Genomic DNA, 72089 nt, shown 5'->3' on the forward strand with positions numbered 1-72089 from the left:
CATTCCATTCCATTCCATTCCATTCGTTTCCATTCCTTTCCATTCCATTCCGTTCCATTCCATTCCATTCCGTTCTACTCGGGTTGATCCCATTCTATTCCATTCCATTCCATTCGATTCCATTCGATTCCATTCCACTCGATTCCATTAAATTCCATTCCATTCCATTCCATTCCGTTCCATTCCATTACGTTCTACTCGGGAAGATTTCATTCTATTCCATTCCATTCCATTCCATTCCTTTCCATTCCATTCCATTCCATTCGAATCCATTCGATTCCATTCCATTCCATTCCATTCCAATCCATTCCGTTCTACTCGGGTTGATTCCATTCCATTCCATTCCATTCCATTCCATTCCATTCCATTCCATTCCATTCGATTCCATTCCATTCCATTCCTTTAAATTCCCTTCCATTCCATTCCATTCCATTAAATTCCATTGCATTCCATTCCATTCCATTCCGTTCTACTCGGGTTGATTCCATTCCATCCCATTCCATTCCATTCCATTCCATTCCATTCCATTCCATTTCAATCCATTCCATTCTCCTCGGGTTGATTCCATTCCATTCCATTCCATTCCATTCCATTCCATTCCATTCCATTCCATTCCATTCCAGTCCATTCCAATCCATTCCATTCTACTCGGGTTGATTCCATTCAATTTCATTCCATTCCATTCCATTCCATTCCATTCCATTCCATTCCATTCCTTTCGATTCCATTCCATTCCATTCCTTCCATTCCATTCCATTCCATTCCATTCCATTCCATTCCATTCCATTCTATTGCATTCCATTCCATTCCATTCCATTCTGTTCTACTCGGGTTGATTCCAATCTATTCCATTCCATTCCATTCCGTTACCTTCCATTCCATTCCATTCCATTCCATTCCGTTCCATTCCATTCCATTCCATTCCAGTCCATTCCAATCCATTCCATTCTACTCGGGTTGATTCCATTCCATTCCATTCCATTCCATTCCATTCCATTCCATTCCATTCGGTTCCATTCCATTCCATTCCATTCCATTCCATTCCATTAAATTTTATTCCATTCCATTCCATTCCATTCCTTTCCTTTCCATTCCATTCCATTCCATTCCATTACGTTGTACTCGGGTTGATTTCATTCCATTCCTTTCCATTCCATTCCATTCCATTCCATTCCATTCCATTCCATTCCATTCCACTCAATTCCATTCCATTCCATTCCATTCCATTCCATTCCATTCCATTCCATTCCATTCCATTCCAATCCATTCCGTTCTACTCGGGTTGATTCCTTTCCATTCCATTCCATTCCAATCGATTCCATTCCATTCCATTTCAATCCATTCCATTCTACTCGGGTTGATTCCATTCCATTCCATTCCATTCCATTCCATTCCATTCCATTCCATTTCAATCCATTCCATTCTCCTCGGGTTGATTCCATTCCATTCCATTCCATTCCATTCCATTCCATTCCATTCCAGTCCATTCCAATCCATTCCATTCTACTCGGGTTGATTCCATTCAATTTCATTCCATTCCATTCCATTCCATTCCATTCCATTCCATTCCATTCCTTTCGATTCCATTCCATTCCATTCCTTCCATTCCATTCCATTCCATTCCATTCCATTCCATTCCATTCCATTCCATTCTATTGCATTCCATTCCATTCCATTCCATTCTGTTCTACTCAGGTTGATTCCAATCTATTCCATTCCATTCCATTCCGTTACCTTCCATTCCATTCCATTCCATTCCATTCCGTTCCATTCCATTCCATTCCATTCCAGTCCATTCCAATCCATTCCATTCTACTCGGGTTGATTCCATTCCATTCCATTCCATTCCATTCCATTCCATTCGGTTCCATTCCATTCCATTCCATTCCATTCCATTCCATTAAATTTTATTCCATTCCATTCCATTCCATTCCTTTCCTTTCCATTCCATTCCATTCCATTCCATTACGTTGTACTCGGGTTGATTTCATTCCATTCCTTTCCATTCCATTCCATTCCATTCCATTCCATTCCATTCCATTCCACTCAATTCCATTCCATTCCATTCCATTCCATTCCATTCCATTCCATTCCATTCCGTTCCATTCCAATCCATTCCGTTCTACTCGGGTTGATTCCTTTCCATTCCATTCCATTCCAATCGATTCCATTCCATTCCATTTCAATCCATTCCATTCTACTCGGGTTGATTCCATTCCATTCCATTCCATTCCATTCCATTCCATTCCATTCCATTCCCTTCCATTCCAATCCATTCCATTCTACTCGGGTTGATTCCATTCCATTCCATTCCATTCCATTCCATTCCATTCCATTCCATTCCATTCCATTCCATTCCATTCCAATCCATTCCATTCAACTCGGGTTGATTCCATTCAATTCCATTCCATTCCATTCCATTCCATTAAATTTTATTCCATTCCATTCCATTCCATTCCTTTCCATTCCATTCCATTCCATTCCATTCCATTACGTTCTACTCGGGTTGATTTCATTCCATTCCATTCCATTCCATTCCATTCCATTCCATTCCATTCCATTCCATTCCATTCCTTTCGATTCCATACGATTCCATTCCATTCCATTCCATTCCAATCCATTCCGTTCTACTCGGGTTGATTCCATTCCATTCCATTCCATTCCATTCGATTCCATTCCATTCCATTTCAATCCATTCCATTCTACTCGGGTTGATTCCATTCCATTCCATTCCATTCCATTCCATTCCATTCCATTCCATTCCATTCCATTCCATTCCATTCCTTTCCTTTCCATTCCATTCCATTCCATTCCATTACGTTGTACTCGGGTTGATTTCATTCCATTCCATTCCATTCCATTCCATTCCATTCCACTCGATTCCATTCCATTCCATTCCATTCGATTCCATTCCATTCCAATCCATTCCGTTCTACTCGGGTTGATTCCATTCCATTCCATTCCATTCCATTCCATTCAATTCCATTCCATTCCATTCCAGTCCATTCCAATCCATTCCATTCTACTCGGGTTGATTCCAATCCATTCCATTCCATTCCATTCCATTCCATTCCATTCCATTACATTCCTTTCAATTCCATTCCATTCCATTCCATTCCATTCCATTCCATTCCATTCCATTCCATTCTATTGCATTCCATTCCGTTCCATTCCATTCCGTTCTACTCGGGTTGAATCCAATCTATTCCATTCCATTCTATTCCGTTACATTCCATTCCATTCCATTCCATTCCATTCCGTTCCATTCCATTCCATTCCATTCCAGTCCATTCCAATCCATTCCATTCTACTCGGGTTGATTCCATTCCATTCCATTCCATTCCATTACATTGCATTGCAATCCATTCAATTCTACTTGGGTTGATACCATTCCATTCCATTCCATTCCATTCCATTCCATTCCATTCCATTCCATTCCATTCCATTCGATACCATTCCATTCCATTCCATTCCATTAAATTTTATTCCATTCCATTCCATTCCATTCCTTTCCTTTAAATTCCATTCCATTCCATTCCATTACGTTCTACTCGGGTTGATTTCATTCCATTCCATTCCATTCCATTCCATTCCATTCCATTCCATTCCATTCCATTCCAATCCATTCCGTTCTACTCGGGTTGATTCCATTCCATTCCATTCCATTCCATTCGATTCCATTCCATTCCATTTCAATCCATTCCATTCTACTCGGGTTGATTCCTTTCCATTCCATTCCATTCCATTCCATTCCATTCCATTCCATTCGATTCCATTCAATTCCATTCCATTCCATTCCATTCCAATCCAGTCCATTCTACTCGGGTTGATTTGATTCCATTCCATTCCATTCCATTCCATTCCATTCCATTCCATTCCATTCCATTCCATTCCATTCCAATCCATTCCATTCAACTCGGGTTGATTTGATTCCATTCCATTCCATTCCATTCCATTCCATTCCATTCGATTCCATTCGAATCCATTCCATTCCATTCCATTCCATTCCATTCCATTCCATTCCGTTCTTCTCGGGTTGATTCCATTCCATTCCATTCCATTCCATTCCATTCCATTCCATGGCATTCCATTCGATTCCATTCAATTCCATTCCATTCCATTCCATTCCAATCCAGTCCATTCTACTCGGGTTGATTTGATTCGATTCCATTCCATTCCATTCCATTCCATTCCATTCCATTCCATTCCAATCCATTCCATTCAACTCGGGTTGATTTGATTCCATTCCATTCCATTCCATGCCATTCCATTCCATTCCAGTCCATTCCAATCCATTCCATTCTACTCGGGTTGATTCCATTCCATTCCATTCCATTCCATTCCATTCCATTCCAATCCATTCCATTCTACTCGGGTTGATTCCATTCCATTCCATTCCATTCTATTCCACTCCATTCCATTTCATTCCATTCCATTCCATTCCATTCCATTCCAATCCATTCCATTCTTCTCTGGTTTATTCCATTCCATTCCATTCCATTCCATTCCATTCCATTCCATTCCATTCCAATCCATTCCATTCTACTCGGGTTGATTCCATTCCGTTCCTTTCCATTCCATTCCATTCCATTCCATTCCGTTCCATTCCATTCCATTCCATTCCATTCGTTTCCATTCCTTTCCATTCCATTCCATTCCATTCCATTCCATTCCGTTCCACTCGGGTTGATCCCATTCTATTCCATTCCATTCCATTCGATTCCATTCGATTCCATTCCACTCCATTCCATTAAATTCCATTCCATTGCATTCCATTCCGTTCCATTCCTTTACGTTCTACTCGGGTAGATTTCATTCTATTCCATTCCATTCCATTCCATTCCTTTCCATTCCATTCCATTCCATTCGATTCCATTTGATTCCATTCCATTCCATTCCATTCCAATCCATTCCGTTCTACTCGGGTTGATTCCATTCCATTCCATTCCATTCCATTCCATTCCATTCCATTCCATTCCATTCCATTCCATTCCATTTCAATCCACTCCTTTCTACTCGGGTTGATTCCATTCAATTCCATTCCATTCCATTCGATTCCATTCCATTCCATTCCATTCCATTCCATTCCAATCAATTCCATTCTACTCGGGTTGATTCCATTCCATTCCATTCCATTCCATTCCATTCCATTCCATTCCATTCCATTCCATTCCATTCCATTCCTTTCCATTCGATTCCATTCCATTCCATTCCATTCCGTTCTACTCGGGTTGATTCCATTCTATTCCATTCCATTCCATTCCATTCCATTCCATTCCATTCCATTTCATTCCATTCGATTCCAATCCGTTCCATTCCATTAAATTCCATTCCATTCCATTCCATTCCATTCCATTCCATTCCATTCCGTTCTACTCGGGTTGATTCCATTCCATTCCATTCCATTCCATTCCATTCCATTCCATTCCATTCCAATCCATTCCATTCTACTCGGGTAGATTCCATTCCATTCCATTCCATTCCATTCCATTCCATTCCACTCCATTCCATTCCATTCCGTTCCGTTCCATTCCATTCGATTACATTCCATTCCAATCCAATCCATTCCATTCTACTCGTGTTGATTTCATTCGATTCCATTACATTCCGTTCCTTTCTACTCGGGTTGACTCCATTGAGTTCCATTCCGTTCTCTTCCGTCCCGTCCCGTCCCGTCCCATCCCGTCCCGTCCCGTCACGACCAGTGCCGTTGTTCTCCGGTTGATTCCATTCCATTCCGTTCCGTTCCTTTCCGTTCCGTTCCATTCCGTTCCACACGGGTTGATTCAATTCCATTCTATTCTATTCCATTCCATTCCATTCCATTCCATTCCATTCCATTCTACTCTGGTTGATTCCATGCCGTTCCGTTCCGTTCCATTCCGTTCCACCCCGACCCGTCCCGTACCGTCCCATCCCGACCCATCCCATTCCGATCTGCTCGGGTTGATTCCGTTCCATTCCGTTCCGTTCCTTTCCTTTCCGTTCCGTTCCATTCCGTTCCACGCGGGTTGATGCAATTCCATTCTATTACATTGAATTCATTCCATTCCATTCCATTCCATTCTACTCGGATTGATTCCATTCCATTAAATTCCATTCCAGTCCATTCCAATCCATTCCATTCTACTCGGGTTGATTCCATTCCATTCCATTCCATTCCATTCCATTCCATTCCATTCCGTTGTACTCGGGTTGATTCCATTCCATTCCATTCCATTCCATTCCATTCCATTCCATTCCATTCCATTCCATTTGATTCCATTCCAATCGATTCCATTCCAATCCATTCCATTCTACTCGGGTAGATTCCATTCCATTCCATTCCATTCCATTCCATTCCATTCCATTCCACTCCATTCCATTCCATTCGATTCCATTCGATTCCATTCCATTCCATTCCATTCCAATCCATTCCATTCTACTCGGGTTGATTCCATTCCATTCCATTCCATTCCATTCCATTCCATTCCATTCCATTCCATTCCATTCCAATCCATTCCATTCTACTCGGGTTGATTCCATTCCATTCCATTCCATTCCTTTCCATTCCATTCCATTCCATTCCATTCCATTCTATTCCTTTCCATTCCATTCCATTCCATTCGATTCCATTCTATTCCATTCCATTCCATTCCATTAAATTCCATTCCATTCCATTCCATTCCATTCCGTTCCATTCCATTCCATTCCATTCCATTCCATTCCAATCCATTCCGTTCTACTCGGGTTGATTCCATTCCATTCCATTCCATTCCATTCCATTCCATTCCATTCCATTCCATTCCATTCCATTCCATTCCATTCCATTCGATTCCATTCGATTCCATTCCATTCCATTCCATTCCAATCCATTCCATTCTACTCGGGTTGATTCCATTCCATTCCATTCCATTCCATTCCATTCCATTCCATTCCATTCCATTCCATTCCAATCCATTACATTCTACTCGGGTTGATTTGATTCCATTCCATTCCATTCCATTCCATTCCATTCCAGTCCATTCCAATCCATTCCATTCTACTCGGGTTGATTCCATTCCATTCCATTCCATTCCATTCCAATCCATTCCATTCTACTCGGGTTGATTCCATTCCATTCCATTCCATTCTATTGAACTCCATTCCATTTCATTCCATTCCATTCCATTCCATTCCATTCCAATCCATTCCATTCTTTCGGGTTGATTCCATTCCATTCCATTCCATTCCATTCCATTCCATTCCATTCCAATCCATTCCATTCTACTCGGGTTGATTCCATTCCATTCCATTCCATTCCATTCCATTCCATTCCATTCCAATCCATTCCATTCCAATCCATTCCATTCTACTCGGGTAGATTCCATTCCATTCCATTCGATTCCATTCGATTCCATTCCATTCCATTCCATTCCAATCCATTCCATTCTACTCGGGTTGATTCCATTCCATTCCATTCCATTCCATTCCATTCCATTCCATTCCATTCCATTCTACTCGGGTTGCTTCCATTCCATTCCATTCCATTCCATTCGATTTCATTCCATTCCATTCCATTCCATCCCATTCTATACCATTCCATTCCATTCGATTCCATTCGATTCCATTCGATTCCATTCCATTCCATTCCATTAAATTCCATTCCATTCCATTCCATTCCATTCCATTCCATTCCATTCCATTCCATTCCATTCCATTCCATTCCGTTCTACACGGGTTGATTCTATTCCATTCCATTCCATTCCATTCCATTCCATTCCATTCCATTCCAGTCCATTCCAATCCATTCAATTCTACTCGGATTGATTCCATTCTGTTCCATTCCATTCCATTCCATTCCATTGCATTCCATTCCATTCCTTTCGATTCCATTCCGTTCCATTCCATTCCATTCCATTCCATTCCATTCCATTCCATTCTATTGCATTCCATTCCATTCCATTCCATTACGTTCTACTCGGGTTGATTCCAATCTATTCCATTCCATTCCATTCCGTTACATTCCATTCCATTCCATTCCATTCCATTCCTTTCCATTGCATTCCATTCCATTCCATTCCATTCCGTTCTACTCGGGTTGATTCCATTTCATTCCATTCCATTCCATTCCATTCCATTCCAATCCATTCCATTCTACTCGGGTTGATTTGATTCCATTCCATTCCATTCCATTCCATTCCATTCCATTCCATTCCAGGCCATTCCAATCCATTCCATTCTACTCGGCTTGATTTGATTCCATTCCATTCCATTCCATTCCATTCCAGTCCATTCCAATCCATTCCATTCTACTCGGGTTGATTCCATTCCATTCCATTCCATTCCATTCCATTCCATTCCGTTCTACTCTGGTTGAATTCATTCCTTTCCATTACATTCCATTCCATTCCACTCCATTCTATTCCATTCGATTCCATTCCATTCCATTTCAATCCATTCCGTTCTACTCGGGTTGATTCCATTCCATTCCATTCCATTCCATTCCAGTCCATTCCAATCCATTCCATTCTACTCGGGTTGATTCCATTCGATTCCATTCCATTCCATTGGATTCCATTCCATTCCATTCCATTCCATTCCATTCCATTCCGTTCCATTCGATTCGATTCCATTCCATTCCAATCAATTCCATTCCATTCCATTCCATTCCATTCCATTCCATTCTATTGGATTCCATTCCACTCCATTCCATTCCATTCCATTCCATTCCTTTCCATTCCATTCCATTCCATTCCGTTCTACTCGGGTTGATTCCATTCTATTCCATTCCATTCCATTCGATTCCATTCGATTCCATTCAATTCCATTCCATTCCATTCCATTAAATTTCATTCCATTCCATTCCATTCCATTCCATTCCATTCCATTCCGTTCTATTCCATTCCATTCCATTCCAATCCAATCCATTCCATTCTACTCGGGTTGATTCCATTCCATTCCATTCCATTCCATTCCATTCCGTTCCATTCCAATCCATTCCATTCTACTCGGGTTGATTCCATTCCATTCCATTCCATTCCATTCCATTCCATTCCATTCCATTCGAATCCATTCCATTCTACTCGGGTTGATTCCATTCCATTCCATTCCATTCCATTCCATTCCATTCCATTCCATTCCAATCCATTCCATTCAACTCGGGTTGATTCCATTCAATTCCATTCCATTCCATTCCATTCCATTAAATTTTATTCCATTCCATTCCATTCCATTCCTTTCCATTCCATTCCATTCCATTACGTTCTACTCGGGTTGATTTCATTCCATTCCATTCCATTCCATTCCATTCCATTCCATTCCATTCCAATCCATTCCATTCCAATCCATTCCATTCTACTCGGGTAGATTCCATTCCATTACATTCCTTTCCATTCCATTCCATTCCATTCCATTCGATTCCATTCGATTCCATTCCATTCATTCCATTAAATTCCATTCCATTCCATTCCATTCCATTCTACTCGGGTTGATTCCTTTCCATTCCATTCCATTCCATTCCATTCCATTCAATTCCATTCCATTCCATTCCATTCCATTCCATTGCATTCCAATCCATTCCATTCTACTCGGGTTGATTTGATTCCATTCCATTCCATTCCATTCCATTTCATTCCATTCCATTCGATTCCATTCCATTCCAATCCATTCCATTCCATTCCATTCCATTTCATTCCATTCCATTTCTTTCCATTTGATTCGATTCCATTCCATTCCATTCCGTTCCATTCCTTTCTATTCGATTCCATTCCATTCCATTCCATTCCATTCCATTCCATTCCATTCCATTCCATTCCGTTCTACTCGGGTTCATTCCATTCCATTCCATTCCATTGCATTCTATTCCATTGAATTCCCTTCCTTTCTATTCCATTCCATTCCATTCCATTCCATTCCGTTCTACTCGGGTTGATTCCATTCCATTCCATTCCATTCCATTCCATTCCATTCCATTCCATTCGATTCCATTCGATTCCATTCCATTCCATTCCATTCCATTCCAATCCATTCCATTCTACTCGGGTTCATTCCATTCCATTCCATTCCATTCCATTCCATTCCATTCCATTCCATTCGGTTCCATTCGGTTCCATTCGATTCCATTCCATTTCAATCCATTCCATTCCATTCCGTTCCGTTCCGTTCCGTTTCGTTCGTTCCATTCTATTCGGGTTGATTCCATTCTATTCCACTCCATTCCATTCGATTCCATTGGTTTCCATTCGATTCCATTCCATTCCATTCCATTCTATTCTATTGAATTCCATTCCATTCCATTCCATTCCGTTGTATTCCAATCCATTCCTTTCTACTCGGGTTGATTCCATTCCATTCCATTCCGTTCCACTCCATTCCATTCCTTTCCATTCCATTCCATTTCATTGCGTTTCAATCCATTCCATTCTACTCGGGTTGCTTCCATTCCATTCCATTCCATTCCATTCCATTCCATTCCATTCCAATCCATTCCATTCTACTCGGGTTGATTCCATTCCATTCCTTTCCATTCCATTCCATTCCATTCCATTCCATTCCATTCCATTCCATTCCCTTCCATTCCATTCCATTCCATTCCATTCCATTCCGTTCTACTCGGGTTTATTCCATTCCATTCCATTCCATTCCATTCCATTCCATTCCATTCCATTCCATTCCATTCCATTCGATTCCATTCCAATCCATTCCATTCCAATCCATTCCATTCTACTCGGGTAGATTCCATTCCATTCCATTCCATACCATTCCATTCCATTCCATTCCATTCCATTTGATTCCATTCGATTCCATTCCATTCCATTCCATTCCAATCCATTCCATTCTACTCGGGTTGATTCCATTCCATTCCATTCCATTCCATTACATTCCATTCCATTCCAATCCATTCCATTCTACTCGGGATGATTCCATTCCATTCCATTCCATTCCATTCCATTCCATTCCATTCCAATCCATTCCATTCTACTCGGGTTGATTCCATTCCATAACATTCCATTCCATTCCATTCCATTCCATTCCATTCCATTCCATTCCATTCCATTCCATTCCATTCTATACCATTCCATTCCATTCGATTCCATTCGATTCCATTCGATTCCATTCCATTCCATTCCATTAAATTCCATTCCATTCCATTCCATTCCATTGCATTCCATTCCATTCCATTCCATTCCATTCCATTCCATTCCATTCCATTCCATTCCGTTCTACTCGGGTTGATTCCATTCCATTCCATTCCATTCCATTCCATTCCATTCCATTCCATTCCATTCCATTCGATTCCATTCAATTCCATTCCATTCCATTCCATTCCAATCCAGTCCATTCTACTCGGGTTGATTTGATTCCATTCCATTCCTTTCCATTCCATTCCATTCCATTCCATTCCATTCCATTCCATTCCATTCCATTCCATTCCATTCCATTCAATTCCATTCCATTGCATTCCAATCCATTCCATTCAACTCGGGTTGATTTGATTCCATTCCATTCCATTCCATTCCATTCCATTCCATTCCATTCGATTCCATTCGATTCCATTCCATTCCATTCCATTAAATTCCATTCCATTCCATTCCATTCCATTCCATTCCATTCCATTCCATTCCATTCCATTCCATTCCATTCCATTCCGTTCTACTCGGGTTGATTCCATTCCATTCCATTCCATTCCATTCCATTCCATTCCATTCCATTGCATTCCATTCCATTCCATGCCATTCCATTCCATTCCATTCCATTCCAATCCAGTCCATTCTACTCGGGTTGATTTGATTCCATTCCATTCCAATCCATTCCATTCCATTCCATTCCATTCCATTCCATTCCATTCCATTCCATTCCATTCGATTCCATTCCATTCCATTCCAATCCATTCCATTCAACTCGGGTTGATTTGATTCCATTCCATTCCATTCCATTCCATTCCATTCCAGTCCAGTGCATTCCAATCCATTCCATTCTACTCGGGTTGATTCCATTCCATTCCATTCCATTCCATTCCATTCCATTCCATTCCATTCCAATCCATTCCATTCTACTCGGGTTGATTCCATTCCATTCCATTCCATTCTATTCCACTCCATTCCATTTCATTCCATTCCATTCCATTCCATTCCAATCCATTCCATTCTTCTCTGGTTTATTCCATTCCATTCCATTCCATTCCATTCCATTCCATTCCATTCCATTCCATTCCAATCCATTCCATTCTACTCGGGTTGATTCCATTCTGTTCCTTTCCATTCCATTCCATTCCATTCCATTCCATTCCGTTCCATTCCATTCCATTCCATTCCATTCGTTTCCATTCCTTTCCATTCCATTCCATTCCATTCCATTCCATTCCGTTCTACTCGCGTTGATCCCATTCTATTCCATTCCATTCCATTCGATTCCATTCGATTCCATTCCACCCCATTCCATTAAATTCCATTCCATTCCATTCCATTCCGTTCCATTCCATTACGTTCTACTCGGGTAGATTTCATTCTATTCCATTCCATTCCATTCCATTCCTTTCCATTCCATTCCATTCCATTCGATTCCATTCGATTCCATTCCATTCCATTCCATTCCAATCCATTCCGTTCTACTCGGGTTGATTCCATTCCATTCCATTCCATTCCATTCCATTCCATTCCATTCCATTCCATTCCATTCCATTTCAATCCACTCCTTTCTACTCGGGTTGACTCCATTCAATTCCATTCCATTCCATTCGATTCCATTCCATTCCATTCCATTCCATTCCATTCCAATCAATTCCATTCTACTCGGGTTGATTCCATTCCATTCCATTCCATTCCATTCCATTCCATTCCATTCCATTCCATTCCATTCCATTCCTTTCCATTCGATTCCATTCCATTCCATTCCATTCCATTCCATTCCATTCCATTCCATTTCATTCCATTCGATTCCAATCCATTCCATTCCATTAAATTCCATTCCATTCCATTCCATTCCATTCCATTCCATTCCATTCCATTCCGTTCTACTCGGGTTGATTCCATTCCATTCCATTCCATTCCATTCCATTCCATTCCATTCCATTCCATTCCAATCCATTCCATTCTACTTGGGTATATTCCATTCCATTCCATTCCATTCCATTCCATTCCATTCCATTCCATTCCATTCCATTCCATTCCATTCCGTTCCGTTCCATTCCATTCGATTACATTCCATTCCAATCCAATCCATTCCATTCTACTCCTGTTGATTTCATTCCATTCCATTACATTCCGTTCCTTTCTACTCGGGTTGACTCCATTGAGTTCCATTCCGTTCTCTTCCGTCCCGTCCCGTCCCGTCCCATCCCGTCCCGTCCCGTCCCGACCAGTGCCGTTGTTCTCCGGTTGATTCCATTCCATTCCGTTCCGTTCCTTTCCGTTCCGTTCCATTCCGTTCCACACGGGTTGATTCAATTCCATTCTATTCTATTCCATTCCATTCCATTCCATTCCATTCCATTCCATTCTACTCTGGTTGATTCCATGCCGTTCCGTTCCGTTCCATTCCGTTCCACCCCGACCCGTCCCGTACCGTCCCGTCCCGACCCATCCCGTTCCGATCTGCTCGGGTTGATTCCGTTCCATTCCGTTCCGTTCCTCCCCTTTCCGTTCCGTTCCATTCCGTTCCACGCGGGTTGATGCAATTCCATTCTATTACATTGAATTCATTCCATTCCATTCCATTCCATTCTACTCGGATTGATTCCATTCCATTAAATTCCATTCCAGTCCATTCCAATCCATTCCATTCTACTCGGGTTGATTCCATTCCATTCCATTCCATTCCATTCCATTCCATTCCGTTCTACTCGGGTTGATTCCATTCCATTCCATTCCATTCCATTCCATTCCATTCCATTCCATTCGATTCCATTCCAATCCATTCCATTCCAATCCATTCCATTCTACTCGGGTAGATTCCATTCCATTCCATTCCATTCCATTCCATTCCATTCCATTCCTTTCCATTCCATTCCATTCCATTCGATTCCATTCGATTCCATTCCATTCCATTCCATTCCAATCCATTCCATTCTACTCGGGTTGATTCCATTCCATTCCATTCCATTCCATTCCATTCCATTCCATTCCATTCCAATCCATTCCATTCTACTCGGGTTGATTCCATTCCATTCCATTCCATTCCATTCCATTCCATTCCATTCCATTCCATTCCATTCCATTCCATTCCATTCTATTCCTTTCCATTCCATTCCATTCCATTCGATTCCATTCGATTCCATTCGATTCCATTCCATTAAATTCCATTCCATTCCATTCCATTCCATTCCATTCCATTCCATTCCATTCCATTCCATTCCATTCCGTTCTACTCGGGTTGATTCCATTCCATTCCATTCCATTCCATTCCATTCCATTCCATTCCATTCAATTCCATTCCATTCCATTCCATTCCATTCCATTCCATTCCATTCCATTCCATTCCATTCCAATCCATTCCATTCTACTCGGGTTGATTCCATTCCATTCCATTCCATTCCATTCCATTCCATTCCATTCCATTCCATTCCATTCCATTCCATTCAATTCCATTCCAATCCATTCCATTCCAATCCATTCCATTCTACTCGGGTAGATTCCATTCCATTCCATTCGATTCCATTCCATTCCATTCCATTCCATTCCATTCCAATCCATTCCATTCTACTCGGGTTGATTCCATTCCATTCCATTCCATTCCATTCCATTCCATTCCATTCCATTCCAATCCATTCCATTCTACTCGGGTTGCTTCCATTCCATTCCATTCCATTCCATTCGATTCCATTCCATTCCATTCCATTCCATCCCATTCTATACCATTCCATTACGTTCTACTCGGGTTGATTCCAATCTATTCCGTTCCATTCCATTCCATTAAATTCCATTCCATTCCATTCCATTCCATTCCATTCCATTCCATTCCATTCCATTCCATTCCATTCCATTCCGTTCTACTCGGGTTGATTCTATTCCATTCCATTCCATTCCATTCCATTCCGTTCCATTCCAATCCATTCCATTCTACTCGGGTTGATTCCATTCCATTCCATTCCATTCCATTCCATTCCATTCCATTCCATTCCATTCGAATAAATTCCATTCTACTCGGGTTGATTCCATTCCATTCCATTCCATTCCATTCCATTCCATTCCAATCCATTCCATTCAACTCGGGTTGATTCCATTGAATTCCATTCCATTCCATTTCATTCCATTAAATTTTATTCCATTCCATTCCATTCCATTCCTTTCCATTCCATTCCATTCCATTACGTTCTACTCGGGTTGATTTCATTCCATTCCATTCCATTCCATTCCATTCGATTCCATTCCATTCCTTTCGATTCCATACGATTCCATTCCATTCCATTCCATTCCAATCCATTCCGTTCTACTCGGGTTGATTCCATTCCATCCCATTCCATTCCATTCCATTCCATTCCATTCCATTCCATTTCAATCCATTCCATACCATTCCAGTCCATTCCATTGCATTCCGTTCCATTCCATTCCATTCCATTCCAGTCCATTCCAATCCATTCCATTCTACTCGGGTTGATTCCATTCCATTCCATTCCATTCCATTACATTCCATTCCAATCCATTCCATTCCATTACATTCCATTCCAATCCATTCCATTCTACTTGTGTTGATTCCATTCCATTCCATTCCATTCCATTCCATTCCATTCCATTCCATTCCATTCCATTCCATTCGGTTCCATTCCATTCCAATCCATTCCATTCCATTCCATTAAATTTTATTCCATTCCATTCCATTCCATTCCTTTCCTTTCCATTCCATTCCATTCCATTCCATTACGTTGTACTCGGTTTGATTTCATTCCATTCCATTCCATTCCATTCCATTCCATTCCATTCCATTCCATTCCATTCCATTCGATTCCATTCCATTCCATTCCATTCGATTCCATTCCATTCCATTCCATTCCAATCCATTCCGTTCTACTCGGGTTGATTCCATTCCATTCCATTCCATTCCATTCCATTCCATTCCATTCCATTTCAATCCATTCCATTCTACTCGGGTTGATTCCATTCCATTCCATTCCATTCCATTCCATTCCTTTCCATTCCATTCCATTCCATTCCATTCCATTCCATTCCAATCCATTCCATTCAACTCGGGTTGATTCCATTCAATTCCATTCCATTCCATTCCATTCCATTAAATTTTATTCCATTCCATTCCATTCCATTCCTTTCCATTCCATTCCATTCCATTACGTTCTACTCGGGTTGATTTCATTCCATTCCATTCCATTCCATTCCATTCCATTCCATTCCAATCCATTCCATTCCAATCCATTCCATTCTACTCGGGTAGATTCCATTCCATTACATTCCTTTCCATTCCATTCCATTCCATTCCATTCGATTCCATTCGATTCCATTCCATTCATTCCATTAAATTCCATTCCATTCCATTCCATTCCATTCTACTCGGGTTGATTCCTTTCCATTCCATTCCATTCCATTCCATTCCATTCAATTCCATTCCATTCCATTCCATTCCATTCCATTGCATTCCAATCCATTCCATTCTACTCGGGTTGATTTGATTCCATTCCATTCCATTCCATTCCATTTCATTCCATTCCATTCGATTCCATTCCATTCCAATCCATTCCATTCCATTCCATTCCATTTCATTCCATTCCATTTCTTTCCATTTGATTCGATTCCATTCCATTCCATTCCGTTCCATTCCTTTCTATTCGATTCCATTCCATTCCATTCCATTCCATTCCATTCCATTCCATTCCATTCCATTCCGTTCTACTCGGGTTCATTCCATTCCATTCCATTCCATTGCATTCTATTCCATTGAATTCCCTTCCTTTCTATTCCATTCCATTCCATTCCATTCCATTCCGTTCTACTCGGGTTGATTCCATTCCATTCCATTCCATTCCATTCCATTCCATTCCATTCCATTCGATTCCATTCGATTCCATTCCATTCCATTCCATTCCATTCCAATCCATTCCATTCTACTCGGGTTCATTCCATTCCATTCCATTCCATTCCATTCCATTCCATTCCATTCCATTCGGTTCCATTCGGTTCCATTCGATTCCATTCCATTTCAATCCATTCCATTCCATTCCGTTCCGTTCCGTTCCGTTTCGTTCGTTCCATTCTATTCGGGTTGATTCCATTCTATTCCACTCCATTCCATTCGATTCCATTGGTTTCCATTCGATTCCATTCCATTCCATTCCATTCTATTCTATTGAATTCCATTCCATTCCATTCCATTCCGTTGTATTCCAATCCATTCCTTTCTACTCGGGTTGATTCCATTCCATTCCATTCCGTTCCACTCCATTCCATTCCTTTCCATTCCATTCCATTTCATTGCGTTTCAATCCATTCCATTCTACTCGGGTTGCTTCCATTCCATTCCATTCCATTCCATTCCATTCCATTCCAATCCATTCCATTCTACTCGGGTTGATTCCATTCCATTCCTTTCCATTCCATTCCATTCCATTCCATTCCATTCCATTCCATTCCCTTCCATTCCATTCCATTCCATTCCATTCCATTCCGTTCTACTCGGGTTTATTCCATTCCATTCCATTCCATTCCATTCCATTCCATTCCATTCCATTCCATTCCATTCCATTCGATTCCATTCCAATCCATTCCATTCCAATCCATTCCATTCTACTCGGGTAGATTCCATTCCATTCCATTCCATACCATTCCATTCCATTCCATTCCATTCCATTTGATTCCATTCGATTCCATTCCATTCCATTCCATTCCAATCCATTCCATTCTACTCGGGTTGATTCCATTCCATTCCATTCCATTCCATTCCATTCCATTCCATTCCAATCCATTCCATTCTACTCGGGATGATTCCATTCCATTCCATTCCATTCCATTCCATTCCATTCCATTCCAATCCATTCCATTCTACTCGGGTTGATTCCATTCCATAACATTCCATTCCATTCCATTCCATTCCATTCCATTCCATTCCATTCCATTCCATTCCATTCCATTCCATTCTATACCATTCCATTCCATTCGATTCCATTCGATTCCATTCGATTCCATTCCATTCCATTCCATTAAATTCCATTCCATTCCATTCCATTCCATTGCATTCCATTCCATTCCATTCCATTCCATTCCATTCCATTCCATTCCATTCCATTCCGTTCTACTCGGGTTGATTCCATTCCATTCCATTCCATTCCATTCCATTCCATTCCATTCCATTCCATTCCATTCGATTCCATTCAATTCCATTCCATTCCATTCCATTCCAATCCAGTCCATTCTACTCGGGTTGATTTGATTCCATTCCATTCCTTTCCATTCCATTCCATTCCATTCCATTCCATTCCATTCCATTCCATTCCATTCCATTCCATTCCATTCAATTCCATTCCATTGCATTCCAATCCATTCCATTCAACTCGGGTTGATTTGATTCCATTCCATTCCATTCCATTCCATTCCATTCCATTCCATTCGATTCCATTCGATTCCATTCCATTCCATTCCATTAAATTCCATTCCATTCCATTCCATTCCATTCCATTCCATTCCATTCCATTCCATTCCATTCCATTCCATTCCATTCCATTCCATTCCATTCCATTCCGTTCTACTCGGGTTGATTCCATTCCATTCCATTCCATTCCATTCCATTCCATTCCATTCCATTCAATTCCATTCCATTCCATTCCATTCCATTCCATTCCATTCCATTCCATTCCATTCCAATCCATTCCATTCTACTCGGGTTGATTCCATTCCATTCCATTCCATTCCATTCCATTCCATTCCATTCCATTCCATTCCATTCCATTCCATTCAATTCCATTCCAATCCATTCCATTCCAATCCATTCCATTCTACTCGGGTAGATTCCATTCCATTCCATTCGATTCCATTCCATTCCATTCCATTCCATTCCATTCCAATCCATTCCATTCTACTCGGGTTGATTCCATTCCATTCCATTCCATTCCATTCCATTCCATTCCATTCCATTCCAATCCATTCCATTCTACTCGGGTTGCTTCCATTCCATTCCATTCCATTCCATTCGATTCCATTCCATTCCATTCCATTCCATCCCATTCTATACCATTCCATTACGTTCTACTCGGGTTGATTCCAATCTATTCCGTTCCATTCCATTCCATTAAATTCCATTCCATTCCATTCCATTCCATTCCATTCCATTCCATTCCATTCCATTCCATTCCATTCCGTTCTACTCGGGTTGATTCTATTCCATTCCATTCCATTCCATTCCATTCCGTTCCATTCCAATCCATTCCATTCTACTCGGGTTGATTCCATTCCATTCCATTCCATTCCATTCCATTCCATTCCATTCCATTCGAATAAATTCCATTCTACTCGGGTTGATTCCATTCCATTCCATTCCATTCCATTCCATTCCATTCCAATCCATTCCATTCAACTCGGGTTGATTCCATTCAATTCCATTCCATTCCATTTCATTCCATTAAATTTTATTCCATTCCATTCCATTCCATTCCTTTCCATTCCATTCCATTCCATTACGTTCTACTCGGGTTGATTTCATTCCATTCCATTCCATTCCATTCCATTCGATTCCATTCCATTCCTTTCGATTCCATACGATTCCATTCCATTCCATTCCATTCCAATCCATTCCGTTCTACTCGGGTTGATTCCATTCCATCCCATTCCATTCCATTCCATTCCATTCCATTCCATTCCATTTCAATCCATTCCATACCATTCCAGTCCATTCCATTGCATTCCGTTCCATTCCATTCCATTCCATTCCAGTCCATTCCAATCCATTCCATTCTACTCGGGTTGATTCCATTCCATTCCATTCCATTCCATTACATTCCATTCCAATCCATTCCATTCTACTTGTGTTGATTCCATTCCATTCCATTCCATTCCATTCCATTCCATTCCTTTCCATTCCATTCCATTCCATTCGGTTCCATTCCATTCCAATCCATTCCATTCCATTCCATTAAATTTTATTCCATTCCATTCCATTCCATTCCTTTCCTTTCCATTCCATTCCATTCCATTCCATTACGTTGTACTCGGTTTGATTTCATTCCATTCCATTCCATTCCATTCCATTCCATTCCATTCCATTCCATTCCATTCCATTCGATTCCATTCCATTCCATTCCATTCGATTCCATTCCATTCCATTCCATTCCAATCCATTCCGTTCTACTCGGGTTGATTCCATTCCATTCCATTCCATTCCATTCCATTCCATTCCATTCCATTTCAATCCATTCCATTCTACTCGGGTTGATTCCATTCCATTCCATTCCATTCCATTCCATTCCTTTCCATTCCATTCCATTCCATTCCATTCCATTCCATTCCAATCCATTCCATTCAACTCGGGTTGATTCCATTCAATTCCATTCCATTCCATTCCATTCCATTAAATTTTATTCCATTCCATTCCATTCCATTCCTTTCCATTCCATTCCATTCCATTACGTTCTACTCGGGTTGATTTCATTCCATTCCATTCCATTCCATTCCATTCCATTCCATTCCAATCCATTCCATTCCAATCCATTCCATTCTACTCGGGTAGATTCCATTCCATTACATTCCTTTCCATTCCATTCCATTCCATTCCATTCGATTCCATTCGATTCCATTCCATTCATTCCATTAAATTCCATTCCATTCCATTCCATTCCATTCTACTCGGGTTGATTCCTTTCCATTCCATTCCATTCCATTCCATTCCATTCAATTCCATTCCATTCCATTCCATTCCATTCCATTGCATTCCAATCCATTCCATTCTACTCGGGTTGATTTGATTCCATTCCATTCCATTCCATTCCATTTCATTCCATTCCATTCGATTCCATTCCATTCCAATCCATTCCATTCCATTCCATTCCATTTCATTCCATTCCATTTCTTTCCATTTGATTCGATTCCATTCCATTCCATTCCGTTCCATTCCTTTCTATTCGATTCCATTCCATTCCATTCCATTCCATTCCATTCCATTCCATTCCATTCCGTTCTACTCGGGTTCATTCCATTCCATTCCATTCCATTGCATTCTATTCCATTGAATTCCCTTCCTTTCTATTCCATTCCATTCCATTCCATTCCATTCCGTTCTACTCGGGTTGATTCCATTCCATTCCATTCCATTCCATTCCATTCCATTCCATTCCATTCGATTCCATTCGATTCCATTCCATTCCATTCCATTCCATTCCAATCCATTCCATTCTACTCGGGTTCATTCCATTCCATTCCATTCCATTCCATTCCATTCCATTCCATTCCATTCGGTTCCATTCGGTTCCATTCGATTCCATTCCATTTCAATCCATTCCATTCCATTCCGTTCCGTTCCGTTCCGTTTCGTTCGTTCCATTCTATTCGGGTTGATTCCATTCTATTCCACTCCATTCCATTCGATTCCATTGGTTTCCATTCGATTCCATTCCATTCCATTCCATTCTATTCTATTGAATTCCATTCCATTCCATTTCATTCCGTTGTATTCCAATCCATTCCTTTCTACTCGGGTTGATTCCATTCCATTCCATTCCGTTCCACTCCATTCCATTCCTTTCCATTCCATTCCATTTCATTGCGTTTCAATCCATTCCATTCTACTCGGGTTGCTTCCATTCCATTCCATTCCATTCCATTCCATTCCATTCCAATCCATTCCATTCTACTCGGGTTGATTCCATTCCATTCCTTTCCATTCCATTCCATTCCATTCCATTCCATTCCATTCCATTCCATTCCCTTCCATTCCATTCCATTCCATTCCATTCCATTCCGTTCTACTCGGGTTTATTCCATTCCATTCCATTCCATTCCATTCCATTCCATTCCATTCCATTCCATTCCATTCCATTCGATTCCATTCCAATCCATTCCATTCCAATCCATTCCATTCTACTCGGGTAGATTCCATTCCATTCCATTCCATACCATTCCATTCCATTCCATTCCATTCCATTTGATTCCATTCGATTCCATTCCATTCCATTCCATTCCAATCCATTCCATTCTACTCGGGTTGATTCCATTCCATTCCATTCCATTCCATTCCATTCCATTCCATTCCAATCCATTCCATTCTACTCGGGATGATTCCATTCCATTCCATTCCATTCCATTCCATTCCATTCCAATCCATTCCATTCTACTCGGGTTGATTCCATTCCATAACATTCCATTCCATTCCATTCCATTCCATTCCATTCCATTCCATTCCATTCCATTCCATTCCATTCTATACCATTCCATTCCATTCGATTCCATTCGATTCCATTCGATTCCATTCCATTCCATTCCATTAAATTCCATTCCATTCCATTCCATTCCATTGCATTCCATTCCATTCCATTCCATTCCATTCCATTCCATTCCATTCCATTCCATTCCATTCCGTTCTACTCGGGTTGATTCCATTCCATTCCATTCCATTCCATTCCATTCCATTCCATTCCATTCCATTCCATTCGATTCCATTCAATTCCATTCCATTCCATTCCATTCCAATCCAGTCCATTCTACTCGGGTTGATTTGATTCCATTCCATTCCTTTCCATTCCATTCCATTCCATTCCATTCCATTCCATTCCATTCCATTCCATTCCATTCCATTCCATTCAATTCCATTCCATTGCATTCCAATCCATTCCATTCAACTCGGGTTGATTTGATTCCATTCCATTCCATTCCATTCCATTCCATTCCATTCCATTCGATTCCATTCGATTCCATTCCATTCCATTCCATTAAATTCCATTCCATTCCATTCCATTCCATTCCATTCCATTCCATTCCATTCCATTCCATTCCATTCCATTCCATTCCGTTCTACTCGGGTTGATTCCATTCCATTCCATTCCATTCCATTCCATTCCATTCCATTCCATTCCATTCAATTCCATTCCATTCCATTCCATTCCATTCCATTCCATTCCATTCCATTCCATTCCAATCCATTCCATTCTACTCGGGTTGATTCCATTCCATTCCATTCCATTCCATTCCATTCCATTCCATTCCATTCCATTCCATTCCATTCCATTCAATTCCATTCCAATCCATTCCATTCCAATCCATTCCATTCTACTCGGGTAGATTCCATTCCATTCCATTCGATTCCATTCCATTCCATTCCATTCCATTCCATTCCAATCCATTCCATTCTACTCGGGTTGATTCCATTCCATTCCATTCCATTCCATTCCATTCCATTCCATTCCATTCCAATCCATTCCATTCTACTCGGGTTGCTTCCATTCCATTCCATTCCATTCCATTCGATTCCATTCCATTCCATTCCATTCCATCCCATTCTATACCATTCCATTACGTTCTACTCGGGTTGATTCCAATCTATTCCGTTCCATTCCATTCCATTAAATTCCATTCCATTCCATTCCATTCCATTCCATTCCATTCCATTCCATTCCATTCCATTCCATTCCATTCCATTCCGTTCTACTCGGGTTGATTCTATTCCATTCCATTCCATTCCATTCCATTCCGTTCCATTCCAATCCATTCCATTCTACTCGGGTTGATTCCATTCCATTCCATTCCATTCCATTCCATTCCATTCCATTCCATTCGAATAAATTCCATTCTACTCGGGTTGATTCCATTCCATTCCATTCCATTCCATTCCATTCCATTCCAATCCATTCCATTCAACTCGGGTTGATTCCATTCAATTCCATTCCATTCCATTTCATTCCATTAAATTTTATTCCATTCCATTCCATTCCATTCCTTTCCATTCCATTCCATTCCATTACGTTCTACTCGGGTTGATTTCATTCCATTCCATTCCATTCCATTCCATTCGATTCCATTCCATTCCTTTCGATTCCATACGATTCCATTCCATTCCATTCCATTCCAATCCATTCCGTTCTACTCGGGTTGATTCCATTCCATCCCATTCCATTCCATTCCATTCCATTCCATTCCATTCCATTCCATTTCAATCCATTCCATACCATTCCAGTCCATTCCATTGCATTCCGTTCCATTCCATTCCATTCCATTCCAGTCCATTCCAATCCATTCCATTCTACTCGGGTTGATTCCATTCCATTCCATTCCATTCCATTACATTCCATTCCAATCCATTCCATTCTACTTGTGTTGATTCCATTCCATTCCATTCCATTCCATTCCATTCCATTCCATTCCATTCCATTCCATTCCATTCGGTTCCATTCCATTCCAATCCATTCCATTCCATTCCATTAAATTTTATTCCATTCCATTCCATTCCATTCCTTTCCTTTCCATTCCATTCCATTCCATTCCATTACGTTGTACTCGGTTTGATTTCATTCCATTCCATTCCATTCCATTCCATTCCATTCCATTCCATTCCATTCCATTCCATTCGATTCCATTCCATTCCATTCCATTCGATTCCATTCCATTCCATTCCATTCCAATCCATTCCGTTCTACTCGGGTTGATTCCATTCCATTCCATTCCATTCCATTCCATTCCATTCCATTCCATTTCAATCCATTCCATTCTACTCGGGTTGATTCCATTCCATTCCATTCCATTCCATTCCATTCCTTTCCATTCCATTCCATTCCATTCCATTCCATTCCATTCCAATCCATTCCATTCAACTCGGGTTGATTCCATTCAATTCCATTCCATTCCATTCCATTCCATTAAATTTTATTCCATTCCATTCCATTCCATTCCTTTCCATTCCATTCCATTCCATTACGTTCTACTCGGGTTGATTTCATTCCATTCCATTCCATTCCATTCCATTCCATTCCATTCCAATCCATTCCATTCCAATCCATTCCATTCTACTCGGGTAGATCCATTCCATTACATTCCTTTCCATTCCATTCCATTCCATTCCATTCGATTCCATTCGATTCCATTCCATTCATTCCATTAAATTCCATTCCATTCCATTCCATTCCATTCTACTCGGGTTGATTCCTTTCCATTCCATTCCATTCCATTCCATTCCATTCAATTCCATTCCATTCCATTCCATTCCATTCCATTGCATTCCAATCCATTCCATTCTACTCGGGTTGATTTGATTCCATTCCATTCCATTCCATTCCATTTCATTCCATTCCATTCGATTCCATTCCATTCCAATCCATTCCATTCCATTCCATTCCATTTCATTCCATTCCATTTCTTTCCATTTGATTCGATTCCATTCCATTCCATTCCGTTCCATTCCTTTCTATTCGATTCCATTCCATTCCATTCCATTCCATTCCATTCCATTCCATTCCATTCCATTCCGTTCTACTCGGGTTCATTCCATTCCATTCCATTCCATTGCATTCTATTCCATTGAATTCCCTTCCTTTCTATTCCATTCCATTCCATTCCATTCCATTCCGTTCTACTCGGGTTGATTCCATTCCATTCCATTCCATTCCATTCCATTCCATTCCATTCCATTCGATTCCATTCGATTCCATTCCATTCCATTCCATTCCATTCCAATCCATTCCATTCTACTCGGGTTCATTCCATTCCATTCCATTCCATTCCATTCCATTCCATTCCATTCCATTCGGTTCCATTCGGTTCCATTCGATTCCATTCCATTTCAATCCATTCCATTCCATTCCGTTCCGTTCCGTTCCGTTTCGTTCGTTCCATTCTATTCGGGTTGATTCCATTCTATTCCACTCCATTCCATTCGATTCCATTGGTTTCCATTCGATTCCATTCCATTCCATTCCATTCTATTCTATTGAATTCCATTCCATTCCATTCCATTCCGTTGTATTCCAATCCATTCCTTTCTACTCGGGTTGATTCCATTCCATTCCATTCCGTTCCACTCCATTCCATTCCTTTCCATTCCATTCCATTTCATTGCGTTTCAATCCATTCCATTCTACTCGGGTTGCTTCCATTCCATTCCATTCCATTCCATTCCATTCCATTCCAATCCATTCCATTCTACTCGGGTTGATTCCATTCCATTCCTTTCCATTCCATTCCATTCCATTCCATTCCATTCCATTCCATTCCATTCCCTTCCATTCCATTCCATTCCATTCCATTCCATTCCGTTCTACTCGGGTTTATTCCATTCCATTCCATTCCATTCCATTCCATTCCATTCCATTCCATTCCATTCCATTCCATTCGATTCCATTCCAATCCATTCCATTCCAATCCATTCCATTCTACTCGGGTAGATTCCATTCCATTCCATTCCATACCATTCCATTCCATTCCATTCCATTCCATTTGATTCCATTCGATTCCATTCCATTCCATTCCATTCCAATCCATTCCATTCTACTCGGGTTGATTCCATTCCATTCCATTCCATTCCATTCCATTCCATTCCATTCCAATCCATTCCATTCTACTCGGGATGATTCCATTCCATTCCATTCCATTCCATTCCATTCCATTCCATTCCAATCCATTCCATTCTACTCGGGTTGATTCCATTCCATAACATTCCATTCCATTCCATTCCATTCCATTCCATTCCATTCCATTCCATTCCATTCCATTCCATTCTATACCATTCCATTCCATTCGATTCCATTCGATTCCATTCGATTCCATTCCATTCCATTCCATTAAATTCCATTCCATTCCATTCCATTCCATTGCATTCCATTCCATTCCATTCCATTCCATTCCATTCCATTCCATTCCATTCCATTCCGTTCTACTCGGGTTGATTCCATTCCATTCCATTCCATTCCATTCCATTCCATTCCATTCCATTCCATTCCATTCGATTCCATTCAATTCCATTCCATTCCATTCCATTCCAATCCAGTCCATTCTACTCGGGTTGATTTGATTCCATTCCATTCCTTTCCATTCCATTCCATTCCATTCCATTCCATTCCATTCCATTCCATTCCATTCCATTCCATTCCATTCAATTCCATTCCATTGCATTCCAATCCATTCCATTCAACTCGGGTTGATTTGATTCCATTCCATTCCATTCCATTCCATTCCATTCCATTCCATTCGATTCCATTCGATTCCATTCCATTCCATTCCATTAAATTCCATTCCATTCCATTCCATTCCATTCCATTCCATTCCATTCCATTCCATTCCATTCCATTCCATTCCATTCCATTCCATTCCATTCCGTTCTACTCGGGTTGATTCCATTCCATTCCATTCCATTCCATTCCATTCCATTCCATTCCATTCAATTCCATTCCATTCCATTCCATTCCATTCCATTCCATTCCATTCCATTCCATTCCAATCCATTCCATTCTACTCGGGTTGATTCCATTCCATTCCATTCCATTCCATTCCATTCCATTCCATTCCATTCCATTCCATTCCATTCCATTCAATTCCATTCCAATCCATTCCATTCCAATCCATTCCATTCTACTCGGGTAGATTCCATTCCATTCCATTCGATTCCATTCCATTCCATTCCATTCCATTCCATTCCAATCCATTCCATTCTACTCGGGTTGCTTCCATTCCATTCCATTCCATTCCATTCGATTCCATTCCATTCCATTCCATTCCATCCCATTCTATACCATTCCATTACGTTCTACTCGGGTTGATTCCAATCTATTCCGTTCCATTCCATTCCATTAAATTCCATTCCATTCCATTCCATTCCATTCCATTCCATTCCATTCCATTCCATTCCATTCCATTCCATTCCATTCCGTTCTACTCGGGTTGATTCTATTCCATTCCATTCCATTCCATTCCATTCCGTTCCATTCCAATCCATTCCATTCTACTCGGGTTGATTCCATTCCATTCCATTCCATTCCATTCCATTCCATTCCATTCCATTCGAATAAATTCCATTCTACTCGGGTTGATTCCATTCCATTCCATTCCATTCCATTCCATTCCATTCCAATCCATTCCATTCAACTCGGGTTGATTCCATTCAATTCCATTCCATTCCATTTCATTCCATTAAATTTTATTCCATTCCATTCCATTCCATTCCTTTCCATTCCATTCCATTCCATTACGTTCTACTCGGGTTGATTTCATTCCATTCCATTCCATTCCATTCCATTCGATTCCATTCCATTCCTTTCGATTCCATACGATTCCATTCCATTCCATTCCATTCCAATCCATTCCGTTCTACTCGGGTTGATTCCATTCCATCCCATTCCATTCCATTCCATTCCATTCCATTCCATTCCATTTCAATCCATTCCATACCATTCCAGTCCATTCCATTGCATTCCGTTCCATTCCATTCCATTCCATTCCAGTCCATTCCAATCCATTCCATTCTACTCGGGTTGATTCCATTCCATTCCATTCCATTCCATTACATTCCATTCCAATCCATTCCATTCTACTTGTGTTGATTCCATTCCATTCCATTCCATTCCATTCCATTCCATTCCATTCCATTCCATTCCATTCCATTCCATTCGGTTCCATTCCATTCCAATCCATTCCATTCCATTCCATTAAATTTTATTCCATTCCATTCCATTCCATTCCTTTCCTTTCCATTCCATTCCATTCCATTCCATTACGTTGTACTCGGTTTGATTTCATTCCATTCCATTCCATTCCATTCCATTCCATTCCATTCCATTCCATTCCATTCCATTCGATTCCATTCCATTCCATTCCATTCGATTCCATTCCATTCCATTCCATTCCAATCCATTCCGTTCTACTCGGGTTGATTCCATTCCATTCCATTCCATTCCATTCCATTCCATTCCATTCCATTTCAATCCATTCCATTCTACTCGGGTTGATTCCATTCCATTCCATTCCATTCCATTCCATTCCATTCCATTCCATTCCATTCCATTCCATTCCAATCCTTTCCATTCTACTCGTGTTGATTCCATTCCATTCCATTCCATTCCATTCCATTCCATTCCATTCCATTCCATTCCATTCCACTCCATTCCATTTCATTCCATTCCATTCCATTCCAATCCATTCCATTCAACTCGGGTTGATTCCATTCAATTCCATTCCATTCCATTCCATTCCATTAAATTTTATTCCATTCCATTCCATTCCATTCCTTTCCATTCCATTCCATTCCATTCCATTCCATTACGTTCTACTCGGGTTGATTTCATTCCATTCCATTCCATTCCATTCCATTCCATTCCATTCCATTCCATTCCATTCCTTTCGATTCCATACGATTCCATTCCATTCCATTCCATTCCAATCCAGTCCGTTCTACTCGGGTTGATTCCATTCCATTCCATTCCATTCCATTCGATTCCATTCCATTCCATTTCAATCCATTCCATTCTACTCGGGTTGATTCCATTCCATTCCATTCCATTCCATTCCATTCCATTCCATTCCATTCCAGTCCATTCCTATCCATTCCATTCTACTCGGGTTGATTCCATTCCGTTCCATTCCATTCCATTCCATTCCATTCCATTCCATTCCTTTCGATTCCATTCCATTCCATTCCATTCCATTCCATTCCATTCCATTCCATTCCATTCCATTCCATTCCATTCTATTGCATTCCATTCCATTCCATTCCAATCCGTTCTACTCGGGTTGATTCCAATCTATTCCATTCCATTCCATTCCGTTACATTCCATTCCATTCCATTCCATTCCATTGAATTCCGTTCCATTCCATTCCATTCCATTCCAGTCCATTCCAATCCATTCAATTCTACTCGGGTTGATTCCGTTCCATTCCATTCCATTCCATTCCATTCCATTCCAATCCATTCCATTCTACTCGGGTTGATTCCATTCCATTCCATTCCATTCCATTCCATTCGATTCCATTCCATTCCATTCCATTCCATTCCATTAAATTTTATTCCATTCCATTCCATTCCATTCCTTTCCTTTCAATTCCATTCCATTCCATTCCATTCCATTCCATTCGATTCCATTCCATTCCATTCCATTCCAATCCATTCCGTTCTACTCGGGTTGATTCCATTCCATTCCATTCCATTCCATTCCATTCCATTCCATTCCATTCCATTCCATTCCATTCCGTTCCGTTCCATTCCATTCGATTACATTCCATTCCAATCCAATCCATTCCATTCTACTCCTGTTGATTTCATTCCATTCCATTACATTCCGTTCCTTTCTACTCGGGTTGACTCCATTGAGTTCCATTCCGTTCTCTTCCGTCCCGTCCCGTCCCGTCCCATCCCGTCCCGTCCCGTCCCGACCAGTGCCGTTGTTCTCCGGTTGATTCCATTCCATTCCGTTCCGTTCCTTTCCGTTCCGTTCCATTCCGTTCCACACGGGTTGATTCAATTCCATTCTATTCTATTCCATTCCATTCCATTCCATTCCATTCCATTCTACTCTGGTTGATTCCATGCCGTTCCGTTCCGTTCCATTCCGTTCCACCCCGACCCGTCCCGTACCGTCCCGTCCCGACCCATCCCGTTCCGATCTGCTCGGGTTGATTCCGTTCCATTCCGTTCCGTTCCTCCCCTTTCCGTTCCGTTCCATTCCGTTCCACGCGGGTTGATGCAATTCCATTCTATTACATTGAATTCATTCCATTCCATTCCATTCCATTCTACTCGGATTGATTCCATTCCATTAAATTCCATACCAGTCCATTCCAATCCATTCCATTCTACTCGGGTTGATTCCATTCCATTCCATTCCATTCCATTCCATTCCATTCCATTCCGTTCTACTCGGGTTGATTCCATTCCATTCCATTCCATTCCATTCCATTCCATTCCATTCCATTCCATTCCATTCGATTCCATTCCAATCCATTCCATTCCAATCCATTCCATTCTACTCGGGTAGATTCCATTCCATTCCATTCCATTCCATTCCATTCCATTCCATTCCATTCCTTTCCATTCCATTCCATTCCATTCGATTCCATTCGATTCCATTCCATTCCATTCCATTCCAATCCATTCCGTTCTACTCGGGTTGATTCCATTCCATTCCATTCCATTCCATTCCATTCCATTCCATTCCAATCCATTCCATTCTACTCGGGTTGATTCCATTCCATTCCATTCCATTCCATTCCATTCCATTCCATTCCATTCCATTCCATTCCATTCCATTCCATTCTATTCCTTTCCATTCCATTCCATTCCATTCGATTCCATTCGATTCCATTCGATTCCATTCCATTAAATTCCATTCCATTCCATTCCATTCCATTCCATTCCATTCCATTCCATTCCATTCCGTTCTACTCGGGTTGATTCCATTCCATTCCATTCCATTCCATTCCATTCCATTCCATTCCATTCCATTCCATTCCATTCAATTCCATTCCATTCCATTCCATTCCATTCCATTCCATTCCATTCCATTCCATTCCATTCCAATCCATTCCATTCTACTCGGGTTGATTCCATTCCATTCCATTCCATTCCATTCCATTCCATTCCATTCCATTCCATTCCATTCCATTCCATTCCATTCCAATCCATTCCATTCCAATCCATTCCATTCTACTCGGGTAGATTCCATTCCATTCCATTCGATTCCATTCCATTCCATTCCATTCCATTCCATTCCAATCCATTCCATTCTACTCGGGTTGATTCCATTCCATTCCATTCCATTCCATTCCATTCCATTCCATTCCATTCCATTCCATTCCAATCCATTCCATTCTACTCGGGTTGCTTCCATTCCATTCCATTCCATTCCATTCGATTCCATTCCATTCCATTCCATTCCATCCCATTCTATACCATTCCATTACGTTCTACTCGGGTTGATTCCAATCTATTCCATTCCATTCCATTCCATTAAATTCCATTCCATTCCATTCCATTCCATTCCATTCCATTCCATTCCATTCCATTCCATTCCATTCGATTCCATTCCATTCCATTCCGTTCTACTCGGGTTGATTCTATTCCATTCCATTCCATTCCATTCCATTCCGTTCCATTCCAATCCATTCCATTCTACTCGGGTTGATTCCATTCCATTCCATTCCATTCCATTCCATTCCATTCCATTCCATTCGAATCCATTCCATTCTACTCGGGTTGATTCCATTCCATTCCATTCCATTCCATTCCATTCCATTCCATTCCAATCCATTCCATTCAACTCGGGTTGATTCCATTCAATTCCATTCCATTCCATTTCATACAATTAAATTTTATTCCATTCCATTCCATTCCATTCCTTTCCATTCCATTCCATTCCATTACGTTCTACTCGGGTTGATTTCATTCCATTCCATTCCATTCCATTCCATTCGATTCCATTCCATTCCTTTCGATTCCATACGATTCCATTCCATTCCATTCCATTCCAATCCATTCCGTTCTACTCGGGTTGATTCCATTCCATCCCATTCCATTCCATTCCATTCCATTCCATTCCATTCCATTTCAATCCATTCCATTCTCCTCGGGTTGATTCCATTCCATTCCATTCCATTCCATTCCATTCCATTCCATTCCATTCCATACCATTCCAGTCCATTCCATTGCATTCCGTTCCATTCCATTCCATTCCATTCCAGTCCATTCCAATCCATTCCATTCTACTCGGGTTGATTCCATTCCATTCCATTCCATTCCATTCCATTCCATTCCGTTCCGTTCCATTCCATTCGATTACATTCCATTCCAATCCAATCCATTCCATTCTACTCCTGTTGATTTCATTCCATTCCATTACATTCCGTTCCTTTCTACTGGGGTTGACTCCATTGAGTTCCATTCCGTTCTCTTCCGTCCCGTCCCGTCCCGTCCCATCCCGTCCCGTCCCGTCCCGACCAGTGCCGTTGTTCTCCGGTTGATTCCATTCCATTCCGTTCCGTTCCTTTCCGTTCCGTTCCATTCCGTTCCACACGGGTTGATTCAATTCCATTCTATTCTATTCCATTCCATTCCATTCCATTCCATTCCATTCCATTCTACTCTGGTTGATTCCATGCCGTTCCGTTCCGTTCCATCCCGTTCCACCCCGACCCGTCCCGTACCGTCCCGTCCCGACCCATCCCGTTCCGATCTGCTCGGGTTGATTCCGTTCCATTCCGTTCCGTTCCTCCCCTTTCCGTTCCGTTCCATTCCGTTCCACGCGGGTTGATGCAATTCCATTCTATTACATTGAATTCATTCCATTCCATTCCATTCCATTCTACTCGGATTGATTCCATTCCATTAAATTCCATTCCAGTCCATTCCAATCCATTCCATTCTACTCGGGTTGATTCCATTCCATTCCATTCCATTCCATTCCATTCCATTCCGTTCTACTCGGGTTGATTCCATTCCATTCCATTCCATTCCATTCCATTCCATTCCATTCCATTCCATTCCATTCCATTCCATTCGATTCCATTCCAATCCATTCCATTCCAATCCATTCCATTCTACTCGGGTAGATTCCATTCCATTCCATTCCATTCCATTCCATTCCATTCCATTCCTTTCCATTCCATTCCATTCCATTCGATTCCATTCGATTCCATTCCATTCCATTCCATTCCAATCCATTCCATTCTACTCGGGTTGATTCCATTCCATTCCATTCCATTCCATTCCATTCCATTCCATTCCAATCCATTCCATTCTACTCGGGTTGATTCCATTCCATTCCATTCCATTCCATTCCATTCCATTCCATTCCATTCCATTCCATTCCATTCTATTCCTTTCCATTCCATTCCATTCCATTCGATTCCATTCGATTCCATTCGATTCCATTCCATTAAATTCCATTCCATTCCATTCCATTCCATTCCATTCCATTCCATTCCATTCCATTCCATTCCATTCCGTTCTACTCGGGTTGATTCCATTCCATTCCATTCCATTCCATTCCATTCCATTCCATTCCATTCCATTCCATTCCACTCAATTCCATTCCATTCCATTCCATTCCATTCCATTCCATTCCATTCCATTCCATTCCAATCCATTCCATTCTACTCGGGTTGATTCCATTCCATTCCATTCCATTCCATTCCATTCCATTCCATTCCATTCCATTCCATTCCATTCAATTCCATTCCAATCCATTCCATTCCAATCCATTCCATTCTACTCGGGTAGATTCCATTCCATTCCATTCGATTCCATTCCATTCCATTCCATTCCATTCCATTCCAATCCATTCCATTCTACTCGGGTTGATTCCATTCCATTCCATTCCATTCCATTCCATTCCATTCCATTCCATTCCAATCCATTCCATTCTACTCGGGTTGCTTCCATTCCATTCCATTCCATTCCATTCGATTCCATTCCATTCCATTCCATTCCATCCCATTCTATACCATTCCATTACGTTCTACTCGGGTTGATTCCAATCTATTACGTTCCATTCCATTCCATTAAATTCCATTCCATTCCATTCCATTCCATTCCATTCCATTCCATTCCATTCCATTCCATTCGATTCCATTCCATTCCATTCCGTTCTACTCGGGTTGATTCTATTCCATTCCATTCCATTCCATTCCATTCCGTTCCATTCCAATCCATTCCATTCTACTCGGGTTGATTCCATTCCATTCCATTCCATTCCATTCCATTCCATTCCATTCCATTCGAATCCATTCCATTCTACTCGGGTTGATTCCATTCCATTCCATTCCATTCCATTCCATTCCATTCCATTCCAATCCATTCCATTCAACTCGGGTTGATTCCATTCAATTCCATTCCATTCCATTTCATTCCATTAAATTTTATTCCATTCCATTCCATTCCATTCCTTTCCATTCCATTCCATTCCATTACGTTCTACTCGGGTTGATTTCATTCCATTCCATTCCATTCCATTCCATTCGATTCCATTCCATTCCTTTCGATTCCATACGATTCCATTCCATTCCATTCCATTCCAATCCATTCCGTTCTACTCGGGTTGATTCCATTCCATCCCATTCCATTCCATTCCATTCCATTCCATTCCATTCCATTTCAATCCATTCCATTCTCCTCGGGTTGATTCCATTCCATTCCATTCCATTCCATTCCATTCCATTCCATTCCATTCCATACCATTCCAGTCCATTCCATTGCATTCCGTTCCATTCCATTCCATTCCATTCCAGTCCATTCCAATCCATTCCATTCTACTCGGGTTGATTCCATTCCATTCCATTCCATTCCATTCCATTCCATTCCGTTCCGTTCCATTCCATTCGATTACATTCCATTCCAATCCAATCCATTCCATTCTACTCCTGTTGATTTCATTCCATTCCATTACATTCCGTTCCTTTCTACTGGGGTTGACTCCATTGAGTTCCATTCCGTTCTCTTCCGTCCCGTCCCGTCCCGTCCCATCCCGTCCCGTCCCGTCCCGACCAGTGCCGTTGTTCTCCGGTTGATTCCATTCCATTCCGTTCCGTTCCTTTCCGTTCCGTTCCATTCCGTTCCACACGGGTTGATTCAATTCCATTCTATTCTATTCCATTCCATTCCATTCCATTCCATTCCATTCCATTCTACTCTGGTTGATTCCATGCCGTTCCGTTCCGTTCCATTCCGTTCCACCCCGACCCATCCCGTACCGTCCCGTCCCGACCCATCCCGTTCCGATCTGCTCGGGTTGATTCCGTTCCATTCCGTTCCGTTCCTCCCCTTTCCGTTCCGTTCCATTCCGTTCCACGCGGGTTGATGCAATTCCATTCTATTACATTGAATTCATTCCATTCCATTCCATTCCATTCTACTCGGATTGATTCCATTCCATTAAATTCCATTCCAGTCCATTCCAATCCATTCCATTCTACTCGGGTTGATTCCATTCCATTCCATTCCATTCCATTCCATTCCGTTCTACTCGGGTTGATTCCATTCCATTCCATTCCATTCCATTCCATTCCATTCCATTCCATTCGATTCCATTCCAATCCATTCCATTCCAATCCATTCCATTCTACTCGGGTAGATTCCATTCCATTCCATTCCATTCCATTCCATTCCATTCCATTCCTTTCCATTCCATTCCATTCCATTCGATTCCATTCGATTCCATTCCATTCCATTCCATTCCAATCCATTCCATTCTACTCGGGTTGATTCCATTCCATTCCATTCCATTCCATTCCATTCCATTCCATTCCAATCCATTCCATTCTACTCGGGTTGATTCCATTCCATTCCATTCCATTCCATTCCATTCCATTCCATTCCATTCCATTCCATTCCATTCCATTCTATTCCTTTCCATTCCATTCCATTCCATTCGATTCCATTCGATTCCATTCGATTCCATTCCATTAAATTCCATTCCATTCCATTCCATTCCATTCCATTCCATTCCATTCCATTCCATTCCATTCCATTCCGTTCTACTCGGGTTGATTCCATTCCATTCCATTCCATTCCATTCCATTCCATTCCATTCCATTCCATTCCATTCCATTCCATTCAATTCCATTCCATTCCATTCCATTCCATTCCATTCCATTCCATTCCATTCCATTCCATTCCATTCAATTCCATTCCAATCCATTCCATTCCAATCCATTCCATTCTACTCGGGTAGATTCCATTCCATTCCATTCCATTCCATTCCATTCCATTCCATTCCATTCCATTCCAATCCATTCCATTCTACTCGGGTTGATTCCATTCCATTCCATTCCATTCCATTCCATTCCATTCCATTCCATTCCAATCCATTCCATTCTACTCGGGTTGCTTCCATTCCATTCCATTCCATTCCATTCGATTCCATTCCATTCCATTCCATTCCATCCCATTCTATACCATTCCATTACGTTCTACTCGGGTTGATTCCAATCTATTCCGTTCCATTCCATTCCATTAAATTCCATTCCATTCCATTCCATTCCATTCCATTCCATTCCATTCCATTCCATTCCATTCCATTCGATTCCATTCCATTCCATTCCGTTCTACTCGGGTTGATTCTATTCCATTCCATTCCATTCCATTCCATTCCGTTCCATTCCAATCCATTCCATTCTACTCGGGTTGATTCCATTCCATTCCATTCCATTCCATTCCATTCCATTCCATTCCATTCGAATCCATTCCATTCTACTCGGGTTGATTCCATTCCATTCCATTCCATTCCATTCCATTCCATTCCATTCCAATCCATTCCATTCAACTCGGCTTGATTCCATTCAATTCCATTCCATTCCATTTCATTCCATTAAATTTTATTCCATTCCATTCCATTCCATTCCTTTCCATTCCATTCCATTCCATTACGTTCTACTCGGGTTGATTTCATTCCATTCCATTCCATTCCATTCCATTCGATTCCATTCCATTCCTTTCGATTCCATACGATTCCATTCCATTCCATTCCATTCCAATCCATTCCGTTCTACTCGGGTTGATTCCATTCCATCCCATTCCATTCCATTCCATTCCATTCCATTCCATTCCATTTCAATCCATTCCATTCTCCTCGGGTTGATTCCATTCCATTCCATTCCATTCCATTCCATTCCATTCCATTCCATACCATTCCAGTCCATTCCATTGCATTCCGTTCCATTCCATTCCATTCCATTCCAGTCCATTCCAATCCATTCCATTCTACTCGGGTTGATTCCATTCCATTCCATTCCATTCCATTACATTCCATTCCAATCCATTCCATTCTACTTGTGTTGATTCCATTCCATTCCATTCCATTCCATTCCATTCCATTCCATTCCATTCCATTCCATTCCATTCCATTCGGTTCCATTCCATTCCAATCCATTCCATTCCATTCCATTAAATTTTATTCCATTCCATTCCATTCCATTCCTTTCCTTTCCATTCCATTCCATTCCATTCCATTACGTTGTACTCGGTTTGATTTCATTCCATTCCATTCCATTCCATTCCATTCCATTCCATTCCATTCCATTCCATTCCATTCGATTCCATTCCATTCCATTCCATTCGATTCCATTCCATTCCATTCCATTCCAATCCATTCCGTTCTACTCGGGTTGATTCCATTCCATTCCATTCCATTCCATTCCATTCCATTCCATTCCATTCCATTTCAATCCATTCCATTCTACTCGGGTTGATTCCATTCCATTCCATTCCATTCCATTCCATTCCATTCCATTCCATTCCATTCCATTCCATTCCAATCCTTTCCATTCTACTCGTGTTGATTCCATTCCATTCCATTCCATTCCATTCCATTCCATTCCATTCCATTCCACTCCATTCCATTTCATTCCATTCCATTCCATTCCAATCCATTCCATTCAACTAGGGTTGATTCCATTCAATTCCATTCCATTCCATTCCATTCCATTAAATTTTATTCCATTCCATTCCATTCCATTCCTTTCCATTCCATTCCATTCCATTCCATTCCATTACGTTCTACTCGGGTTGATTTCATTCCATTCCATTCCATTCCATTCCATTCCATTCCATTCCATTCCATTCCATTCCTTTCGATTCCATACGATTCCATTCCATTCCATTCCATTCCAATCCAGTCCGTTCTACTCGGGTTGATTCCATTCCATTCCATTCCATTCCATTCGATTCCATTCCATTCCATTTCAATCCATTCCATTCTACTCGGGTTGATTCCATTCCATTCCATTCCATTCCATTCCATTCCATTCCATTCCATTCCATTCCAGTCCATTCCTATCCATTCCATTCTACTCGGGTTGATTCCATTCCGTTCCATTCCATTCCATTCCATTCCATTCCATTCCATTCCATTCCTTTCAATTCCATTCCATTCCATTCCATTCCATTCCATTCCATTCCATTCCATTCCATTCCATTCCATTCCATTCCATTCTATTGCATTCCATTCCATTCCATTCCAATCCGTTCTACTCGGGTTGATTCCAATCTATTCCATTCCATTCCATTCCGTTACATTCCATTCCATTCCATTCCATTCCATTGAATTCCGTTCCATTCCATTCCATTCCATTCCAGTCCATTCCAATCCATTCCATTCTACTCGGGTTGATTCCGTTCCATTCCATTCCATTCCATTCCATTCCATTCCAATCCATTCCATTCTACTCGGGTTGATTCCATTCCATTCCATTCCATTCCATTCCATTCCATTCCATTCCATTCCATTCGATTCCATTCCATTCCATTCCATTCCATTCCATTAAATTTTATTCCATTCCATTCCATTCCATTCCATTCCATTCCATTCGATTCCATTCCATTCCATTCCATTCCAATCCATTCCGTTCTACTCGGGTTGATTCCATTCCATTCCATTCCATTCCATTCCATTCCATTCCATTCCATTCCATTCCATTCCGTTCCGTTCCATTCCATTCGATTACATTCCATTCCAATCCAATCCATTCCATTCTACTCCTGTTGATTTCATTCCATTCCATTACATTCCGTTCCTTTCTACTCGGGTTGACTCCATTGAGTTCCATTCCGTTCTCTTCCGTCCCGTCCCGTCCCGTCCCATCCCGTCCCGTCCCGTCCCGACCAGTGCCGTTGTTCTCCGGTTGATTCCATTCCATTCCGTTCCGTTCCTTTCCGTTCCGTTCCATTCCGTTCCACACGGGTTGATTCAATTCCATTCTATTCTATTCCATTCCATTCCATTCCATTCCATTCCATTCCATTCTACTCTGGTTGATTCCATGCCGTTCCGTTCCGTTCCATTCCGTTCCACCCCGACCCGTCCCGTACCGTCCCGTCCCGACCCATCCCGTTCCGATCTGCTCGGGTTGATTCCGTTCCATTCCGTTCCGTTCCTCCCCTTTCCGTTCCGTTCCATTCCGTTCCACGCGGGTTGATGCAATTCCATTCTATTACATTGAATTCATTCCATTCCATTCCATTCCATTCTACTCGGATTGATTCCATTCCATTAAATTCCATTCCAGTCCATTCCAATCCATTCCATTCTACTCGGGTTGATTCCATTCCATTCCATTCCATTCCATTCCATTCCATTCCGTTCTACTCGGGTTGATTCCATTCCATTCCATTCCACTCCATTCCATTCCATTCCATTCCATTCCATTCCATTCGATTCCATTCCAATCCATTCCATTCCAATCCATTCCATTCTACTCGGGTAGATTCCATTCCATTCCATTCCATTCCATTCCATTCCATTCCATTCCTTTCCATTCCATTCCATTCCATTCGATTCCATTCGATTCCATTCCATTCCATTCCATTCCAATCCATTCCATTCTACTCGGGTTGATTCCATTCCATTCCATTCCATTCCATTCCATTCCATTCCATTCCAATCCATTCCATTCTACTCGGGTTGATTCCATTCCATTCCATTCCATTCCATTCCATTCCATTCCATTCCATTCCATTCCAATCCATTCCATTCAACTCGGGTTGATTCCATTCAATTCCATTCCATTCCATTTCATTCCATTAAATTTTATTCCATTCCATTCCATTCCATTCCTTTCCATTCCATTCCATTCCATTACGTTCTACTCGGGTTGATTTCATTCCATTCCATTCCATTCCATTCCATTCGATTCCATTCCATTCCTTTCGATTCCATACGATTCCATTCCATTCCATTCCATTCCAATCCATTCCGTTCTCCTCGGGTTGATTCCATTCCATCCCATTCCATTCCATTCCATTCCATTCCATTCCATTCCATTTCAATCCATTCCATACCATTCCAGTCCATTCCATTGCATTCCGTTCCATTCCATTCCATTCCATTCCAGTCCATTCCAATCCATTCCATTCTACTCGGGTTGATTCCATTCCATTCCATTCCATTCCATTCCATTCCATTCCATTCCATTCCATTCGGTTCCATTCCATTCCAATCCATTCCATTCCATTCCATTAAATTTTATTCCATTCCATTCCATTCCATTCCTTTCCTTTCCATTCCATTCCATTCCATTCCATTACGTTGTACTCGGTTTGATTTCATTCCATTCCATTCCATTCCATTCCATTCCATTCCATTCCATTCCATTCCATTCGATTCCATTCCATTCCATTCCATTCGATTCCATTCCATTCCATTCCATTCCAATCCATTCCGTTCTACTCGGGTTGATTCCATTCCATTCCATTCCATTCCATTCCATTCCATTCCATTCCATTCCATTTCAATCCATTCCATTCTACTCGGGTTGATTCCATTCCATTCCATTCCATTCCATTCCATTCCATTCCATTCCATTCCATTCCAATCCTTTCCATTCTACTCGTGTTGATTCCATTCCATTCCATTCCATTCCATTCCATTCCATTCCATTCCATTCCATTCCATTCCATTCCACTCCATTCCATTTCATTCCATTCCATTCCATTCCAATCCATTCCATTCAACTCGGGTTGATTCCATTCAATTCCATTCCATTCCATTCCATTCCATTAAATTTTATTCCATTCCATTCCATTCCATTCCTTTCCATTCCATTCCATTCCATTCCATTCCATTACGTTCTACTCGGGTTGATTTCATTCCATTCCATTCCATTCCATTCCATTCCATTCCATTCCATTCCATTCCTTTCGATTCCATACGATTCCATTCCATTCCATTCCATTCCAATCCAGTCCGTTCTACTCGGGTTGATTCCATTCCATTCCATTCCATTCCATTCGATTCCATTCCATTCCATTTCAATCCATTCCATTCTACTCGGGTTGATTCCATTCCATTCCATTCCATTCCATTCCATTCCATTCCATTCCATTCCAGTCCATTCCTATCCATTCCATTCTACTCGGGTTGATTCCATTCCGTTCCATTCCATTCCATTCCATTCCATTCCATTCCATTCCTTTCGATTCCATTCCATTCCATTCCATTCCATTCCATTCCATTCCATTCCATTCCATTCCATTCCATTCCATTCTATTGCATTCCATTCCATTCCATTCCAATCCGTTCTACTCGGGTTGATTCCAATCTATTCCATTCCATTCCATTCCGTTACATTCCATTCCATTCCATTCCATTCCATTGAATTCCGTTCCATTCCATTCCATTCCATTCCAGTCCATTCCAATCCATTCCATTCTACTCGGGTTGATTCCGTTCCATTCCATTCCATTCCATTCCATTCCATTCCAATCCATTCCATTCTACTCGGGTTGATTCCATTCCATTCCATTCCATTCCATTCCATTCGATTCCATTCCATTCCATTCCATTCCATTCCATTAAATTTTATTCCATTCCATTCCATTCCATTCCTTTCCTTTCAATTCCATTCCATTCCATTCCATTCCATTCCATTCGATTCCATTCCATTCCATTCCATTCCATTCCATTCCATTCGAATCCATTCCATTCTACTCGGGTTGATTCCATTCCATTCCATTCCGTTCCATTCCATTCCATTCCATTCCAATCCATTCCATTCAACTCGGGTTGATTCCATTCAATTCCATTCCATTCAATTTCATTCCATTAAATTTTATTCCATTCCATTCCATTCCATTCCTTTCCATTCCATTCCATTCCATTACGTTCTACTCGGGTTGATTTCATTCCATTCCATTCCATTCCATTCCATTCGATTCCATTCCATTCCTTTCGATTCCATACGATTCCATTCCATTCCATTCCATTCCAATCCATTCCGTTCTACTCGGGTTGATTCCATTCCATCCCATTCCATTCCATTCCATTCCATTCCATTCCATTCCATTTCAATCCATTCCATTCTCCTCGGGTTGATTCCATTCCATTCCATTCCATTCCATTCCATTCCATTCCATTCCATTCCATACCATTCCAGTCCATTCCATTGCATTCCGTTCCATTCCATTCCATTCCATTCCAGTCCATTCCAATCCATTCCATTCTACTCGGGTTGATTCCATTCCATTCCATTCCATTCCATTCCATTCCATTCCGTTCCGTTCCATTCCATTCGATTACATTCCATTCCAATCCAATCCATTCCATTCTACTCCTGTTGATTTCATTCCATTCCATTACATTCCGTTCCTTTCTACTGGGGTTGACTCCATTGAGTTCCATTCCGTTCTCTTCCGTCCCGTCCCGTCCCGTCCCATCCCGTCCCGTCCCGTCCCGACCAGTGCCGTTGTTCTCCGGTTGATTCCATTCCATTCCGTTCCGTTCCTTTCCGTTCCGTTCCATTCCGTTCCACACGGGTTGATTCAATTCCATTCTATTCTATTCCATTCCATTCCATTCCATTCCATTCCATTCCATTCTACTCTGGTTGATTCCATGCCGTTCCGTTCCGTTCCATTCCGTTCCACCCCGACCCGTCCCGTACCGTCCCGTCCCGACCCATCCCGTTCCGATCTGCTCGGGTTGATTCCGTTCCATTCCGTTCCGTTCCTCCCCTTTCCGTTCCGTTCCATTCCGTTCCACGCGGGTTGATGCAATTCCATTCTATTACATTGAATTCATTCCATTCCATTCCATTCCATTCTACTCGGATTGATTCCATTCCATTAAATTCCATTCCAGTCCATTCCAATCCATTCCATTCTACTCGGGTTGATTCCATTCCATTCCATTCCATTCCATTCCATTCCATTCCGTTCTACTCGGGTTGATTCCATTCCATTCCATTCCATTCCATTCCATTCCATTCCATTCCATTCCATTCCATTCGATTCCATTCCAATCCATTCCATTCCAATCCATTCCATTCTACTCGGGTAGATTCCATTCCATTCCATTCCATTCCATTCCATTCCATTCCATTCCTTTCCATTCCATTCCATTCCATTCGATTCCATTCGATTCCATTCCATTCCATTCCATTCCAATCCATTCCATTCTACTCGGGTTGATTCCATTCCATTCCATTCCATTCCATTCCATTCCATTCCATTCCAATCCATTCCATTCTACTCGGGTTGATTCCATTCCATTCCATTCCATTCCATTCCATTCCATTCCATTCCATTCCATTCCATTCCATTCTATTCCTTTCCATTCCATTCCATTCCATTCGATTCCATTCGATTCCATTCGATTCCATTCCATTAAATTCCATTCCATTCCATTCCATTCCATTCCATTCCATTCCATTCCATTCCATTCCATTCCATTCCGTTCTACTCGGGTTGATTCCATTCCATTCCATTCCATTCCATTCCATTCCATTCCATTCCATTCCATTCCATTCCATTCAATTCCATTCCATTCCATTCCATTCCATTCCATTCCATTCCATTCCATTCCATTCCATTCCATTCTACTCGGGTAGATTCCATTCCATTCCATTCGATTCCATTCCATTCCATTCCATTCCATTCCATTCCAATCCATTCCATTCTACTCGGGTTGATTCCATTCCATTCCATTCCATTCCATTCCATTCCATTCCATTCCATTCCAATCCATTCCATTCTACTCGGGTTGCTTCCATTCCATTCCATTCCATTCCATTCGATTCCATTCCATTCCATTCCATTCCATCCCATTCTATACCATTCCATTACGTTCTACTCGGGTTGATTCCAATCTATTCCGTTCCATTCCATTCCATTAAATTCCATTCCATTCCATTCCATTCCATTCCATTCCATTCCATTCCATTCCATTCCATTCGATTCCATTCCATTCCATTCCGTTCTACTCGGGTTGATTCTATTCCATTCCATTCCATTCCATTCCATTCCGTTCCATTCCAATCCATTCCATTCTACTCGGGTTGATTCCATTCCATTCCATTCCATTCCATTCCATTCCATTCCATTCCATTCGAATCCATTCCATTCTACTCGGGTTGATTCCATTCCATTCCATTCCATTCCATTCCATTCCATTCCATTCCAATCCATTCCATTCAACTCGGGTTGATTCCATTCAATTCCATTCCATTCCATTTCATTCCATTAAATTTTATTCCATTCCATTCCATTCCATTCCTTTCCATTCCATTCCATTCCATTACGTTCTACTCGGGTTGATTTCATTCCATTCCATTCCATTCCATTCCATTCGATTCCATTCCATTCCTTTCGATTCCATACGATTCCATTCCATTCCATTCCATTCCAATCCATTCCGTTCTACTCGGGTTGATTCCATTCCATCCCATTCCATTCCATTCCATTCCATTGCATTCCATTCCATTTCAATCCATTCCATTCTCCTCGGGTTGATTCCATTCCATTCCATTCCATTCCATTCCATTCCATTCCATTCCATACCATTCCAGTCCATTCCATTGCATTCCGTTCCATTCCATTCCATTCCATTCCAGTCCATTCCAATCCATTCCATTCTACTCGGGTTGATTCCATTCCATTCCATTCCATTCCATTCCATACCATTCCAATCCATTCCATTCTACTTGTGTTGATTCCATTCCATTCCATTCCATTCCATTCCATTCCATTCCATTCCATTCCATTCCATTCCATTCGGTTCCATTCCATTCCAATCCATTCCATTCCATTCCATTAAATTTTATTCCATTCCATTCCATTCCATTCCTTTCCTTTCCATTCCATTCCATTCCATTCCATTACGTTGTACTCGGTTTGATTTCATTCCATTCCATTCCATTCCATTCCATTCCATTCCATTCCATTCCATTCCATTCCATTCGATTCCATTCCATTCCATTCCATTCGATTCCATTCCATTCCATTCCATTCCAATCCATTCCGTTCTACTCGGGTTGATTCCATTCCATTCCATTCCATTCCATTCCATTCCATTCCATTCCATTCCATTTCAATCCATTCCATTCTACTCGGGTTGATTCCATTCCATTCCATTCCATTCCATTCCATTCCATTCCATTCCATTCCATTCCATTCCATTCCAATCCTTTCCATTCTACTCGTGTTGATTCCATTCCATTCCATTCCATTCCATTCCATTCCATTCCATTCCATTCCACTCCATTCCATTTCATTCCATTCCATTCCATTCCAATCCATTCCATTCAACTCGGGTTGATTCCATTCAATTCCATTCCATTCCATTCCATTCCATTAAATTTTATTCCATTCCATTCCATTCCATTCCTTTCCATTCCATTCCATTCCATTCCATTCCATTACGTTCTACTCGGGTTGATTTCATTCCATTCCATTCCATTCCATTCCATTCCATTCCATTCCATTCCATTCCATTCCTTTCGATTCCATACGATTCCATTCCATTCCATTCCATTCCAATCCAGTCCGTTCTACTCGGGTTGATTCCATTCCATTCCATTCCATTCCATTCGATTCCATTCCATTCCATTTCAATCCATTCCATTCTACTCGGGTTGATTCCATTCCATTCCATTCCATTCCATTCCATTCCATTCCATTCCATTCCAGTCCATTCCTATCCATTCCATTCTACTCGGGTTGATTCCATTCCGTTCCATTCCATTCCATTCCATTCCATTCCATTCCATTCCTTTCGATTCCATTCCATTCCATTCCATTCCATTCCATTCCATTCCATTCCATTCCATTCCATTCCATTCCATTCCATTCCATTCTATTGCATTCCATTCCATTCCATTCCAATCCGTTCTACTCGGGTTGATTCCAATCTATTCCATTCCATTCCATTCCGTTACATTCCATTCCATTCCATTCCATTCCATTGAATTCCGTTCCATTCCATTCCATTCCATTCCAGTCCATTCCAATCCATTCCATTCTACTCGGGTTGATTCCGTTCCATTCCATTCCATTCCATTCCATTCCATTCCAATCCATTCCATTCTACTCGGGTTGATTCCATTCCATTCCATTCCATTCCATTCCATTCCATTCCATTCCATTCGATTCCATTCCATTCCATTCCATTCCATTCCATTAAATTTCATTCCATTCCATTCCATTCCATTCCATTCCATTCCATTCGATTCCATTCCATTCCATTCCATTCCAATCCATTCCGTTCTACTCGGGTTGATTCCATTCCATTCCATTCCATTCCATTCCATTCCATTCCATTCCATTCCATTCCATTCCGTTCCGTTCCATTCCATTCGATTACATTCCATTCCAATCCAATCCATTCCATTCTACTCCTGTTGATTTCATTCCATTCCATTACATTCCGTTCCTTTCTACTCGGGTTGACTCCATTGAGTTCCATTCCGTTCTCTTCCGTCCCGTCCCGTCCCGTCCCATCCCGTCCCGTCCCGTCCCGACCAGTGCCGTTGTTCTCCGGTTGATTCCATTCCATTCCGTTCCGTTCCTTTCCGTTCCGTTCCATTCCGTTCCACACGGGTTGATTCAATTCCATTCTATTCTATTCCATTCCATTCCATTCCATTCCATTCCATTCCATTCTACTCTGGTTGATTCCATGCCGTTCCGTTCCGTTCCATTCCGTTCCACCCCGACCCGTCCCGTACCGTCCCGTCCCGACCCATCCCGTTCCGATCTGCTCGGGTTGATTCCGTTCCATTCCGTTCCGTTCCTCCCCTTTCCGTTCCGTTCCATTCCGTTCCACGCGGGTTGATGCAATTCCATTCTATTACATTGAATTCATTCCATTCCATTCCATTCCATTCTACTCGGATTGATTCCATTCCATTAAATTCCATTCCAGTCCATTCCAATCCATTCCATTCTACTCGGGTTGATTCCATTCCATTCCATTCCATTCCATTCCATTCCATTCCGTTCTACTCGGGTTGATTCCATTCCATTCCATTCCACTCCATTCCATTCCATTCCATTCCATTCCATTCCATTCGATTCCATTCCAATCCATTCCATTCCAATCCATTCCATTCTACTCGGGTAGATTCCATTCCATTCCATTCCATTCCATTCCATTCCATTCCATTCCTTTCCATTCCATTCCATTCCATTCGATTCCATTCGATTCCATTCCATTCCATTCCATTCCAATCCATTCCATTCTACTCGGGTTGATTCCATTCCATTCCATTCCATTCCATTCCATTCCATTCCATTCCAATCCATTCCATTCTACTCGGGTTGATTCCATTCCATTCCATTCCATTCCATTCCATTCCATTCCATTCCATTCCATTCCATTCCATTCCATTCCATTCTATTCCTTTCCATTCCATTCCATTCCATTCGATTCCATTCGATTCCATTCGATTCCATTCCATTAAATTCCATTCCATTCCATTCCATTCCATTCCATTCCATTCCATTCCATTCCATTCCATTCCAATCCATTCCATTCAACTCGGGTTGATTCCATTCAATTCCATTCCATTCCATTTCATTCCATTAAATTTTATTCCATTCCATTCCATTCCATTCCTTTCCATTCCATTCCATTCCATTACGTTCTACTCGGGTTGATTTCATTCCATTCCATTCCATTCCATTCCATTCGATTCCATTCCATTCCTTTCGATTCCATACGATTCCATTCCATTCCATTCCATTCCAATCCATTCCGTTCTACTCGGGTTGATTCCATTCCATCCCATTCCATTCCATTCCATTCCATTCCATTCCATTCCATTTCAATCCATTCCATACCATTCCAGTCCATTCCATTGCATTCCGTTCCATTCCATTCCATTCCATTCCAGTCCATTCCAATCCATTCCATTCTACTCGGGTTGATTCCATTCCATTCCATTCCATTCCATTCCATTCCATTCCATTCCATTCCATTCGGTTCCATTCCATTCCAATCCATTCCATTCCATTCCATTAAATTTTATTCCATTCCATTCCATTCCATTCCTTTCCTTTCCATTCCATTCCATTCCATTCCATTACGTTGTACTCGGTTTGATTTCATTCCATTCCATTCCATTCCATTCCATTCCATTCCATTCCATTCCATTCCATTCGATTCCATTCCATTCCATTCCATTCGATTCCATTCCATTCCATTCCATTCCAATCCATTCCGTTCTACTCGGGTTGATTCCATTCCATTCCATTCCATTCCATTCCATTCCATTCCATTCCATTCCATTCCATTTCAATCCATTCCATTCTACTCGGGTTGATTCCATTCCATTCCATTCCATTCCATTCCATTCCATTCCATTCCATTCCATTCCAATCCTTTCCATTCTACTCGTGTTGATTCCATTCCATTCCATTCCATTCCATTCCATTCCATTCCATTCCATTCCATTCCATTCCATTCCACTCCATTCCATTTCATTCCATTCCATTCCATTCCAATCCATTCCATTCAACTCGGGTTGATTCCATTCAATTCCATTCCATTCCATTCCATTCCATTAAATTTTATTCCATTCCATTCCATTCCATTCCTTTCCATTCCATTCCATTCCATTCCATTCCATTACGTTCTACTCGGGTTGATTTCATTCCATTCCATTCCATTCCATTCCATTCCATTCCATTCCATTCCATTCCTTTCGATTCCATACGATTCCATTCCATTCCATTCCATTCCAATCCAGTCCGTTCTACTCGGGTTGATTCCATTCCATTCCATTCCATTCCATTCGATTCCATTCCATTCCATTTCAATCCATTCCATTCTACTCGGGTTGATTCCATTCCATTCCATTCCATTCCATTCCATTCCATTCCATTCCATTCCAGTCCATTCCTATCCATTCCATTCTACTCGGGTTGATTCCATTCCGTTCCATTCCATTCCATTCCATTCCATTCCATTCCATTCCTTTCGATTCCATTCCATTCCATTCCATTCCATTCCATTCCATTCCATTCCATTCCATTCCATTCCATTCTATTGCATTCCATTCCATTCCATTCCAATCCGTTCTACTCGGGTTGATTCCAATCTATTCCATTCCATTCCATTCCGTTACATTCCATTCCATTCCATTCCATTCCATTGAATTCCGTTCCATTCCATTCCATTCCATTCCAGTCCATTCCAATCCATTCCATTCTACTCGGGTTGATTCCGTTCCATTCCATTCCATTCCATTCCATTCCATTCCAATCCATTCCATTCTACTCGGGTTGATTCCATTCCATTCCATTCCATTCCATTCCATTCGATTCCATTCCATTCCATTCCATTCCATTCCATTGAATTTTATTCCATTCCATTCCATTCCATTCCTTTCCTTTCAATTCCATTCCATTCCATTCCATTCCATTCCATTCGATTCCATTCCATTCCATTCCATTCCAATCCATTCCGTTCTACTCGGGTTGATTCCATTCCATTCCATTCCATTCCATTCCATTCCATTCCATTCCATTCCATTCCATTCCATTCCGTTCCGTTCCATTCCATTCGATTACATTCCATTCCAATCCAATCCATTCCATTCTACTCCTGTTGATTTCATTCCATTACATTACATTCCGTTCCTTTCTACTCGGGTTGACTCCATTGAGTTCCATTCCGTTCTCTTCCGTCCCGTCCCGTCCCGTCCCATCCCGTCCCGTCCCGTCCCGACCAGTGCCGTTGTTCTCCGGTTGATTCCATTCCATTCCGTTCCGTTCCTTTCCGTTCCGTTCCATTCCGTTCCACACGGGTTGATTCAATTCCATTCTATTCTATTCCATTCCATTCCATTCCATTCCATTCCATTCTACTCTGGTTGATTCCATGCCGTTCCGTTCCGTTCCATTCCGTTCCACCCCGACCCGTCCCGTACCGTCCCGTCCCGACCCATCCCGTTCCGATCTGCTCGGGTTGATTCCGTTCCATTCCGTTCCGTTCCTCCCCTTTCCGTTCCGTTCCATTCCGTTCCACGCGGGTTGATGCAATTCCATTCTATTACATTGAATTCATTCCATTCCATTCCATTCCATTCTACTCGGGTTGATTCCATTCCATTCCATTCCATTCCATTCCATTCCATTCCGTTCTACTCGGGTTGATTCCATTCCATTCCATTCCATTCCATTCCATTCCATTCCATTCCATTCCATTCCATTCGATTCCATTCCAATCCATTCCATTCCAATCCATTCCATTCTACTCGGGTAGATTCCATTCCATTCCATTCCATTCCATTCCATTCCATTCCATTCCTTTCCATTCCATTCCATTCCATTCGATTCCATTCGATTCCATTCCATTCCATTCCATTCCAATCCATTCCGTTCTACTCGGGTTGATTCCATTCCATTCCATTCCATTCCATTCCATTCCATTCCATTCCAATCCATTCCATTCTACTCGGGTTGATTCCATTCCATTCCATTCCATTCCATTCCATTCCATTCCATTCCATTCCATTCCATTCCATTCCATTCTATTCCTTTCCATTCCATTCCATTCCATTCGATTCCATTCGATTCCATTCGATTCCATTCCATTAAATTCCATTCCATTCCATTCCATTCCATTCCATTCCATTCCATTCCATTCCATTCCGTTCTACTCGGGTTGATTCCATTCCATTCCATTCCATTCCATTCCATTCCATTCCATTCCATTCCATTCCATTCCATTCCATTCAATTCCATTCCATTCCATTCCATTCCATTCCATTCCATTCCATTCCAATCCATTCCATTCTACTCGGGTTGATTCCATTCCATTCCATTCCATTCCATTCCATTCCATTCCATTCCATTCCATTCCATTCCATTCCATTCCATTCCAATCCATTCCATTCCAATCCATTCCATTCTACTCGGGTAGATTCCATTCCATTCCATTCGATTCCATTCCATTCCATTCCATTCCATTCCATTCCATTCCAATCCATTCCATTCTACTCGGGTTGATTCCATTCCATTCCATTCCATTCCATTCCATTCCATTCCATTCCATTCCATTCCAATCCATTCCATTCTACTCGGGTTGCTTCCATTCCATTCCATTCCATTCCATTCGATTCCATTCCATTCCATTCCATTCCATCCCATTCTATACCATTCCATTACGTTCTACTCGGGTTGATTCCAATCTATTCCGTTCCATTCCATTCCATTAAATTCCATTCCATTCCATTCCATTCCATTCCATTCCATTCCATTCCATTCCATTCGATTCCATTCCATTCCATTCCGTTCTACTCGGGTTGATTCTATTCCATTCCATTCCATTCCATTCCATTCCGTTCCATTCCAATCCATTCCATTCTACTCGGGTTGATTCCATTCCATTCCATTCCATTCCATTCCATTCCATTCCATTCCATTCGAATCCATTCCATTCTACTCGGGTTGATTCCATTCCATTCCATTCCATTCCATTCCATTCCATTCCTTTCCAATCCATTCCATTCAACTCGGGTTGATTCCATTCAATTCCATTCCATTCCATTTCATTCAATTAAATTTTATTCCATTCCATTCCATTCCATTCCTTTCCATTCCATTCCATTCCATTACGTTCTACTCGGGTTGATTTCATTCCATTCCATTCCATTCCATTCCATTCGATTCCATTCCATTCCTTTCGATTCCATACGATTCCATTCCATTCCATTCCATTCCAATCCATTCCGTTCTACTCGGGTTGATTCCATTCCATCCCATTCCATTCCATTCCATTCCATTCCATTCCATTCCATTTCAATCCATTCCATTCTCCTCGGGTTGATTCCATTCCATTCCATTCCATTCCATTCCATTCCATTCCATTCCATTCCATTCCATACCATTCCAGTCCATTCCATTGCATTCCGTTCCATTCCATTCCATTCCATTCCAGTCCATTCCAATCCATTCCATTCTACTCGGGTTGATTCCATTCCATTCCATTCCATTCCATTCCATTCCATTCCGTTCCGTTCCATTCCATTCGATTACATTCCATTCCAATCCAATCCATTCCATTCTACTCCTGTTGATTTCATTCCATTCCATTACATTCCGTTCCTTTCTACTCGGGTTGACTCCATTGAGTTCCATTCCGTTCTCTTCCGTCCCGTCCCGTCCCGTCTCATCCCGTCCCGTCCCGTCCCGACCAGTGCCGTTGTTCTCCGGTTGATTCCATTCCATTCCGTTCCGTTCCTTTCCGTTCCGTTCCATTCCGTTCCACACGGGTTGATTCAATTCCATTCTATTCTATTCCATTCCATTCCATTCCATTCCATTCCATTCCATTCTACTCTGGTTGATTCCATGCCGTTCCGTTCCGTTCCATTCCGTTCCACCCCGACCCGTCCCGTACCGTCCCGTCCCGACCCATCCCGTTCCGATCTGCTCGGGTTGATTCCGTTCCATTCCGTTCCGTTCCTCCCCTTTCCGTTCCGTTCCATTCCGTTCCACGCGGGTTGATGCAATTCCATTCTATTACATTGAATTCATTCCATTCCATTCCATTCCATTCTACTCGGATTGATTCCATTCCATTAAATTCCATTCCAGTCCATTCCAATCCATTCCATTCTACTCGGGTTGATTCCATTCCATTCCATTCCATTCCATTCCATTCCATTCCGTTCTACTCGGGTTGATTCCATTCCATTCCATTCCATTCCATTCCATTCCATTCCATTCCATTCCATTCCATTCGATTCCATTCCAATCCATTCCATTCCAATCCATTCCATTCTACTCAGGTAGATTCCATTCCATTCCATTCCATTCCATTCCATTCCATTCCATTCCTTTCCATTCCATTCCATTCCATTCGATTCCATTCGATTCCATTCCATTCCATTCCATTCCAATCCATTCCGTTCTACTCGGGTTGATTCCATTCCATTCCATTCCATTCCATTCCATTCCATTCCATTCCAATCCATTCCATTCTACTCGGGTTGATTCCATTCCATTCCATTCCATTCCATTCCATTCCATTCCATTCCATTCCATTCCATTCCATTCCATTCTATTCCTTTCCATTCCATTCCATTCCATTCGATTCCATTCGATTCCATTCGATTCCATTCCATTAAATTCCATTCCATTCCATTCCATTCCATTCCATTCCATTCCATTCCATTCCATTCCGTTCTACTCGGGTTGATTCCATTCCATTCCATTCCATTCCATTCCATTCCATTCCATTCCATTCCATTCCATTCCATTCAATTCCATTCCATTCCATTCCATTCCATTCCATTCCATTCCATTCCATTCCATTCCAATCCATTCCATTCTACTCGGGTTGATTCCATTCCATTCCATTCCATTCCATTCCATTCCATTCCATTCCATTCCATTCCATTCCATTCCATTCCATTCCAATCCATTCCATTCCAATCCATTCCATTCTACTCGGGTAGATTCCATTCCATTCCATTCGATTCCATTCCATTCCATTCCATTCCATTCCATTCCATTCCAATCCATTCCATTCTACTCGGGTTGATTCCATTCCATTCCATTCTACTCGGGTAGATTCCATTCCATTCCATTCGATTCCATTCCATTCCATTCCATTCCATTCCATTCCATTCCAATCCATTCCATTCTACTCGGGTTGATTCCATTCCATTCCATTCCATTCCATTCCATTCCATTCCATTCCATTCCATTCCAATCCATTCCATTCTACTCGGGTTGCTTCCATTCCATTCCATTCCATTCCATTCGATTCCATTCCATTCCATTCCATTCCATCCCATTCTATACCATTCCATTACGTTCTACTCGGGTTGATTCCAATCTATTCCGTTCCATTCCATTCCATTAAATTCCATTCCATTCCATTCCATTCCATTCCATTCCATTCCATTCCATTCCATTCCATTCGATTCCATTCCATTCCATTCCGTTCTACTCGGGTTGATTCTATTCCATTCCATTCCATTCCATTCCATTCCGTTCCATTCCAATCCATTCCATTCTACTCGGGTTGATTCCATTCCATTCCATTCCATTCCATTCCATTCCATTCCATTCCATTCGAATCCATTCCATTCTACTCGGGTTGATTCCATTCCATTCCATTCCATTCCATTCCATTCCATTCCTTTCCAATCCATTCCATTCAACTCGGGTTGATTCCATTCAATTCCATTCCATTCCATTTCATTCAATTAAATTTTATTCCATTCCATTCCATTCCATTCCTTTCCATTCCATTCCATTCCATTACGTTCTACTCGGGTTGATTTCATTCCATTCCATTCCATTCCATTCCATTCGATTCCATTCCATTCCTTTCGATTCCATACGATTCCATTCCATTCCATTCCATTCCAATCCATTCCGTTCTACTCGGGTTGATTCCATTCCATCCCATTCCATTCCATTCCATTCCATTCCATTCCATTCCATTTCAATCCATTCCATTCTCCTCGGGTTGATTCCATTCCATTCCATTCCATTCCATTCCATTCCATTCCATTCCATTCCATACCATTCCAGTCCATTCCATTGCATTCCGTTCCATTCCATTCCATTCCATTCCAGTCCATTCCAATCCATTCCATTCTACTCGGGTTGATTCCATTCCATTCCATTCCATTCCATTCCATTCCATTCCGTTCCGTTCCATTCCATTCGATTACATTCCATTCCAATCCAATCCATTCCATTCTACTCCTGTTGATTTCATTCCATTCCATTACATTCCGTTCCTTTCTACTCGGGTTGACTCCATTGAGTTCCATTCCGTTCTCTTCCGTCCCGTCCCGTCCCGTCCCATCCCGTCCCGTCCCGTCCCGACCAGTGCCGTTGTTCTCCGGTTGATTCCATTCCATTCCGTTCCGTTCCTTTCCGTTCCGTTCCATTCCGTTCCACACGGGTTGATTCAATTCCATTCTATTCTATTCCATTCCATTCCATTCCATTCCATTCCATTCCATTCTACTCTGGTTGATTCCATGCCGTTCCGTTCCGTTCCATTCCGTTCCACCCCGACCCGTCCCGTACCGTCCCGTCCCGACCCATCCCGTTCCGATCTGCTCGGGTTGATTCCGTTCCATTCCGTTCCGTTCCTCCCCTTTCCGTTCCGTTCCATTCCGTTCCACGCGGGTTGATGCAATTCCATTCTATTACATTGAATTCATTCCATTCCATTCCATTCCATTCTACTCGGATTGATTCCATTCCATTAAATTCCATTCCAGTCCATTCCAATCCATTCCATTCTACTCGGGTTGATTCCATTCCATTCCATTCCATTCCATTCCATTCCATTCCGTTCTACTCGGGTTGATTCCATTCCATTCCATTCCATTCCATTCCATTCCATTCCATTCCATTCCATTCCATTCGATTCCATTCCAATCCATTCCATTCCAATCCATTCCATTCTACTCGGGTAGATTCCATTCCATTCCATTCCATTCCATTCCATTCCATTCCATTCCATTCCTTTCCATTCCATTCCATTCCATTCGATTCCATTCGATTCCATTCCATTCCATTCCATTCCAATCCATTCCATTCTACTCGGGTTGATTCCATTCCATTCCATTCCATTCCATTCCATTCCATTCCATTCCAATCCATTCCATTCTACTCGGGTTGATTCCATTCCATTCCATTCCATTCCATTCCATTCCATTCCATTCCATTCCATTCCATTCCATTCCATTCTATTCCTTTCCATTCCATTCCATTCCATTCGATTCCATTCGATTCCATTCGATTCCATTCCATTAAATTCCATTCCATTCCATTCCATTCCATTCCATTCCATTCCATTCCATTCCATTCCATTCCGTTCTACTCGGGTTGATTCCATTCCATTCCATTCCATTCCATTCCATTCCATTCCATTCCATTCCATTCCATTCCATTCCATTCCATTCCATTCCATTCCATTCCAATCCATTCCATTCTACTCGGGTTGATTCCATTCCATTCCATTCCATTCCATTCCATTCCATTCCATTCCATTCCATTCCATTCCATTCCATTCCATTCCATTCAATTCCATTCCAATCCATTCCATTCCAATCCATTCCATTCTACTCGGGTAGATTCCATTCCATTCCATTCGATTCCATTCCATTCCATTCCATTCCATTCCATTCCAATCCATTCCATTCTACTCGGGTTGATTCCATTCCATTCCATTCCATTCCATTCCATTCCATTCCATTCCATTCCAATCCATTCCATTCTACTCGGGTTGCTTCCATTCCATTCCATTCCATTCCATTCGATTCCATTCCATTCCATTCCATTCCATCCCATTCTATACCATTCCATTACGTTCTACTCGGGTTGATTCCAATCTATTCCGTTCCATTCCATTCCATTAAATTCCATTCCATTCCATTCCATTCCATTCCATTCCATTCCATTCCATTCCATTCCATTCCATTCCATTCGATTCCATTCCATTCCATTCCGTTCTACTCGGGTTGATTCTATTCCATTCCCTTCCATTCCATTCCATTCCGTTCCATTCCAATCCATTCCATTCTACTCGGGTTGATTCCATTCCATTCCATTCCATTCCATTCCATTCCATTCCATTCCATTCGAATCCATTCCATTCTACTCGGGTTGATTCCATTCCATTCCATTCCATTCCATTCCATTCCATTCCATTCCATTCCATTCCAATCCTTTCCATTCTACTCGTGTTGATTCCATTCCATTCCATTCCATTCCATTCCATTCCATTCCATTCCATTCCATTCCACTCCATTCCATTTCATTCCATTCCATTCCATTCCAATCCATTCCATTCAACTCGGGTTGATTTCATTCAATTCCATTCCATTCCATTCCATTCCATTAAATTTTATTCCATTCCATTCCATTCCATTCCTTTCCATTCCATTCCATTCCATTCCATTCCATTACGTTCTACTCGGGTTGATTTCATTCCATTCCATTCCATTCAATTCCATTCCATTCCATTCCATTCCATTCCATTCCTTTCGATTCCATACGATTCCATTCCATTCCATTCCATTCCAATCCAGTCCGTTCTACTCGGGTTGATTCCATTCCATTCCATTCCATTCCATTCGATTCCATTCCATTCCATTTCAATCCATTCCATTCTACTCGGGTTGATTCCATTCCATTCCATTCCATTCCATTCCATTCCATTCCATTCCAGTCCATTCCTATCCATTCCATTCTACTCGGGTTGATTCCATTCCGTTCCATTCCATTCCATTCCATTCCATTCCATTCCATTCCTTTCGATTCCATTCCATTCCATTCCATTCCATTCCATTCCATTCCATTCCATTCCATTCCATTCCATTCCATTCCATTCTATTGCATTCCATTCCATTCCATTCCAATCCGTTCTACTCGGGTTGATTCCAATCTATTCCATTCCATTCCATTCCGTTACATTCCATTCCATTCCATTCCATTCCATTGAATTCCGTTCCATTCCATTCCATTCCATTCCAGTCCATTCCAATCCATTCCATTCTACTCGGGTTGATTCCGTTCCATTCCATTCCATTCCATTCCATTCCATTCCAATCCATTCCATTCTACTCGGGTTGATTCCATTCCATTCCATTCCATTCCATTCCATTCCATTCCATTCCATTCCATTCGATTCCATTCCATTCCATTCCATTCCATTCCATTAAATTTTATTCCATTCCATTCCATTCCATTCCATTCCATTCGATTCCATTCCATTCCATTCCATTCCAATCCATTCCGTTCTACTCGGGTTGATTCCATTCCATTCCATTCCATTCCATTCCATTCCATTCCATTCCATTCCATTCCATTCCGTTCCGTTCCATTCCATTCGATTACATTCCATTCCAATCCAATCCATTCCATTCTACTCCTGTTGATTTCATTCCATTCCATTACATTCCGTTCCTTTCTACTCGGGTTGACTCCATTGAGTTCCATTCCGTTCTCTTCCGTCCCGTCCCGTCCCGTCCCATCCCGTCCCGTCCCGTCCCGACCAGTGCCGTTGTTCTCCGGTTGATTCCATTCCATTCCGTTCCGTTCCTTTCCGTTCCGTTCCATTCCGTTCCACACGGGTTGATTCAATTCCATTCTATTCTATTCCATTCCATTCCATTCCATTCCATTCCATTCCATTCTACTCTGGTTGATTCCATGCCGTTCCGTTCCGTTCCATTCCGTTCCACCCCGACCCGTCCCGTACCGTCCCGTCCCGACCCATCCCGTTCCGATCTGCTCGGGTTGATTCCGTTCCATTCCGTTCCGTTCCTCCCCTTTCCGTTCCGTTCCATTCCGTTCCACGCGGGTTGATGCAATTCCATTCTATTACATTGAATTCATTCCATTAAATTCCATTCCATTCTACTCGGATTGATTCCATTCCATTAAATTCCATTCCAGTCCATTCCAATCCATTCCATTCTACTCGGGTTGATTCCATTCCATTCCATTCCATTCCATTCCATTCCATTCCGTTCTACTCGGGTTGATTCCATTCCATTCCATTCCACTCCATTCCATTCCATTCCATTCCATTCCATTCCATTCGATTCCATTCCAATCCATTCCATTCCAATCCATTCCATTCTACTCGGGTAGATTCCATTCCAATCCATTCCATTCCATTCCATTCCATTCCATTCCTTTCCATTCCATTCCATTCCATTCGATTCCATTCGATTCCATTCCATTCCATTCCATTCCAATCCATTCCATTCTACTCGGGTTGATTCCATTCCATTCCATTCCATTCCATTCCATTCCATTCCATTCCAATCCATTCCATTCTACTCGGGTTGATTCCATTCCATTCCATTCCATTCCATTCCATTCCATTCCATTCCATTCCATTCCATTCCATTCCATTCCATTCTATTCCTTTCCATTCCATTCCATTCCATTCCATTCCATTCGATTCCATTCGATTCCATTCCATTAAATTCCATTCCATTCCATTCCATTCCATTCCATTCCATTCCATTCCATTCCATTCCATTCCATTCCGTTCTACTCGGGTTGATTCCATTCCATTCCATTCCATTCCATTCCATTCCATTCCATTCCATTCCATTCCATTCCATTCAATTCCATTCCATTCCATTCCATTCCATTCCATTCCATTCCATTCCATTCCATTCCAATCCATTCCATTCTACTCGGGTTGATTCCATTCCATTCCATTCCATTCCATTCCATTCCATTCCATTCCATTCCATTCCAATCCATTCCATTCCAATCCATTCCATTCTACTCGGGTAGATTCCATTCCATTCCATTCGATTCCATTCCATTCCATTCCATTCCATTCCATTCCAATCCATTCCATTCTACTCGGGTTGATTCCATTCCATTCCATTCCATTCCATTCCATTCCATTCCATTCCATTCCAATCCATTCCATTCTACTCGGGTTGCTTCCATTCCATTCCATTCCATTCCATTCGATTCCATTCCATTCCATTCCATTCCATCCCATTCTATACCATTCCATTACGTTCTACTCGGGTTGATTCCAATCTATTCCGTTCCATTCCATTCCATTAAATTCCATTCCATTCCATTCCATTCCATTCCATTCCATTCCATTCGATTCGATTCCATTCCATTCCATTCCGTTCTACTCGGGTTGATTCTATTCCATTCCATTCCATTCCATTCCATTCCGTTCCATTCCAATCCATTCCATTCTACTCGGGTTGATTCCATTCCATTCCATTCCATTCCATTCCATTCCATTCCATTCCATTCGAATCCATTCCATTCTACTCGGGTTGATTCCATTCCATTCCATTCCATTCCATTCCATTCCATTCCATTCCAATCCATTCCATTCAACTCGTGTTGATTCCATTCAATTCCATTCCATTCCATTTCATTCCATTAAATTTTATTCCATTCCATTCCATTCCATTCCTTTCCATTCCATTCCATTCCATTACGTTCTACTCGGGTTGATTTCATTCCATTCCATTCCATTCCATTCCATTCGATTCCATTCCATTCCTTTCGATTCCATACGATTCCATTCCATTCCATTCCATTCCAATCCATTCCGTTCTACTCGGGTTGATTCCATTCCATCCCATTCCATTCCATTCCATTCCATTCCATTCCATTCCATTTCAATCCATTCCATTCTCCTCGGGTTGATTCCATTCCATTCCATTCCATTCCATTCCATTCCATTCCATTCCATTCCATACCATTCCAGTCCATTCCATTGCATTCCGTTCCATTCCATTCCATTCCATTCCAGTCCATTCCAATCCATTCCATTCTACTCGGGTTGATTCCATTCCATTCCATTCCATTCCATTACATTCCATTCCAATCCATTCCATTCTACTTGTGTTGATTCCATTCCATTCCATTCCATTCCATTCCATTCCATTCCATTCCATTCCATTCCATTCGGTTCCATTCCATTCCAATCCATTCCATTCCATTCCATTAAATTTTATTCCATTCCATTCCATTCCATTCCTTTCCTTTCCATTCCATTCCATTCCATTCCATTACGTTGTACTCGGTTTGATTTCATTCCATTCCATTCCATTCCATTCCATTCCATTCCATTCCATTCCATTCCATTCGATTCCATTCCATTCCATTCCATTCGATTCCATTCCATTCCATTCCATTCCAATCCATTCCGTTCTACTCGGGTTGATTCCATTCCATTCCATTCCATTCCATTCCATTCCATTCCATTCCATTTCAATCCATTCCATTCTACTCGGGTTGATTCCATTCCATTCCATTCCATTCCATTCCATTCCATTCCATTCCATTCCATTCCATTCCATTCCATTCCAATCCTTTCCATTCTACTCGTGTTGATTCCATTCCATTCCATTCCATTCCATTCCATTCCATTCCATTCCATTCCACTCCATTCCATTTCATTCCATTCCATTCCATTCCAATCCATTCCATTCAACTCGGGTTGATTCCATTCAATTCCATTCCATTCCATTCCATTCCATTAAATTTTATTCCATTCCATTCCATTCCATTCCTTTCCATTCCATTCCATTCCATTCCATTCCATTACGTTCTACTCGGGTTGATTTCATTCCATTCCATTCCATTCCATTCCATTCCATTCCATTCCATTCCATTCCTTTCGATTCCATACGATTCCATTCCATTCCATTCCATTCCAATCCAGTCCGTTCTACTCGGGTTGATTCCATTCCATTCCATTCCATTCCATTCGATTCCATTCCATTCCATTTCAATCCATTCCATTCTACTCGGGTTGATTCCATTCCATTCCATTCCATTCCATTCCATTCCATTCCATTCCATTCCAGTCCATTCCTATCCATTCCATTCTACTCGGGTTGATTCCATTCCGTTCCATTCCATTCCATTCCATTCCATTCCATTCCATTCCTTTCGATTCCATTCCATTCCATTCCATTCCATTCCATTCCATTCCATTCCATTCCATTCCATTCCATTCCATTCCATTCTATTGCATTCCATTCCATTCCATTCCAATCCGTTCTACTCGGGTTGATTCCAATCTATTCCATTCCATTCCATTCCGTTACATTCCATTCCATTCCATTCCATTCCATTGAATTCCGTTCCATTCCATTCCATTCCATTCCAGTCCATTCCAATCCATTCCATTCTACTCGGGTTGATTCCGTTCCATTCCATTCCATTCCATTCCATTCCATTCCAATCCATTCCATTCTACTCGGGTTGATTCCATTCCATTCCATTCCATTCCATTCCATTCCATTCCATTCCATTCCATTCCATTCGATTCCATTCCATTCCATTCCATTCCATTCCATTAAATTTTATTCCATTCCATTCCATTCCATTCCTTTCCTTTCAATTCCATTCCATTCCATTCCATTCCATTCCATTCCATTCCATTCCATTCCATTCCAATCCATTCCGTTCTACTCGGGTTGATTCCATTCCATTCCATTCCATTCCATTCCATTCCATTCCATTCCATTCCATTCCATTCCATTCCATTCCGTTCCGTTCCATTCCATTCGATTACATTCCATTCCAATCCAATCCATTCCATTCTACTCCTGTTGATTTCATTCCATTCCATTACATTCCGTTCCTTTCTACTCGGGTTGACTCCATTGAGTTCCATTCCGTTCTCTTCCGTTCTGTCCCATCCCGTCCCGTCCCGTCCCGACCAGTGCCGTTGTTCTCCGGTTGATTCCATTCCATTCCGTTCCGTTCCTTTCCGTTCCGTTCCATTCCGTTCCACACGGGTTGATTCAATTCCATTCTATTCTATTCCATTCCATTCCATTCCATTCCATTCCATTCCATTCTACTCTGGTTGATTCCATGCCGCTCCGTTCCGTTCCATTCCGTTCCACCCCGACCCGTCCCGTACCGTCCCGTCCCGACCCATCCCGTTCCGATCTGCTCGGGTTGATTCCATTCCATTCCGTTCCGTTCCTTCCCTTTCCATTCCGTTCCATTCCGTTCCACGCGGGTTGATGCAATTCCATTCTATTACATTGAATTCATTCCATTCCATTCCATTCCATTCTACTCGGATTGATTCCATTCCATTAAATTCCATTCCAGTCCATTCCAATCCATTCCATTCTACTCGGGTTGATTCCATTCCATTCCATTCCATTCCATTCCATTCCGTTCTACTCGGGTTGATTCCATTCCATTCCATTCCATTCCATTCCATTCCATTCCATTCCATTCCAATCCATTCCATTCCAATCCATTCCATTCTACTCGGGTAGATTCCATTCCATTCCATTCCATTCCATTCCATTCCATTCCATTCCATTCCATTCTTTCCATTCCATTCCATTCCATTCGATTCCATTCGATTCCATTCCATTCCATTCCATTCCAATCCATTCCATTCTACTCGGGTTGATTCCATTCCATTCCATTCCATTCCATTCCATTCCATTCCATTCCAATCCATTCCATTCTACTCGGGTTGATTCCATTCCATTCCATTCCATTCCATTCCATTCCATTCCATTCCATTCCATTCCATTCCATTCCATTCTATTCCTTTCCATTCCATTCCATTCCATTCGATTCCATTCGATTCCATTCGATTCCATTCCATTAAATTCCATTCCATTCCATTACATTCCATTCCATTCCATTCCATTCCATTCCATTCCATTCCATTCCGTTCTACTCGGGTTGATTCCATTCCATTCCATTCCATTCCATTCCATTCCATTCCATTCCATTCCATTCCATTCCATTCCAATCCATTCCATTCTACTCGGGTTGATTCCATTCCATTCCATTCCATTCCATTCCATTCCATTCCATTCAATTCCATTCCAATCCATTCCATTCCAATCCATTCCATTCTACTCGGGTAGATTCCATTCCATTCCATTCCATTCCATTCCATTCCATTCCATTCCATTCCATTCCATTCCAATCCATTCCATTCTACTCGGGTTGATTCCATTCCATTCCATTCCATTCCATTCCATTCCATTCCATTCCATTCCATTCCATTCCAATCCATTCCATTCTACTCGGGTTGCTTCCATTCCATTCCATTCCATTCCATTCGATTCCATTCCATTCCATTCCATTCCATCCCATTCTATACCATTCCATTCCATTCGATTCCATTCGATTCCATTCGATTCCATTCCATTCCATTCCATTAAATTCCATTCCATTCCATTCCATTCCATTCCATTCCATTCCATTCCATTCCATTCCATTCCATTCCGTTCTACTCGGGTTGATTCTATTCCATTCCATTCCATTCCATTCCATTCCATTCCATTCCATTCCATTCCATTCCATTCCAGTCCATTCCAATCCATTCAATTCTACTCGGGTTGATTCCATTCTGTTCCATTCCATTCCATTCCATTCCATTCCATTGCATTCCATTCCATTCCTTTCGATTCCATTCCATTCCATTCCATTCCATTCCATTCCATTCCATTCCATTCCATTCCATTCTATTGCATTCCATTCCATTCCATTCCATTACGTTCTACTCGGGTTGATTCCAATCTATTCCATTCCATTCCATTCCGTTACATTCCATTCCATTCCATTCCATTCCATTCCATTCCATTCCATTCCATTCCATTCCATTCCATTCCGTTCTACTCGGGTTGATTCCATTTCATTCCATTCCATTCCATTCCATTCCATTCCAATCCATTCCATTCTACTCGGGTTGATTTGATTCCATTCCATTCCATTCCATTCCATTCCATTCCATTCCATTCCATTCCATTCCAGTCCATTCCAATCCATTCCAATCTACTCGGCTTGATTTGATTCCATTCCATTCCATTCCATTCCATTCCAGTCCATTCCAATCCATTCCATTCTACTAGGGTTGATTCCATTCCATTCCATTCCATTCCATTCCATTCCGTTCTACTCTGGTTGAATTCATTCCTTTCCATTACATTCCATTCCATTCCACTCCATTCTATTCCGTTCGATTCCATTCCATTCCATTTCAATCCATTCCGTTCTACTCGGGTTGATTCCATTCCGTTCCATTCCATTCCATTCCAGTCCATTCCAATCCAATCCATTCTACTCGGGTTGATTCCATTCGATTCCATTCCATTCCATTGGATTCCATTCCATTCCATTCCATTCCATTCCATTCCGTTCCATTCGATTCGATTCCATTCCATTCCAATCCATTCCATTCCATTCCATTCCATTCCGTTCTACTCTGGTTGAATTCATTCCTTTCCATTACATTCCATTCCATTCCACTCCATTCTATTCCGTTCGATTCCATTCCATTCCATTTCAATCCATTCCGTTCTACTCGGGTTGATTCCATTCCATTCCATTCCATTCCATTCCAGTCCATTCCAATCCATTCCATTCTACTCGGGTTGATTCCATTCGATTCCATTCCATTCCATTGGATTCCATTCCATTCCATTCCATTCCATTCCATTCCGTTCCATTCGATTCGATTCCATTCCATTCCAATCAATTCCATTCCATTCCATTCCATTCCATTCCATTCCATTCCATTCCATTCCATTCTATTGGATTCCATTCCATTCCATTCCATTCCATTCCATTCCATTCCATTCCATTCCATTCCATTCCTTTCCATTCCATTCCATTCCATTCCGTTCTACTCGGGTTGATTCCATTCTATTCCATTCCATTCCATTCGATTCCATTCGATTCCATTCGATTCCATTCCATTCCATTCCATTAAATTTCATTCCATTCCATTCCATTCCATTCCATTCCATTCCATTCCATTCCGTTCTATTCCATTCCATTCCTTTCCAATCCAATCCATTCCATTCTACTCGGGTTGATTCCATTCCATTCCATTCCATTCCATTCCATTCCATTCCATTCCGTTCCATTCCAATCCATTCCATTCTACTCGGGTTGATTCCATTCCATTCCATTCCATTCCATTCCATTCCATTCCATTCCATTCGAATCCATTCCATTCTACTCGGGTTGATTCCATTCCATTCCATTCCATTCCATTCCATTCCATTCCATTCCAATCCATTCCATTCAACTCGGGTTGATTCCATTCAATTCCATTCCATTCCATTCCATTCCATTAAATTTTATTCCATTCCATTCCATTCCATTCCTTTCCATTCCATTCCATTCCATTACGTTCTACTCGGGTTGATTTCATTCCATTCCATTCCATTCCATTCCATTCCATTCCATTCCATTCCTTTCGATTCCATACGATTCCATTCCATTCCATTCCATTCAAATCCATTCCGTTCTACTCGGGTTGATTCCATTCCATCCCATTCCAAACCATTCCATTCCATTCCATTCCATTCCATTTCAATCCATTCCATTCTCCTCGGGTTGATTCCATTCCATTCCATTCCATTCCATTCCATTCCATTCCATTCCATACCATTCCAGTCCATTCCATTCCATTCCGTTCCATTCCATTCCATTCCATTCCAGTCCATTCCAATCCATTCCATTCTACTCGGGTTGATTCCATTCCATTCCATTCCATTCCATTACATTCCATTCCAATCCATTCCATTCTACTTGTGTTGATTCCATTCCATTCCATTCCATTCCATTCCATTTCATTCCATTCCATTCCATTCCATTCGGTTCCATTCCATTGCAATCCATTCCATTCCATTCCATTAAATTTTATTCCATTCCATTCCATTCCATTCCTTTCCTTTCCATTCCATTCCATTCCATTACGTTGTACTCGGTTTGATTTCATTCCATTCCATTCCATTCCATTCCATTCCATTCCATTCCATTCCATTCCATTCGATTCCATTCCATTCCATTCCATTCCAATCCATTCCGTTCTACTCGGGTTGATTCCATTCCATTCCATTCCATTCCATTCGATTCCATTCCATTCCCTTTCAATCCATTCCATTCTACTCGGGTTGATTCCATTCCATTCCATTCCATTCCATTCCATTCCATTCCATTCCATTCCATTCCATTCCATTCCATTCCAATCCATTCCATTCTACTCGTGTTGATTCCATTCCATTCCATTCCATTCCATTCCATTCCATTCCATTCCATTCCATTCCATTTCATTCCATTCCATTCCATTCCAATCCATTCCATTCAACTCGTGTTGATTCCATTCAATTCCATTCCATTCCATTCCATTCCATTAAATTTTATTCCATTCCATTCCATTCCATTCCTTTCCATTCCATTCCATTCCATTCCATTCCATTACGTTCTACTCGGGTTGATTTCATTCCATTCCATTCCATTCCATTCCATTCCATTCCATTCCATTCCATTCCATTCCATTCCATTCCATTCCTTTCGATTCCATACGATTCCATTCCATTCCATTCCATTCCAATCCAGTCCGTTCTACTCGGGTTGATTCCATTCCATTCCATTCCATTCCATTCGATTCCATTCCATTCCATTTCAATCCATTCCATTCTACTCGGGTTGATTCCATTCCATTCCATTCCATTCCATTCCATTCCATTCCATTCCATTCCATTCCATTCCATTCCATTCCAGTCCATTCCTATCCATTCCATTCTACTCGGGTTGATTCCATTCCGTTCCATTCCATTCCATTCCATTCCATTCCATTCCATTCCTTTCGATTCCATTCCATTCCATTCCATTCCATTCCATTCCATTCCATTCCATTCCATTCTATTGCATTCCATTCCGTTCCATTCCAATCCGTTCTACTCGGGTTGATTCCAATCTATTCCATTCCATTCCATTCCGTTACATTCCATTCCATTCCATTCCATTCCATTCCGTTCCATTCCATTCCATTCCATTCCAGTCCATTCCAATCCATTCCCTTCTACTCGGGTTGATTCCGTTCCATTCCATTCCATTCCATTACATTCCATTCCAATCCATTCCATTCTACTCGGGTTGATTCCATTCCATTCCATTCCATTACATTCCATTCCATTCCATTCCATTCGATTCCATTCCATTCCATTCCATTCCATTCCATTAAATTTTATTCCATTCCATTCCATTCCATTCCTTTCCTTTCAATTCCATTCCATTCCATTCCATTCCATTCCATTCCATTCCATTCCATTCCAATCCATTCCGTTCTACTCGGGTTGATTCCATTCCATTCCATTCCATTCCATTCCATTCCATTCCATTCCATTCCATTCCATTCCATTCCATTCCATTCCATTCGATTCCATTCCATTCCATTCCTTTAAATTCCCTTCCATTCCATTCCATTCCATTAAATTCCATTCCATTCCATTCCATTCCATTAAATTCCATTCCATTCCATTCCATTCCATTCCATTCCATTCCATTCCATTCCATTCCAATCCATTCCATTCTACTCGGGTTGTTTCCATTCCATTCCATTCCATTCCATTCCATTCCATTCCATTCCATTCCATTCCTTTCCATTCCATTCGATTCCATTCCATTCCATTCCAATCCATTCCATTCTACTCGGGTTGATTTGATTCCATTCCATTCCATTCCATTCCATTCCAGTCCAGTCCAGTCCATTCCAATCCATTCCATTCTACTCGGGTTGATTCCATTCCATTCCATTCCATTCCATTCCATTCCATTCCATTCCATTCCAATCCATTCCATTCTACTCGGGTTGATTCCATTCCATTCCATTCCATTCTATTCCACTCCATTCCATTTCATTCCATTCCATTCCATTCCATTCCATTCCATTCCAATCCATTCCATTCTACTCGGGTTGATTTGATTCCATTCCATTCCATTCCATTCCATTCCATTCCATTCCATTCCATTCCATTCCATTCCATTCCAGTCCATTCCAATCCATTCCATTCTACTCGGCTTGATTTGATTCCATTCCATTCCATTCCATTCCATTCCAGTCCATTCCAATCCATTCCATTCTTCTTGGGTTGATTCCATTCCATTCCATTCCATTCCATTCCATTCCATTCCGTTCTACTCTGGTTGAATTCATTCCTTTCCATTGCATTCCATTCCATTCCATTCCATTCTACGCCATTCGATTCCATTCCATTCCATTTCAATCAATTCCGTTCTACTCGGGTTGATTCCATTCCATTCCATTCCATTCCATTCCATTCCATTCCATTCCAGTCCATTCCAATCCATTCCATTCTACTCGGGTTGATTCCATTCGATTCCATTCCATTCCATTGGATTCCATTCCATTCCATTCCATTCCATTCCTTTCCATTCAATTCGATTCCATTCCATTCCAATCCATTCCATTCCATTCCATTCCATTCCATTCCTTTCCATTCCATTGGATTCCATTCCATTCCATTCCATTCCATTCCATTCCATTCCATTCCTTTCCATTCCATTCCATTCCATTCCGTTCTACTCGGGTTGATTCCATTCTATTCCATTCCATTCCATTCGATTCCATTCGATTCCATTCTATTCCATTCCATTCCATTCCATTAAATTTCATTCCATTCCAATCCATTCCATTCCATTCCATTCCGTTCGATTCCATTCCATTCCATTCCAATCCAATCCATTCCATTCTACTCGGGTTGATTCCATTCCATTCCATTCCATTCCATTCCATTCCATTCCATTCCATTCCGTTCCATTCCAATCCATTCCATTCTACTCGGGTTGATTCCATTCCATTTCATTTAATTCCATTCCATTCCATTCCAATCCATTCCATTCTACTCGGGTTGATTCCATTCCATTCCATTCCATTCCATTCCATTCCATTCCATTCCATTCCATTCCAATCCATTCCATTCAACTCGGGTTGATTCCATTGAATTCCATTCCATTCCATTCCATTCCATTCCATTCCATTAAATTTTATTCCATTCCATTCCATTCCATTCCTTTCCATTCCATTCCATTCCATTACGTTCTACTCGGGTTGATTTCATTCCATTCCATTCCATTCCATTCCATTCCATTCCATTCCATTCCATTCCATTCCATTCCTTTCGATTCCATACGATTCCATTCCATTCCATTCCATTCAAATCCATTCCGTTCTACTCGGGTTGATTCCATTCCATCCCATTCCAAACCATTCCATTCCATTCCATTCCATTCCATTTCAATCCATTCCATTCTCCTCGGGTTGATTCCATTCCATTCCATTCCATTCCATTCCATTCCATTCCATACCATTCCAGTCCATTCCATTCCATTCCGTTCCATTCCATTCCATTCCATTCCAGTCCATTCCAATCCATTCCATTCTACTCGGGTTGATTCCATTCCATTCCATTCCATTCCATTACATTCCATTCCAATCCATTCCATTCTACTTGTGTTGATTCCATTCCATTCCATTCCATTCCATTCCATTTCATTCCATTCCATTCCATTCCATTCGGTTCCATTCCATTGCAATCCATTCCATTCCATTCCATTAAATTTTATTCCATTCCATTCCATTCCATTCCTTTCCTTTCCATTCCATTCCATTCCATTACGTTGTACTCGGTTTGATTTCATTCCATTCCATTCCATTCCATTCCATTCCATTCCATTCCATTCCATTCCATTCGATTCCATTCCATTCCTTTCCATTCGATTCCATTCCATTCCATTCCATTCCAATCCATTCCGTTCTACTCGGGTTGATTCCATTCCATTCCATTCCATTCCATTCGATTCCATTCCATTCCCTTTCAATCCATTCCATTCTACTCGGGTTGATTCCATTCCATTCCATTCCATTCCATTCCATTCCATTCCATTCCATTCCATTCCATTCCATTCCAATCCATTCCATTCTACTCGTGTTGATTCCATTCCATTCCATTCCATTCCATTCCATTCCATTCCATTCCATTCCATTCCATTCCATTTCATTCCATTCCATTCCATTCCAATCCATTCCATTCAACTCGTGTTGATTCCATTCAATTCCATTCCATTCCATTCCATTCCATTAAATTTTATTCCATTCCATTCCATTCCATTCCTTTCCATTCCATTCCATTCCATTCCATTCCATTACGTTCTACTCGGGTTGATTTCATTCCATTCCATTCCATTCCATTCCATTCCATTCCATTCCATTCCATTCCATTCCATTCCATTCCTTTCGATTCCATACGATTCCATTCCATTCCATTCCATTCCAATCCAGTCCGTTCTACTCGGGTTGATTCCATTCCATTCCATTCCATTCCATTCGATTCCATTCCATTCCATTTCAATCCATTCCATTCTACTCGGGTTGATTCCATTCCATTCCATTCCATTCCATTCCATTCCATTCCATTCCATTCCATTCCATTCCATTCCATTCCAGTCCATTCCTATCCATTCCATTCTACTCGGGTTGATTCCATTCCGTTCCATTCCATTCCATTCCATTCCATTCCATTCCATTCCTTTCGATTCCTTTCCATTCCATTCCATTCCATTCCATTCCATTCCATTCCATTCTATTGCATTCCATTCCGTTCCATTCCAATCCGTTCTACTCGGGTTGATTCCAATCTATTCCATTCCATTCCATTCCGTTACATTCCATTCCATTCCATTCCATTCCATTCCGTTCCATTCCATTCCATTCCATTCCAGTCCATTCCAATCCATTCCCTTCTACTCGGGTTGATTCCGTTCCATTCCATTCCATTCCATTACATTCCATTCCAATCCATTCCATTCTACTCGGGTTGATTCCATTCCATTCCATTCCATTCCATTCCATTCCATTCCATTCCATTCCATTCCATTCGATTCCATTCCATTCCATTCCATTCCATTCCATTAAATTTTATTCCATTCCATTCCATTCCATTCCTTTCCTTTCAATTCCATTCCATTCCATTCCATTCCATTCCATTCCATTCCATTCCAATCCATTCCGTTCTACTCGGGTTGATTCCATTCCATTCCATTCCATTCCATTCCATTCCATTCCATTCCATTCCATTCCATTCCATTCCATTCCATTCCATTCCATTCCATTCCATTCCATTCCTTTAAATTCCCTTCCATTCCATTCCATTCCATTAAATTCCATTCCATTCCATTC

The sequence above is a fragment of the Gorilla gorilla genome, chromosome 17 (genome assembly GCF_029281585.2).
Source record: "Gorilla gorilla gorilla isolate KB3781 chromosome 17, NHGRI_mGorGor1-v2.1_pri, whole genome shotgun sequence".
Classification (NCBI taxonomy): domain Eukaryota; kingdom Metazoa; phylum Chordata; class Mammalia; order Primates; family Hominidae; genus Gorilla; species Gorilla gorilla.